The sequence below is a fragment of the Mytilus californianus genome, unplaced genomic scaffold, assembly GCF_021869535.1.
Source record: "Mytilus californianus isolate M0D057914Y unplaced genomic scaffold, xbMytCali1.0.p SCAF_4, whole genome shotgun sequence".
NCBI classification, from domain to species: domain Eukaryota; kingdom Metazoa; phylum Mollusca; class Bivalvia; order Mytilida; family Mytilidae; genus Mytilus; species Mytilus californianus.
In genome coordinates this window covers 68641853-68709077 of record NW_026262690.1, presented here as the reverse complement: position 1 = coordinate 68709077, position 67225 = coordinate 68641853, and the positions used below count along the sequence as shown (strand labels likewise).

At 32.1% G+C, this 67225-nt stretch overlaps 3 protein-coding genes across 3 annotated transcripts; all 3 read left to right on the top strand.

The window, feature by feature from the left end:
• The first annotated feature begins 15996 nt into the window (after positions 1–15996).
• LOC127698654 (monocarboxylate transporter 3-like) lies at positions 15997–24714 on the top strand. The gene is made up of 5 exons (XM_052202229.1): positions 15997–16320; positions 17384–17527; positions 19047–19193; positions 21495–22649; positions 24192–24714. The coding sequence occupies exons 1-5, from the start codon at positions 16275–16277 to the stop codon at positions 24350–24352; spliced, it is 1653 nt and encodes a 550-aa protein (XP_052058189.1). The 5' UTR covers positions 15997–16274; the 3' UTR covers positions 24353–24714.
• A 7882-nt stretch (positions 24715–32596) lies between these two features.
• On the top strand, positions 32597–39099 carry LOC127737050 (monocarboxylate transporter 9-like). The gene is made up of 5 exons (XM_052247583.1): positions 32597–32666; positions 33140–33283; positions 37137–37727; positions 37860–38108; positions 38939–39099. Exons 1-5 carry the CDS (start codon positions 32597–32599, stop codon positions 39097–39099), a joined length of 1215 nt encoding a protein of 404 aa, XP_052103543.1.
• Positions 39100–46285: 7186 nt separating this feature from the next.
• On the top strand, positions 46286–63692 carry LOC127698698 (uncharacterized). The gene is made up of 5 exons (XM_052202324.1): positions 46286–46350; positions 53656–53824; positions 54703–54935; positions 57864–57930; positions 62225–63692. Exons 2-5 carry the CDS (start codon positions 53656–53658, stop codon positions 62410–62412), a joined length of 657 nt encoding a protein of 218 aa, XP_052058284.1. The 5' UTR covers positions 46286–46350; the 3' UTR covers positions 62413–63692.
• Positions 63693–67225: the final 3533 nt, after the last annotated feature.

The window sequence follows — 67225 nt, the reverse complement described above, 5'->3', positions numbered from 1 at the left end:
TTTACTAACTTTCGATGTTGACAGCGTGAGTGAAACAAACAAATTCTGGAGAAAAACTATTCTTCTTTATTTATGATAGATGATAAGTGTTTTCTTATTATTGCCAATATTGGCACTGGGATATTTTTTTTCATGTTATATTGATAACAAATGTTTGTTTTAGAAGCTGAGAATATTCAAATAAAACGGACAAGTGCTAGATGATAAACTGAATAGATCTATAGGGAGAAGTTAGTATATTTGCTTGAGGAAAACGTATCAACTTCTCGTCATTTTTATATAAAATCTAGTAGTAGTTAGATGGGTATGGCTCCCTCAAAAGGACCAGCACATCATTATTTCCGTTGCTCCGAAATTGGCTGTACAATCCTAATAGGGATTATTACCATTAAGTGACAATTTTATCTTGAAAACTATAACTGATATAGAGAAACTTGACCAGCAACAACTATCAGCAAGACTGAAGCTACAAATAAGTATAATAATCGAAATTGTCAATAGATTCCTTGTAGTACTTATTGTTCTTAAAACGACTCATCCTCCCTCCTCGTCTAACGTCAAAACTTTCACTAGCAAAAATAAACTAAAAGAAAAGATCTTCAAAATAATTCAAACGATCAAAATTATTTATGGACACATTAGACTTGACAATTTTTTTGTTACTATTATCGTTAAACTCTTACAGATAAAGAAAAACTGTAACTATAAGCAGCGAGCATAATCAGAAGACCAAGATCTACATGTAATTCAACATTAACGAAATTGTCGATGGGCTTTACAGGAGTTATTGCCCATATTATCTTAACATTTATTATAGAAAGATTGTTAACAGCAAAATGACCAGAAAGTCAAGATTTAAGAATTTTTAATTGATTCTTTAATGTGACTTTTTGCCTTCAATGACTTTTTCAAAAAAACTTCCTAGAGTGGATCGTGATAAAACTTGGTTACAATTGTATACGTAGAGTGTGAAAGATGTCCTTTTCTTAAGGTGTTAATGTTGCTGATTTTTGCCAGGACAGTGATTTATGCTCATGGTTTCACATAATTCTTAGAAGCTCCACTTTCAGATGAACACATTACCATAAGAAATAATGAACGTGGTCCCCATATTTTGTAACATTCGATTGAATTACTTTTCCAGGTAAAACTACAGGATCAAAGTGTCTGAAAATATCGTATGAATGCTTGATTTAAAATCATATGTATGCCAGATGAAATTGCTTATGTGCCAACATGGAAGTTCAACTTAGTTGTTATTTTGTAAATAACAGAAATAGGAAATTCACAGCGAAAAAATAGAAATTGATACTTTTCAGTTCTCTGGAATGTTTCAGACAGACGCGAAAATGTTTTTTATTATAAGAACTATATGGAACTATATGGAACAAATTTGATAGCCATGTACAAAACCACTCGAGGAATAAAAGTGTAACATGGCCTAACAAATGTAAAATACTATGCAATTATAGCCTTTTGATGCAGCCATTACATGTTTCTATCAAACCAAGGAAAGTATATTGACTGAAGACTCATGGATTTGTGACAGCGATATTTTCCTCTTTGTTTTATTTCGTGGAAATTCAAACTTTATCTAAAAGCAAGCGACTATGGTTCCCGAAATTGTTAGCTTACATGTTGAGAAATTAATCCATTTTAATCCTAGCATTGTCCATTTCTTGTTATCATATATATGTTTTTTTAATTGTATTATTTGTTTGAATCATTAAGTGACAAATTTCATTATTACATGTAGTTATGATTAAGTAAGATTACGTAATTCATATTAGATCGTTTCTATGTAAATGGTCAGTTGGATACCAGCGGTCAAGCTGTACGGACGCCGTACATTTACAGTAACATTCATTGTGTTTAGTATAGAACATTTATTGGAATTACCATTTGTTTTATCTTTTCGGAATATTACGTTGAACTTTTATTGTAATTAATGTATTGCACTATTGAAGAAGTTATATATAAACCATCGTAAAGCTTAACTTAGTTTTGTTGACTTTAGACAGTGACTTTCCCCCAGAATTCTACATATTACAGGAACGACAAAAACCCCTGTTATAAATTGGTGGAGGACCCGGGCAGTTTGCTTAGTTTCACACTTATCAGACAAACTGTACACAAGATCATGCCTACGCTCTACAACTGTAAAATGGATTAGAAATTGAGACACAGATTTAATTGGTGGTGTCCACCTGATCTTAGAAAGAAGTGCAATGTGAACAATCAGCCATTTTTCGTAGAAAACGGTTATAATCTAGAACGTTCGGATTTTCTTCGTGTTACAAATTCAAATATCGATAAAACAGTGAGATGTTTCCGCTGCGGACAATCAGGACATTTTTATAAACAATGTTGTGCAGAAATCAGAATAAAATCAAAGAAAAAGCTAGACAGAGATTTCGAAAGACTTTCCTTATTTATACAGCGTAAAACTTGTGAGAATTTCCCTTTCTTCACCTTAGACGATGCAGGATTTCGTAAAGCAACACGGACAAATTCAATACTACATTTCCAGGTAAATTTACTTCAAACAAGTCAAACCCAAATTTTGATAGAAAAAGTGAAACTTGAATCAGTCGTTGATTTAATAAAAGATCAATTGAAAGAAAACAGAAAATCGCTCAGACAGGAAATCGAGTTTCTTAAGCAAGAGAACAAAACATTAAAAACCAAGCTCCAAAAAGCAATTTCTAAAAGCACAGAACTATCGCGAGAAATAGAATTTCGGAATCTTGAAAACGATAAACTGGAGAGAACAATCGGAACGCTCTACATCAAAATATCAGGCTTGGACGTATCAGAACTAGCAAACCAAAAGAAGATAAAAGATTTAACGACTAGTTGTAGGAAATTAGAAACGGAAATTAACGCTTTAAGAAATGACTCTTGTGACTGCAAAATTCGAAATCAATCGCGGTCAAGACAGAATCAAAATACAGGACAAAATGTAAACCACTATCCATCCCGTGGAAGAAGAAGACAGTATTTTTATTAGACTCTGGGACAGAGTCTTTTTCAAGTCGGAGGGAATTTGTGACAGCGATATTTTCCTCTTTGTTTTATTTCGTGGAAATTCAAACTTTATCTAAAAGCAAGCGACTATGGTTCCCGAAATTGTTAGCTTACATGTTGAGAAGTTAATCCATTTTAATCCTAGCATTGTCCATTTCTTGTTATCATATATATGTTTTTTTAATTGTATTATTTGTTTGAATCATTAAGTGACAAATTTCATTATTACATGTAGTTATGATTAAGTAAGATTACGTAATTCATATTAGATCGTTTCTATGTAAATGGTCAGTTGGATACCAGCGGTCAAGCTGTACGGACGCCGTACATTTACAGTAACATTCATTGTGTTTAGTATAGAACATTTATTGGAATTACCATTTGTTTTATCTTTTCGGAATATTACCGTTGAACTTTTATTGTAATTAATGTATTGCACTATTGAAGAAGTTATATATAAACCATCGTAAAGCTTAACTTAGTTTTGTTGACTTTAGACAGTGACTTTCCCCCAGAATTCTACATATTACAGGAACGACAAAAACCCCTGTTATAAATTGGCGGAGGACCCGGGCAGTTTGCTTAGTTTCACACTTATCAGACAAACTGTACACAAGATCATGCCTACGCTCTACAACTGTAAAATGGATTAGAAATTGAGACACAGATTTAATTGGTGGTGTCCACCTGATCTTAGAAAGAAGTGCAATGTGAACAATCAGCCATTTTTCGTAGAAAACGGTTATAATCTAGAACGTTCGGATTTTCTTCGTGTTACAAATTCAAATATCGATAAAACAGTGAGATGTTTCCGCTGCGGACAATCAGGACATTTTTATAAACAATGTTGTGCAGAAATCAGAATAAAATCAAAGAAAAAGCTAGACAGAGATTTCGAAAGACTTTCCTTATTTATACAGCGTAAAACTTGTGAGAATTTCCCTTTCTTCACCTTAGACGATGCAGGATTTCGTAAAGCAACACGGACAAATTCAATACTACATTTCCAGGTAAATTTACTTCAAACAAGTCAAACCCAAATTTTGATAGAAAAAGTGAAACTTGAATCAGTCGTTGATTTAATAAAAGATCAATTGAAAGAAAACAGAAAATCGCTCAGACAGGAAATCGAGTTTCTTAAGCAAGAGAACAAAACATTAAAAACCAAGCTCCAAAAAGCAATTTCTAAAAGCACAGAACTATCGCGAGAAATAGAATTTCGGAATCTTGAAAACGATAAACTGGAGAGAACAATCGGAACGCTCTACATCAAAATATCAGGCTTGGACGTATCAGAACTAGCAAACCAAAAGAAGATAAAAGATTTAACGACTAGTTGTAGGAAATTAGAAACGGAAATTAACGCTTTAAGAAATGACTCTTGTGACTGCAAAATTCGAAATCAATCGCGGTCAAGACAGAATCAAAATACAGGACAAAATGTAAACCACTATCCATCCCGTGGAAGAAGAAGACAGTATTTTTATTAGACTCTGGGACAGAGTCTTTTTCAAGTCGGAGGGAATTTGTGACAGCGATATTTTCCTCTTTGTTTTATTTCGTGGAAATTCAAACTTTATCTAAAAGCAAGCGACTATGGTTCCCGAAATTGTTAGCTTACATGTTGAGAAGTTAATCCATTTTAATCCTAGCATTGTCCATTTCTTGTTATCATATATATGTTTTTTTAATTGTATTATTTGTTTGAATCATTAAGTGACAAATTTCATTATTACATGTAGTTATGATTAAGTAAGATTACGTAATTCATATTAGATCGTTTCTATGTAAATGGTCAGTTGGATACCAGCGGTCAAGCTGTACGGACGCCGTACATTTACAGTAACATTCATTGTGTTTAGTATAGAACATTTATTGGAATTACCATTTGTTTTATCTTTTCGGAATATTACCGTTGAACTTTTATTGTAATTAATGTATTGCACTATTGAAGAAGTTATATATAAACCATCGTAAAGCTTAACTTAGTTTTGTTGACTTTAGACAGTGACTTTCCCCCAGAATTCTACATATTACAGGAACGACAAAAACCCCTGTTATAAATTGGCGGAGGACCCGGGCAGTTTGCTTAGTTTCACACTTATCAGACAAACTGTACACAAGATCATACCTACGCTCTACAACTGTAAAATGGATTAGAAATTGAGACACAGATTTAATTGGTGGTGTCCACCTGATCTTAGAAAGAAGTGCAATGTGAACAATCAGCCATTTTTCGTAGAAAACGGTTATAATCTAGAACGTTCGGATTTTCTTCGTGTTACAAATTCAAATATCGATAAAACAGTGAGATGTTTCCGCTGCGGACAATCAGGACATTTTTATAAACAATGTTGTGCAGAAATCAGAATAAAATCAAAGAAAAAGCTAGACAGAGATTTCGAAAGACTTTCCTTATTTATACAGCGTAAAACTTGTGAGAATTTCCCTTTCTTCACCTTAGACGATGCAGGATTTCGTAAAGCAACACGGACAAATTCAATACTACACTTCCAGGTAAATTTACTTCAAACAAGTCAAACCCAAATTTTGATAGAAAAAGTGAAACTTGAATCAGTCGTTGATTTAATAAAAGATCAATTGAAAGAAAACAGAAAATCGCTCAGACAGGAAATCGAGTTTCTTAAGCAAGAGAACAAAACATTAAAAACCAAGCTCCAAAAAGCAATTTCTAAAAGCACAGAACTATCGCGAGAAATAGAATTTCGGAATCTTGAAAACGATAAACTGGAGAGAACAATCGGAACGCTCTACATCAAAATATCAGGCTTGGACGTATCAGAACTAGCAAACCAAAAGAAGATAAAAGATTTAACGACTAGTTGTAGGAAATTAGAAACGGAAATTAACGCTTTAAGAAATGACTCTTGTGACTGCAAAATTCGAAATCAATCGCGGTCAAGACAGAATCAAAATACAGGACAAAATGTAAACCACTATCCATCCCGTGGAAGAAGAAGACAGTATTTTTATTAGACTCTGGGACAGAGTCTTTTTCAAGTCGGAGGGAATTTGTGACAGCGATATTTTCCTCTTTGTTTTATTTCGTGGAAATTCAAACTTTATCTAAAAGCAAGCGACTATGGTTCCCGAAATTGTTAGCTTACATGTTGAGAAGTTAATCCATTTTAATCCTAGCATTGTCCATTTCTTGTTATCATATATATGTTTTTTTAATTGTATTATTTGTTTGAATCATTAAGTGACAAATTTCATTATTACATGTAGTTATGATTAAGTAAGATTACGTAATTCATATTAGATCGTTTCTATGTAAATGGTCAGTTGGATACCAGCGGTCAAGCTGTACGGACGCCGTACATTTACAGTAACATTCATTGTGTTTAGTATAGAACATTTATTGGAATTACCATTTGTTTTATCTTTTCGGAATATTACCGTTGAACTTTTATTGTAATTAATGTATTGCACTATTGAAGAAGTTATATATAAACCATCGTAAAGCTTAACTTAGTTTTGTTGACTTTAGACAGTGACTTTCCCCCAGAATTCTAAATATAACAGGAACGACAAAAACCCCTGTTATAGTTCTATAAAGCATGTATGGTCCTATATGAAAAGGCTACAAATGCCCAAAAGCTGAGGTTTTCCTTTCAAAAATGATTATTCAACATATACGTTGTTTAGTCCATTTCTATGATGGATATTGACCATATCCCTAATCAGTCTTTTGTTGCTATATTTTAATTCATTTCAAATCGTTTTTTTTTTCAAGTACAAATCACACAAATCAACATACATATAAAATCAAAATAGAGAGGTTTGAATTTTTTTCATTTGATTAATTCAGACAGTTTATATCTCCACTGTCTCCTTTGTTTAGTTTAAAATGCTGGACCATAGTTTTTAAATATTTTAAAAAGTGAAAACTTCTTCAAAACACTTTATTATACACAAGTAACTATTTTTTAACTTTTAATTTAAATCAATTTATGATAGAAAATAATAATTAAAATAACAATAAATCCTGTATATAAATACTCTGGACATGTTATGTTGCTTGAATATTTAAACCATATGTATCTCATCAGGTTGGTGACTTTTAAGCGTGCACACAAATTCCAATCGCAGCTGATGAAGATCAGATTACATGATTTGAACTTTCACTGAGAATTCTGTAGTCAATCAAGTTTAATGGTTTGTTATGCTCAATCTGAGTCGTTCAGATATAGTTTGTCGCTGGAGTATAATAGGATAACTATATTCGGTTTATGGGATCTTTACAAGGTCTAATTGTTAAACTATTTTATATTGCTTTATTTCGAATCTGTAGTCAAGTCTTGAACATGCATGAAATATTTGCAACTGGACGTGAGGCAACCAACAATCAATCATCAATCAAACGAACGAATTTGCAGTACGTATTTCCTGATGTTTATTGTGCTGTCAGTGTAATTTATTAGGAAGTTTTCAAATGTGCAATCTTGTCTTCTTACTAACTTAGGTGAATTTATTTCAGAAAACAACATTCCACAGAAAAAAATAAGACATATGCTGTGAAAGCTGTATGGGAAAAGGTCGATGGATTAGTAAGTATTCTTAGCTTTTTTTTTATTTCAAAAGTTTTAGCAGCCATTTCATAGATATTATGGTAATATATAGTCAGTAGTAATCTTGGATTGGATTTTAATTCTTCTAACTTTTGAAAACTACCGACATCTTCATGCATTTATATATAACTTAAGAGGTCATATGCATCATTGAAATTCTTTGTTTTGCCTTGACTACAAATGTTGAATGAGCCATGATATAGAAGAACAACATACATTTCTCATTCGATTAAGTTTTGAGTTCACTTAGTGACATTTTTTGGTACTGAGTGTACAATCCTCTTATGTATAAAACCATTTTATTTCAAACACAATTAAGGGGGTACTCTCAATAATTTGACTAAAATAGACTTGGGTCGTTTATGAATTAATTTTCATAATATTTTATTAGTATTTCCGTCATTGAAAGTGCATGTTGGGAAAAAGTTATATGCATATCGGTATTACAAAATTTGTTTAGTCCGTAGCCTCAAAGCACTATGCAAGTTGTATTATATATGAAAATAAGAAGATGTGGTATCATTGCCAATGCGACAACTGTTCACAAGAGATCAAATGACACAGAAATCAACAACCGTACGGTCTTCAACAATGAGTAAAATTAAACCCATATTGCATGTCAGCTTTAACGCCCCGAAATGACAAATGTAAAACAATTCAAACGAGAATGGTAATTTTACTTTATTCCCCCCCCCCCCCCCCCCCCATTTTCTTTCCAGTCAAAACCCTTAATGTTTGACGTCGGGGTTCAGACATTACAACAACTACAACTTCAAACTGACATCGATTTCGGTACATCAATGACAAACCACAGCTCCTTCCAGGTCCCTATCTCCTCAACACAACCACTTGACACAGCTTTTATTGGTTCGCCTCAGAATGACCAGGATGCATCCACGCCTACACCAACGTCCAGTCCAGAGAAACCCGACAGCGACTTATCGTATGAACCAAGCGACGAATCTCAGGACTCAAATCAGTCAACCTCTTCAGACTCCTCACAACACATTACCACAGAACCCAAGGTAATTGCGTTTGAGACGAGTTATATGCACAGACTGTGGAGAACCGATTGCTGCTGACGAATCCAAGATAACATATAATGGTACTGCCATGAAAGTAAAGTTCCTATGTATATAAGGTCAACTGTAAACCTGTTGGTAATATGATGGTGGCTGCAGCAACTATCCTGTCCGGTGAAACCTTTTCAAGAATATCTCACTTTGCCGAAATACTTTCACTGAAGTTTATTGGATCAACCCAATTTTACAGTTTACAGAAAGACGTTGCCATCCCTGTCATTGACCGCTATTACACCATGCAAAGGGACGTCAACAATACATGGTAAACAGCTCATCCTTGGTGGAGATGGACGCTGTGATAGTCCAGGCTTTTCGGCCAAGTATTGTACGTATACGTTCATGGACACAGTAACCGGCGTCATACCAGACTTCAGATTAGTTCAAGTCTCCGAGACCACATCATCGAACAAGATGGAACTAATAGAATTTCATCGTTCCCTTGCTAGCATTGAGGCTGCAGATCTTACCGTTGGAGTCGTAGATAGACATGCCCAGATCCGCGAAGCCATGGCAACGGATCACAGTGACAAGATACATCAGTTTGACGTTTGGCATCTTTCAAAGTCCATTAAGAAGAAGATCCTAGCCATAAAGCCAAAGAAGCTACTAAATAAGGTTAAGCCATGGATCTCCTCCATCTGTAATCACATTTGGTGGTGCTCCCGACAAGCTGAAGGTGATCCGGATAAGCTTGAAGAGACATTGAGAAGACTGCTGTTTCACATTTCGAATAGGCACACCTTTCCTGGGAAGATTGTGACACAATGTGGACACCCCCCCCCCCCCCCCCCCACTGAGCCTTGATGACATTAGTAAAAAGAAATAACTAAACCAAGACCCAAACCTATGCAGTTTTAGAAAACGTCATCACAGACAAGTTAATTCTGCGGGACATACGCCAACTAGACCTTTTTGTCACACGGGAGCATTAGAAACATACCACTCTATGATTCTGAAATACTGTCCCAAGCGACTCGAATTTGACTATGCATCCATGGTTGCCCGTACTCATTTGGCAGTGGTATAGACAATAATGTAAACATCGGGAGAAACCAAAAGACCGATGCCAATGGTAAACTGTCCTTCGCAACTAGATGTCCAAAGAGCACTGGAAGATGGACAGCACGCAATATATACGAGAAGAAGGATTACGATTTCAAAGCCGATATATTACAGTTTGCAGTCACCAGCCAACAGGAGGGAACCAAGAGGAAAACAACACACCAGCTAAAGTCACTGTCACTGCCAGGAAACATAAGTAAGGACCCTGCACCATGTAAGGAAGACCTGGTTGACGATCACAGGTCTCGTTTTTTCTTAATCAAATATCTGACAAATTGACAATTTGTTACGCTTGATGTAGCATTAATGGATCAACTATCCCTATTGAAGCTTTTAATTTTGTTTTATATGTAGTCATTTGAATATACATGTATAAACAAATTGAGAAAAGAAGTGAAAGTAGTCAGTGTTTAATGAGAGGAGATCAAGAGGGACAGATAGAAGAAAGATGCAAGCTGAAAACTTTTGTGTAAGACTTAAGTATTTTCCGTTTATAATATCTATATTTTAATCATGTACCAAATCATAATTCGTTAATTTATTCTAGTACGTTTCTGCATAATATCAAGTCCTTTTTTATATATATATATATATATATATATATATATATATATATATACATGTATAAATAAATTGAAGAAAGTAGTGAACAAAGTCATTGTAAAATGAGAGGAGATCGAGAGAGTCAGATAGTAGAAAGATGCAAAGTGAAGCCTTTGTGTAAGACTAAGTATTTACCGTTTGTACTATCTTTATTTGAATCATGTACCATATCATTCTTCGTTGATTTATTCATGTTAGGTTTCTGCATAGTATCAAGTTATAATGCAACATGAATTACTATGAGTGTGTTTGTTTGTTAAATTTTATTAATTTGTTATTAATTGTGTCAATAAGAATAACCCTGTATGAAGTACTCCAAACTCTTTTGTCTTTCCAAAATGTGTGAGCAGTATAACATATAATTACATATCGAACCTGTTAGTCATTTATAAAGGTAATATAAGGGTAAGAGACTGGTCGACAGATTAACGTATCCGGGTAGAGTGGCATGTTCTCTTGTAAACTGTTACCGATAAATATCCGATTCAGTTTGATGGTCTTTTCAAATATTTGAAAAAAGGCGAAAGATACCAAACGGATAGTCATATACTCATTAGTCAAAAACATACAGACAACGTACTGGCAGAAAACAATAAACGATCAAAAGACAAACAAAGGTATACACAACACATCATAGAAAAATGGTTTAGGCTGCTCAACACGAACCTCATCAAAAACTGGGGATGATCTAAGGTGCTTCGGAATAAGACTAACCTGCATATCACATTAATATTTTCTCGTTCATATATATAGATGCATGGAATATTTGCCACTGGAAGGTTCAAAACCAATAATTCATCATGATCCGCAGCATCGGAAAAATCTTGATGTCTCTTTGACAATACGCCTCACATCCCCAAAGTCATATATATTTATATATATATATATCACTTTTCTGTGTAATTTAACAGTCTGTGTAGTGCATTTCAAGAGACAACGACACATTTTCTGTGCATTCCAGGTGATGAAAGTTCGACCTACTCTCCTTACCCTTTTCACTTACCGCTTCATTTTCTAGTGAAATATGTGTGTATTGCAAATTAGAAACAACGCCAAACTTTTCTGTTTTATAATTCAAAGCGACATGACACAATTTTGTACAAGTGTTATTAACCATGGCAAAGACAACAGTTCGGTTAAGCAATTGACTAGGAACATAAAAACAATCGTGTACCATTTCAATTTCCGTGTTTTATTTCGAAACACCCTGCATTTTTTCGAGTGACAAGCTAAATTTCTGGTCTCATGTGCTTAAAAGTGAGTGAGGCAAATGGGACATAAATTTGCAAGCTCCTTTGTACTTTGGTATACCAAACCTTCATGTTATATACAACAAGCAATCTACGCTAGATATCAAAGTGAAAGATGTCATAAATATTTTTATTAATACAAAAATAATATAATTGAACTGAAACATTTTGTAAAAAATTTGGTATTGGTTAATCGTTTAAATGTCCATTTTAGAACTATTCAGAGTCTGACACGTCACTAATACATTCTTTGAATCCTTCGTATACCCCATCCGGTGACGGAAACTCTTTTCTAAGTATGTAAACTACACAAGCCGGTAGGATAATTCTGTGTTTCTTGCCAAGTGGTTGACCTTTCCTGACCCAACAAACAAACTGACGATACGCCATTAGTCTGATTTGCCTGTTAGTAAGTAACTCTGGGGCTCGTCCTCGATAACGCTTGTACCTCAGGAAACTAATGTAGCTTGTTTCAAGAACAACGGGGTTTAGACAAACTATTCTAAAATCTGTATTTTCAGTGACACATTCACCCAATTTTATTTTGTCAATAAACAGCGTAAACTCGTGACAACAGAGACATTCCGCCGGCAATGGCATGGACTATACATTTTGTACATGGTCACCAATTGCTGTCAAACTGGTGAGGGCTGTTTATAATATCCTGCTGTCTAGAATTTTCTGCAGCTTCCATTTGTTGGAGTTCCTCTTCAGTGTACTCTGGTTCTAGTATGTACCCAAATTGACCACACTCGTCAAAATCTGCCTCACTTGGAGAGCTTGAAACACTATCAGAACTTTCACTCTCTTTTTTTTCTGAACTAGACATTTTAGCTATGATATTTAAAGGGCCTTATATAAAACTTTTTTTTTTCTTCTTATAAAAACAATCACGTTCCAATCATAAGAAAACAAAAAAATGAGAAAAAGTTAATTGAATAAGCTAAATTGAAACCTTTTCAATTGATCTCGTAAAAAGTTAGCTAGAAAGGAATTCTTTATAATATGATAAGCTTATGTATTTATAACACAGGTGATTCCATTATTGAAATACCGGGTAATCGGCGCAAATCTTTGGGTCTTCACGTGAGTTTTTGAAAGCCTCGGGGTTGAATCCGCACACTGATTGAAATAAAATAGACAGCATGTTGCCAGGTTTAAACACAAAGATTAAAAAAAAAAATGTGTTCGTAATTATTCGATTCCATTCCAATAAGTTGACCTTAGATGGTTTCAGTTAACTTTTTAAACATCTTTGTTCAAATAGCTGAAGTATTTATACGTTGTGAGATTTGAAATATTTTGATAAGGACATTGATTCCTGAATAGGTAAATAAAAATCGCTTTGGACGGACCAAATTATGTAATTGCAATTGATAATTATCTATTTCAAATTACCGGATTAAACAGGGGAAGTCACCCGAAATTTCTTTGAAGTGTTTTCAAATATACAATGCTTGAGGTAAAAGTCGTTAATGATCGTTATTTAGTATTATGTTTTACACCCAAGCTGTCATGTGAAGCCATTTAATTTTCACATGGACTGTGATTTACAGGTTAAAAATACCCTCATCAGTGACACAAAAACGTTATTAATGTTGACTGGTCAATTCAAGGTAAAATATCCAAAAGCGGGAGATTCGATACTCCCGCGCGGGAGGGGGCCGGCAAGCGGGAGTTTTCCGGAATTTCGTCATTTGAGCGGGAGTCCCGCTCAAAACGGGAGGGTTGGCAGGTATATTAAATATCAAGTATAATGATAACGCAATTATATAATTCATGCTTTGAGACGGTCCATGTACACGTTGTGTATGAAGTATTGAATACAGGGTGCTGTTGTGCACTGTGACAATAAACCTGGGAGTAGTTAATTGATATATATATAATGTCCCAGAAGAAACTGATTATTTCTGAACGTTTATCATTTGATATTTTGTATTTCATGCATAGCATGGGAAAAGTCGGAAAGCATGAAAAAAATTAAGAACACGATATTTCTGCTAAAAATATTTATCTTAGGTCGGAAAGCAGAAAGATAATCAAACAAAAGGATTGTTCTGTCTAAAATATCTAATTTCATTAATATATACTACCAGACCAAGAGAATATTCATTATTAACCTGAGACGGAATTTATTCTTAATAGAATATATATAAATTGTCATGTAAACGTGCATTATGTCTCACAGGTTTGAACAGTAATTACATTATGAAAATTGCATGCAACGTATGAGCACCAATGAGCAGGGTAAGCTGAATATCAAAATTTTAAACGGTCGTGAATGAAAAAAATACTTCCATGGTTTCAATTCACAAGGATTTTAAATCCTTGCATCAAACAAAAAACGTAATTAATAGTTCACAATAATCATAACAAAATTTAATTACTATCATAATCAATGTTAATTATTTCTAAGTCTCTGCTTATATTTTGTATAGCAATATACTCATATAGTGAAATGTTAGACTTTAAAAAGCGATTGATTTGATAAATAAAATGTCAATCCGTAAATACTTGACGTTTGTGTTTATTGATATTATATTCTAAATCTTAGGGAAAAAATCACTTACAGGAATGTATGTTAATTATAAAATTCAATTCTTTTTTTTTGTGCATTTGTTTTAATAGTTCAACCTTATAGTATCTAAATATTTGTACCATATGAAAATTGTATTCATTGTGTTGACCTGCTATCGTTCAAATTGTATATCACCCTGTTCACACTTGCACTGTCGGTTTGCGTTAACAAAAATTCCGGATTTAATGTCACGAATCCGAAGTCAAAACAGTTTAGGTAGGTATTTTGACATCTGAAATCAACTATTAAATTAATATATGTGATGACGCAAATGCGTATCCTTATCCAGAATATCAGTGCATATGCTTTCTATTTACTACTTTATTTGGCCTTTTTAACTTGTTTATTCGAGAGTCACTGATGATTCTTTGTAGACTTCACTCGCGTCCGGCGTACAACATTTTAATCATGGCATGATATCTTTTTATATCTACATATCTTTTTATATACATTGGTTCTTTTTAGGGTATGTTCAGGTATTCATATACATGTAACTTCTGAAAATAAGATATTCTTCAAAACAAAGTTTCCCTGTAGAATATTTTGATTGATTTAAGTAACATCGGGAAATCCTTAAAATTTGAGTTTTTTATTTACCAAAATATGTTACTATATAAGAGGTCCCAATGAAGCTGGTGTCTTACTCTCAAGAAATATATACGAAACCTTCTTATAAGTTGCATGCAACAGGGTTTCACTTTACATGGAAATTTGAATTGAGAATAATTGGAGGCATCCATGAAACAAAATATGAAGATATGATAGATAAAACAAATGCATCCAGATTATAAAGCAAATTATGTGCTTAAATCTATATTGCGATTGGTTTGTGCAATTTGCATTAGACATCGGGTTTGTAAAAAACTGGGATTTGCAAAAGGGTCACGAAAAAATGATGTACACTCCCAAGTAATAAATAAAATTGTCGAGCCTTAAATGTATATTCAAATAGTAGCTGTATATACACTTTTCTATTCACAACTATCCATTATTGCTTTCAACTGACATGTGTTTTAACATCATCATTATCTTATTCTATTCACATTCAATTATTTCAATCCAAAAGCAAACAAACATTTAGCTTTTCTACCTTATGAAATATGAAGCTGTTTAAAAATAATTTAGGACGCCTCCGCCTATGTCTTGTATTATGCGACATTCGTCGCAGGAGAGACAATAAAACCATACATTCAATCACCAATCATTGGAATCAAGTCAGTTAATTATGGATTGTTTATGAAGAGAGTTTTGGTTATATCTGTATGTTAGATATAAAGACCAATTAAGCTTCTCTTTCTTGTATTTTTTTTTTTATCCATTTCATATCTGTTACTAAACTCATGAGAATAAATAACACATTTGTAAGAAAAGGGACACATTCAAACCCATTGAAATACATACGATAGCCTGTTTAACTATTTGTTTTTATATAATTGTCAAGGAAAAACTCGAGAAGACTGCTTTCTTATTCTGTAAAAAATGACTGTAGATTTCCATTTCGTTTTGCGTGAAGTATGATTCATGTCAGAAACCAACAATAATGTGCGACGTGTTTAATATAGTAGAAAATAATGTGGAGAAAGTTTGGAAGCACAACATTATATATTGTCTTATTGATTCCATTATTTTCAAATAAGTATCATTGTTTATGTATATTTATATCAAGTTTATGAACAAAAAGTAATGGTCACTCGATTGATGATTGAAAAAATTATTATATATATGCAAGGACCAATCAGATGATTATTGCTATCTTGTTGCTATTTCAGCAAAAATCGATCGTCATTTTCTGATGAAATACATTTAAGTATTCATGTAATCACTACATACATTTTCATCAGTATGAGTATTTATTGTCAATTTGAACATTCCAATGTCATTTTATCGTTATCAACAGACGAAATACAACTGATACCGGTTAAAACATCGCGTTAGAGACAAATATTCTATATAACACCACAAAAATTCATTACTTATCATGGAAAAATACTTTGCACATTCACTGGTCATGTGAAAATGTAGGACGAACTTATGTAACTTGACGTGGGAAATAAAGTCTGCAGAAAAACTGAAAAAGAGAATGAAAGGATCAGTGGATAGAGGTTGGGCTTGGATTGTACTAGCAGGTAAAGTTAACTTACTTTGCAATGACAGATTCGAAACTGAAATCGATTACGTGTAAGAAAATCAGAGACAAATAATACCATGGTATTTTACGTCTTCGATGAAATTCAGATTTTTATTTATCTTTCTGGGTTAATTTCATCATTATCAATATATTAACAATGTCATCTAAGACAATCTTACGGCGTTCCATATTTCTCCTTTCAATTTCTACATATATATTATGTTCAAGGATCAAGGACACATGCAAATACTATAAGTCAACATACATTATATATATAAATATATACCTGTATTTATCAATATCCATAAGAGATTACCTATAGTTCATTCCGTTTTGTTGTTCTGATTTGTTTGCTTGCCATGATGTTTTATTTTTAACATTTTTATTAATATTAGTGCGAAAAAAGAAAGCGGACAAGTATAGCAACTTTAAGTGACAAGAAAAATTAATGATTAGAATTGAACAAACAAAACCCTCAAGTTTAATAATAATAAAGAGTGGTGGTTTCATGGTTAGCGAAAATCTCGCCTACATTCGGAAAAGTACACATATGTTCGTAAAACTTTCGAAATTTTCCATCAATTTTATTATAACTTATTTACTCTGTTAAACTAATTATGCGACTGTCAATTCTTCCACTTAATCTGTATAACCATAACGATTATTTGAACGTTCTGTTGAATTTCTTTATTGCTCTTCATCACACATATTTACAGTCGAATAAGAGGAAATACATTATTTTAAAAAAATAGTGAAAAGGGACGTAGTATGGATGCATAAGAGACAAAAATCCAATTAAATATCAATAGATACTTAGTAAACAATTTATTTAAGATAGCTTTTATTGCTGGGTGTTCTTCAACTAATCTTTTTTTTCTTTTTCTTCACATTTTATTGATATGATAGACATTCAACCTCGAACCAAACACTACATATCTAAACAAACTAAGATATATAACTAGCTATATAATTCGAAACTAAACTACCTCAAAACTTTTATCTTTATTATTTGTCTTACTTTATTTGATTTTGATGGGTTCTTTCATTTCCTGTTATTTCAGCATGTTTTCTAAGATCATTCATGGTGATAGGCATAAACAAAGCATTTGGGATGTTTTTCGTAGAATATATCGAAGCCTTCGAAAGTAATGCATCTACGGTATCTGTTATAATATCAACACAACAAATAATGTTTAGCTTGTCTTGTAAGTATGAATTAGAACGGAAAATTTCTAAGCAATGTCCTTTCAATGTTTTGATGTAGTAGTTGCAATAACCATTCCTGGAATGTTTAAATGATTTTACTTTCATTTAACATAGTGTATTTAACCCTTGAAGAGTAAATTGATACACGGTCCCAAAAAAAATGAACACGTCTACACCGGCTTATGCTGTTAATAGAATAACTATTTTGTACAGGTATCGTTTACATCGATAGTTTATAAACAAATCTATATTTTTAGTACATAAGTAGAAGCGTAGACACATCAAACAGCAAATAACGTGACACTAGTATATTTTTTTTATTATAATGTACAGACGCCGGTCACTTTAGAATTTAAACACCGAACTCTGACAAGACAGTGCGATTTATATTGAATAACGTCCTTGTGGGTACAGTATAGACTTGCTACATGTTCCTCCCTAATTTTCTTTTTTTTCCCGATTTTACCCCTTTAACAATTGTGCTGCTTTAACTAAGAGATTCCCATTATACTGACACCTGCAATAAGTATACTGGTAGTTTTCAGTAAACATATAAATTAGTAAGAAAGAAATAAAAGAAAGGGAATTATAGTAAGTCTAGATAAGTACTTAAGAGTTCAGTTTGGAAAGGAGTTTCAAACCTAAACATTTGAAAGCCAGGGATGCGTTAAATATGTTATATTTTCAAACGCTTTCTTTTATCAAACCCTGGTTAAAAAACTAAATAATATTTGAATCACGTTGTACCCCGAAACTTGACGGGTGCGTTTGTTATAGAATAAAATTGAGAATGGAAATGGGGAATGTGTCAAAGAGACAACAACCCGACCATAGAGCAGACAACAGCCGAAGGCCACCAATGGGTCTTCAATGCAGCGAGAAACTCCCGCACCCGAAGACCTCCTTCAGCTGGCCCCTAAACAAATATGTATACTAGTTCAGTGATAATGGACGTCATACTCAACCCCAAATTATACACAGGAAACTAAAATTAAAAATGATACAAGACTTACAAAGGCCAGAGGCCAGAGACTTGGGACAGGCGCAAATATGCGACGGGGTTAAACATGTTTTTTGATATCTCAACCCTCCCCCTATACCTCTAGCCAATGTAGAAAAAAAACAAACGCACAACAGTACGTACAGTAAAACTCAGTATAAGAGAAGTCCGAGTCCGATGTCAGAATAGGAAACAAAAGAAAATAAACAAAATGACAATAATACATAAATAACAACAGACTACTAGCAGTTACTGACATGTCAGCTCCAGTATTATCTGTATTTTGATTGGCTGGACACTGAAAATAGTTTATCTTGTAGTAGCAATCATTTATTTAGTGTTTTACCTTTATAAATCTAAAATAAGTTGAAACTTCATTAAAAAAAATAATGTTCTAAGCTGTGAATAAAACAATCAACAAGTAATTGCGTAGAATATTAAACCAACTATTTTACCAATTTTAAAGCATGTCAGCTTGGGGTTTAAAAATGTATATATATATATTTTTTTCATTTCAGCATTTTTGATACTGACCTTTGGAAATAGATTCTTTACTTTCCGACCTATCATAATACTTGGATCTGTTCTTATGGCAGCGGGATATTTCCTAAATGCATATGCACCAAATGTACAATTTTTATTCCTGTCGCAAGGAGTATTATTTGGTAAGTTTTTATTGGTTTTAACGATAGAATCTACATCAGGCGGAAACCCAGTTGAAATTAAACAAAAGAAATGAAACCCTTTGTTAGAGAAGGTTAAAAAGGCCAAGTTAGTAAATTTGAATTGTTTACATCTGTTTCTATGGGCTTTAAAAGTTTAATGAATGTGCCTAATTTAGGATTTTATGCGTCTTATGTATGTGTTTTTACTTAAATTATGGTATGGAGCTTCGAGATATTTGAAATTTTTTAAATTATGGACCAATTTTCACAAAACAGTCGATTGTAGTAGGTGCAAATACATGTGGATCTTTTTTGTGCATAAGCATAAATTCCGCCGAAAAAAATTCCAAAGAAAGATAATAGATTTATCTTTTTAAAGCATTAATTTGCATCTCTGCCACCGGCGACAGTTTTTTTGGAAAAAATCCCAAAAATTGGCAATAATTTCATTAAAAACAGAAAGTCGAGAACATCTTTTTATGTTCAGGCGTGTTTGAGTTGACTATTCTGTCTTGAAAACGTATAAAAGAAAAATATTTGATACATCATCTCGCCTCAGACTCTATTATTTTTATATATTCAAGCTTTAGGTTGATATAAATTAATAACATTAAAAATTTACAGTACTAGAAAATGAAATATATGGGTCAAGTGAAATACCTTTCTAATGAGTCCAACAGAGTAGGTGTGTTCGAATAACAAAACAATTTGTTACTAAAAATACTTGACGACAGACTTTTCAAGTGGATCTTAAAAATGCATAACTTCCAAAAAACTTCATTTTTTGTGTGTGTTATATAGGGTAATTAGTCTTCAACCTTTGCAAATTTTTAGTCTGCCCTTCCACGAAATATTTAATTCGAATTTTTAAAAAATATTTTTGAACTTTCGAAAATTCCCCCTGACAACCGATCAGACAATAGTTTTAAGTTGACCAAATGCATAAAATTACATTAAATGATGCGCAATAGCTAGTAGATACATTTGTCTTTAAAAATACAACGGGCATATAAGGATCGTAAAGATGCTATGTGGATAAATATATCGGTTTTCAAGAGCTAAATTGACAGCGCGTCATCACTACAATGGCTTCCATTTTTACGATTATAAAATTAGGTGGCGTAATGGGGAGATAATGACGAAGTAGAATCCTGACTGTACGTGGGGAGCAGTATACATCTTATAAGATAACGTACTTGAACTTCTCTATAACAAAGAATGGTCTTCTTACATCTATACAATTTAAGCATGATCGAGATTAATAGGTTTAGATTTTCCCTTTCTTCGGTACGATTTTTATTGGGGATTTTTTTTCTAGTATAAAGTCTTATACATACTATACATTTTTAGGAATATGATTGGTTAAAAGCAACCACGTGGAAACCGTGTATATTCCATATTGGGTTAGTAGGCGAGGCTTATTTCAATACATGGTTAGTGGTGTCACGTACGTCTCTTTATAAAAACAACACGGTGTTGAGGAAAAATCTTAAAGGTTTCAACAGATGAAGAAATCGATGATGAACGATTGAAATAAACTCATAATACACATATAAAGCTAACTATTCTAAATACCACATGTTAAGATAGTCGGTAAGATAAATTCGTTACATAGTGTGCTAGTGACCTAATACGATATATATGGGGTCAGTAAATTCCATATAAGGATTCCAGCTTCGCTCTCACCCCATGTGGAATTTACTGTCCCCATATATATCGTATTAGGTCACTAGCACACTATGTAAGTAATAATATTTATACTTGAGATAGTTTTTGTTGTTTGAACAAATAATATATGCATATCAATAAATACAAAACATACACGGATGCATACAAACAAACAGAAAAAAAGTACACCAATAATCCTAACAGAAACATGTCTCGTGCGCATCGACTTATAACCGTTTTTGCACAAACACTTTTAAATATTGCCTTTGAAATTATCAACTGAACTGATTTTGTTATGATATAGAACTAGCTAGTATGCGTCACAGTAAATACCAGTCGAACTAAGTTTCATTATGACAACACAAATTTATTGTAGATGTAAATTTTGCTCAATTTGAATTATGTTATCTACAGTTTTCCTATTACAAAAAGCCTTTGTAAAGTAAATGTTTTGATTAAAGCATACAGCACTAAAACAGTTTGATGTAAAGTAATATCAGGACTTGTGTTTTATTAATTTTTTTAGCTTTATTGACATTCAGACTAGTATTTTAAACACTATCCACCCTTTCAGAAAACATTATGCAACTATAGTATATTCTACCATTTTACTTTAATACGTTTTATGTACAGGCATTGGCCAAGCTGCAGCATCCGGGCCTTCTGTAGTAGTACTAAATTCATATTTTGACAAAAGAAGAGGTCTAGCCAACAGTTTAGCAAACTCTGGAGGTAGTCTTGGAGGGCTTTTGCTTCCATTGATTATACAGGCTCTTTTAGAGACGTATGGACTACAAGGTGCTCAAATTGTTATTTCTGGGATGCTTTTAAATATTGTTGTTTCTGGTGCATTATTAAGACCAATGACAAACAATGTTCCACAAGAAAAATTGAATTTGGAAGTAAAGGTAGAAGAGGAGGATGAGACAAAAAATGGAAACCACATTAAAATTAACCTGAATCAAGAAGACCTGTCTTTATCTGCTGACGATATAAGAAGCAAACTTTACAAATCAGAAAAAGCACAAAAAGAAAACGAAAAGCTGTTGATTAATATTCCGCAACCGAATAATCATTACAGGATGAGGACGTTTTCAGAAAACTTGCATGAATATCGTGTAACAACTGTTCCTCGTCAAACTGGAATTCCAAATTCAGCTGATGCATCCAAGTTTACGAATTTATCGAATATTTTTGGGAGTTTAGCGGATGTGTCTTCCTCTGTGCAAAGTGTTTTTCTTGCAAAAAATGTGGAAATTACTAAAAGAGAAACAGCAGATGATGAAACAGAAACATGTTTTTCTAAGTACATTTTGAGTGTTATAAATTTCAAGATTTTACGAAATCATCATTTGAAGCTAGTGTATCTTTTAGGTTTCCTCGCAGTTTTTAGTGCTAGACTGCAAATGGCATATATTCCACCATATGCACGAGACTGTGGAATTTCAGGCAGAAACATTTCATACTTAGTGACCATCATTGGCACGTGCGACTTTTTTGGAAGGTTTGGAGTAGCTTTAATTGCGGACTCGAAACGCGTAAAACTAAGTTCTATTATATCAGCATCACTTATTATAATGGGAATAACATCTATGTGTAATTCTTTTATTCGAGACTTCCATACATTTATAGCTTATTGTGTCATATATGGATTATTTGGTGGACTGTATAATTCCGTGGTAGCACTTTTACTGGTTGATGCTGTAGGTCCAAAGAATTTATCACCTGCTTTGGCTTTTGCAATCCAGATTCATGGTATCTCAATATCAGCAATGGCGCCGATTTTAGGTAAGATGTTTCTAATAATACTTAAAAAGTTGTTATGTCTCATCTACCATATTGTACTGCATCCCGTCTAAGTCACTGCTCCTTAATTTTCCTTCATTTAGGCCCATTTTGCAGATAGTTTCAGCCTTTATCAGAAATCTTCAAACGTTAACTTTACGTCTATGTTTTTTTTATAACTAATACTCTGTTTTGTATTTAAGAAATCAGTCACAAAAATCCCAGAGCTATAATAGAAACATGATTTTGACGAGAACGGCATGCCATATCTATTTCTGCAAAGATATTGAATAGATCATTGGGTAACTCAAGCGTAACTTTAAAAAATGCTGTTCATTTGTTGTCATGGCAATAGAAATTAATACTTTGCAACCACAATTAACCGACCGGCAAAGATACATTGAAATCGGCATGTAGCAATCAAATGAAACAGTACATTGATATCAGTTTTTAACAATACATTGAACAAGGGATTCATATTAGTATAGAGATAAGAAGTAATAAATTAAGTACATTTATATTCTCGATTTTTAAAAATATAGGAGGAAGATACTGAAGGAAGAATAAAAAAAGTCGAAGACCGACAAAATCATGGCAAGAAAAAGCATCGGTCTACCAAACACTTCGTAAATAACTAAAGACTGAGCAACATGAACCCTAAAAAAAAAAAAAGGGTAAAATCAGGTGCTCCGGGAGTACAAGTTCAATCCTTTTAAGATATCAGCCTCGCAACATAACGTGACCATTTCGGTCTGTTTAAGAAATAATTCTTTCATGCAATGCTCTATGCTCATTTTAACATGGGTAACGTTAGGCATTATATTTGTCAATATCTTTATACCGAGCGTTAGCGAGGTGTAAAAGGTTGACAAATATAATGCCTACCCATTTTAAAATAAGCATAGAGCATGGCATGATAGAATTATTTCGATTCTAATAGGAAAATTTAGAACTTTTTTACTTCGAAGCGGGCCTATAATACACATTCGAAACTCAGCCATTTTGGTTTTATGAAGCCAAAACATGTATAGAAAATCAACCGTTTTAAGATAAAGAATGAACAGATACATGTAAACTTACTTTTAGAATGGTTTTATTTAATTTCCTAGTGAGCAATACCAACAAAAATGTCCATTTTGTTCTCCGGCGTTGTTCAAAATACAACGGACGTTGCAATTTCAATTGTGACTTCAATCACGTGCAGGCCATCTTCTATTGCAATTAGAACATGGCTTTGTTTCCAAAGCGAAAGAAGAACCTCATATTTCAATTTTACAATTTTCAAAATTTGGACATCTACGATCATAAAAAGAGGAATACAAAACCAAAGAGGAGAAATTTCCTTCAAACGAAAAGTTTTTAAGATCCAAAGGTACCATCCGTGGATATAATCTCATCTGTAACGGATTTTTCATTCGACCGTATCGGATTATGAAAGCCTAAGCAAATATAGTTTAATAATAACTTTCAGTCTTTATCATATTTGTTTAAGGAATAATATTTAAGATTTGAATTATATACTTATCTTTTTTTATTATATTTAAGGTTTCATGCGAGACAGTACTGGATCGTACACAGGATCGTTCTACATTATGGGAGTTGGTAATTTATTGTCGGCGCTACTATTGTTGTTCGGTTTACCAATAGTAAAGAAAATGGAATTAAGACGGCAACAACAATGTTTATCTGAAGACGATCAAGACTGACCAACCATTAGTAGCCTATGAGTGTTCAGGATATAACAATTAACTTGGAAGGCAAAGGTCTGACAGGAAATTTCCAAAGAAGAGCTGTTTTATTATAAATGGTGCTTGTTCATCGTATGTTTGGATATTTTGGACTGTTTGTAGATCATGATTATTATTTTGTTGCATGCATAAGCCATATGCCATACTTATATTACTTATCTTAATAATCATAAGTTTAGTGTTCATCAAATATTTTGTTTATTTGCTAAATTATATATATATATAATGTTATTATATAATGTTTTGTTACAAACGAAAAGATGCAGTATTCTGTATGTAATTCAACGATTGCATTAAATAAACTGTATTTTTATTTGATAGTTGAATACTCGAATTCAAAAGATGGGGAAAAAACAGTCTCTCGTTAATATGTTGTTATTTGTATTTTGTCATAAAAAAAACCCCACTTATTTTTACCATGTAAAGATGTTTGTAATACAATGTATAAGTAAAGAATGATCTTTATCCGCTTGTGATGTCTCAACAACACAGTGAAGAGAGAGTTACACAGTACGACCTTTTTGGCAATTGTTTGGGTTCCTTCATTTGAAGTGAAAGTATAGAGTATTTTTGGACAGACATAAAAAGAGCCGAAAGCTACCAAGGGGACATCCAAAACTCACAAGTCGAAGAAACAATGACAACGCCATGGCAAAAAACGAAAGACGACGAAAAAAATAAACAATAAAGTACACAAAATACTACTTTAAAAACTACAGACTTAGCAACACAAACTCCACCAAAATCTGAGTGGGATCTCAGGTGTTCCGGAAGGGAAAGCAGATACTGCTTCACTAGTGGCACCCGTCATGTTTCCTGCAGTATTGGCTAAACTCACAAAATCTGTAACACGGCATAGCAGTTATTAGAAATACTACTTATATACGCATCAATAATACGATCTCACTTAGGAATCTCGCTATATATATTCTTGTGACAAATTGCCCTTTTGATAGTTTATTTTTATCAGGTTTCTAAATAAGAGCGATAAAAGACACGTGTATATATTTGACGTTTACCGTTCATGTGTCCCCTTTATCATATACGCTAGGATTTTGTAGTGTAGATATTCAAGCAATGTAACGGCGCATAGAATTAAAGAAATATTATTTAGATCTGGCGGATCCAACTTTGATCACTCGGGAATGATGGCACTCTTTTATCGAAAAATTGCATATATCTTAACGTTCCTTGATGAACGTGGCAACGACGTATATATATGGCCCGATATAAGTAAAAACTACTTATAGAGAAGGGAATCCAGAATAAAATGTAAATGAAAGCATTTTTCGAAAACTCGTTTTCTTCAGTGTTAACTTTAAATTACTCAATCAACCTGATATTACAATAACAACACCACACGAACTGTCAATTAGTGGATAATCACAGCAGTGATTGGACAGCAACTAAAACAATTGCAACCCCATCATCAAGTCTACTAAGTCAAAGAGGAAGGTCCGAAGGACAAATCTCAAAGTCGTTTAATGATCACACAAATAGCACCACCGAAAAAGATTGAACGGGAAAACCACCCTCCAACAAAATCCTGTAGTTAGGAATTATTTGTTCCACCAGAAATCTCTATAATTGGGAGCATTCTTCCATCAAAAATCACTATAGCTGGAATCAGTCTTCCCTTAGTAATCTCTATAGTTGAAATACATTTTAAGTATTTCTAAATCTCTGCTGTAATTCTTTATAGTAATAAAAATATAACTTTCATTGAAATCCAAGACGTGGGCGTCGAACCAACCGGAAAACGTATACTCAGGAGCCAATGGAAGAAAAAGAGTTCATAGGAAAGGATAAATCGTCCCGGTTCATCATAAACCGGGGTATCAAGATTACAATGAGAACGAAGCGATGTCTTGTTGCGTTAACAATAAAGGAATAAGTCTGCGATTAGAGGGGTACAGTTATTCCCAATATAAATACCAACCACTTGGCAGCATACTGTAGTTCCAAAACGAACATGCATATTATCAGGCAAAACATGAATTGCTTTACTCAAATCTTTGCATGTCCAATTTGTGTAAGTTTTCCAGTTTTATCACAGAAAAAAGGGAATCGTTACAAATGCAACAGATATAGCTGAATGCAGATCTATATCGAAAAAAAATTTTGGTAAATAGGAAAATTCTTTTTGTTAAGATTATATACACAGTAGAGAAATCATAACTGTCAACGCAGACGAACCGACATTTAAAAGAACGTAGCTCATCCAAGACTTCCAAAGTGTTTTTTTTTCAGTAGAAATAGCATTTAACATAAGCCTTGTCACAATACATATGTATTTTATAACGCCTCGGAGTTCCTCAACGATAGTAAGAGCACAAGTCAGAAGCTATACTTACAAATTGTTTGAGACGATTATTATCAAGATTCAAGCATTTTTGAATGTCAAATGTTTGTATATGCAAGATTTTTAGAGGCGAGGGAGTTGTTGATGACTTAACAATATTTCTTCAGAAGATTGGTGATATTTCGTCTCATTGAAAACATGGTCTTGCTTGAAAATGCTTAAGTATTATATCTATAGATTGCAAACTTTTTTAACGCTGCACCGTTGAAACTCGTATCTCAGTATCATGGTAAGCATTTTCAAGAGAAGTGGTTGATAAAAGAATACATACATACATGTACTAATTCAAATGTTTTTGTAACAACGCTTCTGTTCCTCCTTTGAGGAATGGGTCTATGCTACGACAGATGTTTAAGTGGGTGTACGTTTGTCTCTTGATAAATTAACCGCCTCGGTGGTCTCGTGGTAGCATGTTTGCCTCGAGCGCGGGAGGTCTGGGGTTCGAACCCCGCCGGGTCAAACCAAAGACTTTAAAATTGGTATTTGCTGCTTCTCCGCTAAGCACGCGGCATTAAAGAATAAGAGCAAAGACTGGTCGGCTCGGAGTCAAAGTAATGTGTGCGGACTGTTACCTTGTGAACTAGCACGTTAAAAATTCGTCTCAGCGTGTCGATCTAGTACAAAGCAGGGTAAATATTCATAGTACATTAACATGTTCTCGTCCTGAATATGCTTATTAATTTGTCGCTGGACGTTAAGCAGTCATCCATCACCATCATCATCTTGATAGATGACTCGAAAATCAAACTCATGTTTACAGATGATTTAAGAGTCATCTCTATATAGATGACTTTAAAATCAAACGTATGTATACAGATGATTAAAGAGTTGAGGTTTATATTCATTCGGCCGTTATAAAAATGTACCAAAAATACTAAGGATTTAACCCCTCGACATTACATGCACTACCCAGAAAAAGGACTTCATTCTGCGGACAACTTCCATACCAGGAAAACAGCAGCATAGACATATAATGGGATAAACATGTCTGGGAAAATCAAAATTCACTTAGTAAAAATCGTTTAACTTTTGCTATAAATAAAAAACTGAAAAAATGATTTCATCAAAATTTGGGAGAATTCCATTTCAAAAAGTGTTAATGATAAAAGAGGAAACAAATTAAGACCCTACAAGGATTTGAAGAAGAAATTTGATATGGAGAACTTTTTAAAATTAGATATAGACAGAGCTGATATTTCAAACTTTGTAAGATTAAGGATAAGTAATAGTATCCTTATGATTGAAAAAGGCAGACATAAAACGATTGATTTAGAAAACAGATTATGCCCCCTTTGTAAATTTGAAGTTGAAGATGAATTACACTTTACCATAAAATGTATCAAACTCAATGATTTGAGGTATAAATTTTTTAAGAATATTTCAGATATTTTACCATCTTTCAATAATCAATCGAAGTAATGATTATGATGTCAGTAAATGTTGCATTAAAGGTATTAATGAGATGTACAAGTTCAGACGTTCACTAACTTAAGTTATTTTATGTTTATATTATATAAATTGTATTACTAGTATCTAAAACTGTACCTCCTCAGTTAAATAGATAGAAAGGAAAAATAAAAATTCTCATTATATATATATATATATATATATACCCTTTTTTTATGTTCTGTATTGTTATATAATTGATTGTAATGATTAATGTTTGTTCTTTGTCTGTGTGTTGATGACAATCCAGATTTTGGATTTTATATTAATAAAATCTTTGACTTTGACTTTGACTTTGAGTACGAAGCCCTGTTGGTATTGTAATCTCGACAACCAGAACAGTATTATATGAGATAATACAAAGAGATATCGGTTTTTCGGTGGTGTAAATCTGTCATGTTTGCATAAGTATTGTAGGTCATAAATATCGTTCTGTCACGGTGTTGTGAAATAATGGAATGCCAACGTTTGTTTATATAATCTATGATACAATCCGAGACTAAGCCGATGGTGCTGAACACTTGAATTACAGGTTAGTTTAATCATACCTATGTTACTATGTTGATTCGTAACACCTTATAACACCAGGAACAGCAAACAGGACATTTGTACTGAAAATATGCATGTGAATTCAGAATATCGGAGATTTAATAGCATGTTGTCCATGGTGTGAATCTGCAGAAAACTGAAAACGTTAGTCTACATGTCAAATAGAATGTATCTTGTAACTTAATTAATTCCTGCGTTAGTGATATATCATTATTATCGGTACAATGTTTTGTTTGTGTCTCTTCTTTTGATCTTTCATAAAGCAGATAATTTTAAAAGTAAGCCATAACAAAAATAGATGCGTTGTCTTTTTCTGTTTCCGACGAAGACAAACCAAAACTGTGCCAGCCTCTGTCGCCAAAGGTATTCCATTGCTAGTAGATATGAAGGCTCAAATCATAAAACACAAATACATCGTGTAAAGTTGGACCATGACCCAACTTATCATTAACAGTTCTATTCGTCTTTAAATACACATTTCAAATTAAAAGGCAACTAGATAAAAAAAAAAACCTACACACTAGATTTTAAAATCACGCATGCAGTTTGAATTCCTTGGAACCAACTGTATTAATACTTATCATTTAAACTTTCTCAGGTTATGTTGAATGTCACTGTGACCGAATTTTGGCTGTTTATGTAAACCCGTTTAGTATTGGAAAGGTGTAAAAGGCAATACAGAGATACGAGATACAGCAATACAAGATACGAGATACAGGATATGAGATACAATAAAATGTAATATGAAATCAAATCAAGTAATTAAGACAGATAAACATGAGAAAAAAGTTTGAATTTTAATTGCTATATCAAATATCACCTCTGGGAACTTTAGATAAATTTGTCAAAACCAATTTAAACACAAGCATTAGAATCACTGTAAAATAATAGCTGCAGATAATACTTTCACTTTACTTGAAGTTATTGGCCTGTGAAATTACTTCCATGGTCATACCAAATAAATTTTTACAGTTCGATATTTATTAAAAACAGATACATGTACCAGCTTGTTAAATATAGACTATTTCATCATAGATTAATATATTAATTTTCTCAACTTCATAGGACACACACTAAATATTTTACCCTGTAAAAAGTGAGTTGTTCACCTTTATCTTATTGTTCTAATTGAAAGCGACCACATATGTATGTCATCTGCTGGAGTTAAAATGACACATAATACTGCTCAGAAGACATAGACATAAGACATAAGACATAAAGCTTTATCTAAAGTTGGTATATGCAAATACCAGTACAAACATAAGCTCTGAAGAGCTTTTAAATCGGAAAGAGGAATTTCATCTAATTCTTGTTTTTGTGAAATATTCTTATTATTGCACTTTAGTGACTGCCTTTTCATTTTCAGAAAAGGTAATATAAATGTCAGCAATAAATTAAAGAGAACATAATACGCCTATTTCTAAAATAAGAAATAAACTTCAAGAACTTTCAAAGCGGTTTGTGTTTGTACCGGCCGACAAAGCAGCCAACAATATGGTGGTGGTATGCCGTAAATACTACATGTGCACGGACGTTCTTAAGAATTTAAGATTTAATTCATCTACATTCAAGTCCGTACGCTTCACAGAGAGTCATATAGTAAACAAACACATAATAACCACATCACAGCTTAAGGCATCTCCTGAACATTTGAAGGTCCCTACTATGTATTGGTTACCTAAACTACACAAAAAACAGTAAAATATCGTTTCATCTCGGCCTCTAGTAAGTGTTCTACAACTAATCTTTCAGTGCTTTTAACTAGTTCCTTAACTACTATCAAATAACTTATCATTAACTTTTGTAATGAAATATATGAAAATAGTGGAATTAACTATTTTTGGAGTGTAAAAAAATCTTTGGATGTTTTAGATGAATTACGTGCTTTTGGTGGTCCTTTTGATTCTGTTGACAGTTTTGACTTTTCAACTCTTTACACTACACTTCCACACAATCTTATCAAACAAAAGTTTCTATTTGATTACATGGTCGTTTGGTAAATCTGAATGCAAATATATTTGTTGCTACTCATTTAAAGCCTTCTTCTCTAATGAGAAAGGTAAATATGCTAAATATACTTACTGAAGGTGTGAAGAGATGATTGAAGCTGTTAATTTTCTCCTTGATAATATTTATGTACTTTTCGGCAACAAAGTTTATCGACAAGTTGTAGGTATTCCTATGGGCACTAATTGCGCCCCTTTAATAGCAGACTTGTTTTTGTACTGTTATGAATCACAGTTTATGACCAAACTCAGTAAATACCCGTCTAAATTGCATTTAATTGATAAATTTCCACAACACTTACCGTTATCTTGATGATATTAATAGCAGACTTGTTTTTGTACTGTTATGAATCACAGTTTATGACCAAACTCAATAAATACCCGTCTAAATAACATTTAATTGATAAATTTCAACAACACTTACCGTTATCTTGATGATATTTTTCGTTAAATAATCAAGAATTTTCTAAATATACTGCCGAAATTTACTCAAAGGAACTTACTTTAAATAAATCAAATGTAAACGGTAATAACTGTCCTTTCCTAGATTTAGATATTTCAGTTTTACACGGGAAACTCCACACTAAAATTTACGACAAAAGGGACGATTTTTCGTTCCCTATTGTTAATTTTCCTTTTTTGGATGGTCATGTTCCTTTGGCACCATCTTACGGTTTTCAAGTAAAAAGTTATAACCTGTACACTATTTCAAAGCACCTACAAATACGTGTATGTGACCTCAATTTTGCATGTTTGGAGATACACGTATCACCTTAAGTTAGTTATAATATTGGTACAAAGTACATGTACATGTATTATCAAAATCATATCATAATCAAAGAATGAAGTAAGAAGTTGTACTAGACATACATGGATATAAGGTGATTCAATGTTTTTAGACTGTATAAAACTGTATATTGAAAATTTGTTTACTTATCATATTATAAAATGTAAACCCACAACTCCACTCCACAATTCAATCCTTTAGTACACGACTGCTTTAAATGACGTTTGCTGCCATGCTTAATTGAGAATTCGATTTAATTAATCATGATATAAATTTTAGTATATTTCACAGATATTTTATTTCATGTATCTCTTATCTTGTATCTCGTATCTCTTATCTTGTATTGCTGTATCTCGTATCTCTGTATTGTCTTTTACACCTTCCTTTTAGTTTTTATACCTTCCAACACATTATTGTTTTGGCTTTCCTCACTTTCAATAATCAGCGCTAATCGTGAAACAGGTGCTGTGTGTATCCTTTTTGTTTTGTTTTACAAGAGGCATAAAAACTTGAAACATTTCGCAGCTACATTTAAAAAAATGTATTTTTCATAGCTTTATCTACGTGTATAAAAGTAAGAAGATGTGGTATGATTGCCAATGAGACAACATTCCATTAGGGACCAAATGACGAAGAAGTTAGGCAATATAGATAACCGTACAAGGCCTTCAACAATGAGCAAAACCTATACCGCATAGCAATCTATAAAAGGCCCAGACGTGAAAAATGTAAAAAAAAAATCAAACGAGAGAACTAACGGCCTGATTTATGTAAGAAACAATAAACGAAAAACAAATATGATATACAGCAACAAACGACAACCACTGAATTACAGGCTTCAGACTATGGACAGACACAAATAGAATGTAGAATATTTAAACATGTTTGCGGGCGCCAAACCCTTCCCTGACCAGGTGGTTTTAAATCTAGCTGTGAATTCTGTTTTAATCGAGCTGTTTGCATTTTAACAAGCTTTGTTTAGAAGGCGGAGATAGTGTGCAAAATATGAAGACTTTTTATCTCCTATACCTTTATTTTTTCTTTAGATGAAAATGACTGTCGTCACAAAGACTGAGTATCAACGACCAGTAGACCGAGGTTGGGCATGGGTGGTTATGTGTGGTAAGTTTGCTCACAAATCAAATACCAATCTAAAACTGAAAATTAAAAAAAGTAACTCTATAGGAGTGTAAACGCTTTTAGCTAAAAAGGGGTTCTTGATTTTGAATTCAATGAAATTTGTAGTATATGTAAATAAGACAGCAACAACAACAAAAAACACACACATGAGAAAACCAAAAGATATCAAGAGGTTCCTTGGGAATTCTTCTTATTTTTTACACACTCGTTATATTCTATTATACGCCATGAACCCTAGGATTAACTAACAAAGGCATTTTCTGTGATGTTCACACTAGTGATGTTTTTCGGTATCTTGTGTAACTCTTTAGATTGATTGGTTATCATTGTTTGCTTAACGACTATTTTCAATATATAAGGCATATTCACGACGAGAACAAATTACGAGAATTTTTAGAAAACTGTAACAAATTTACACAATATTCATTTTTTCACTGTTGATATTTTATTTGCAGCCATATTCTTACAGCTATTCCTTAATGTTGGTATATCAAAATCTTTCGGACTATTCTTTATCCAATTTATAATTGTTTACAAGACAAGCGCTTCGCTGATATCAGGAGTTATAGCTTTGCAGACGGCAATGTTCAGCCTTTCGTGTAAGTTATTTGTTTTAAAATACAAAAAAACTCACAAGTTAAAAGTGTTTCTATGCCTATATTTCCTCAGTCTTATCTAAAAAGTTATTAGAAGATTAAGACCAAATAGGTATTCTGTCGGTTTGCTTCCGCTTACCCTTACCGGTAGACTTTTGATGGTATGAGATAACAACAACAACAACAACAACAACAACAACAACAACAACAACAACAACAATAACAACAACAAAATTTAACAATTCTTTTGAAAGTCAAGAAGTTTTTAAAACATTTAATACTGAATAGTGGTTTGTAAATTATAATTCTAAAGTTATTTAATAAGAAGGATTTTGCTGTTAAAATGCGTAAAACTGTTTGACCTGTTTAGTTTATGGATGTGTTTTCTTCCTGGCAGCTAGTAGGTTTTGAAAATGTGAATTGACACAAAACAATATATGAGTATATATATACTATTGATTTGTTCTTTTTTTAACATAACCAATTTCATAACACAAGTTTCAACAGATCTGAATCTAGGAAATCTACACTGAACTTTCCAGCAGCGCCTGCATACGGAGTATATATCTCCCAGTTGATACGATATTCAAGAGCTTGCATTTCCTATAATAATTTCTTTGTTAGATGGTTGATGCTTACAAGGAAGCTTTTAAATCAAGATTTCGAAGTGGTTAAAATCATCCCTTCGAAAATTTTACGGACGCCATCAGTTGATTGACCGTTATGGAATATCTGTTACACTGATGACAACAAATATTTTCCAATTGCCGTAACCACAATATATCCTCTTTTCCTTTCCCTCTAATGTGACATACCGAATTAGACTTGTCAGAAGACATTTGGTTTCCAGACAATAACTTGAGTATCAGTGTATGGATTTCTATGAAATCGTACCACAAGATTCCATACCACAAAGGAATGTTGGGATTGGTTTTGGGGATTATGGTTCTGACCAAAAAGAGTTAAAAACAATACTTTTCTTCTAATTCTTTGTATAAATTGCTGATTTCTTGACCAATTTCAATGGGGTTTTATTCAAAGTCTTAAATTCTAGTGGTTCTTTAATATGCTGAATATACCCGGGTATTTAGATATTGGATTTTTTTTACCTGTTTTTAATTGGTCTACATTAAGGTCCAAAGGGTCCAAAATTAAACTTTGTTTGATTTCAACAAAATTGATAATGGGGTTCTATTATATGCTGAATATAACCGTGTATTTAGATTTAGGATTTTGGGCCCGTTATCAAATTGGTTCACATTTTGGTCCAAAGGGCCCAAAATTAAACTTTGTTTGATTTCATCAAAAATAGAATTCTTGGTGTTCTGTGAATGCTGAATCTAACCATTTATTTTAGATTTTGGATATTGGACCATAATAGGTAAACATCCAATTTCAAATTTTTAGGTTTTTAGACCACATTCATTCTGTGTCAGAAACCTATGCTGTGTCAAATATTTTATCACAATCCAAATTCAGAGCTGTATCAAGCTTGAATGTTGTGTCCAAATACTTGCCCCAACTGTTCAGGGTTCGACCTCTGCGGTCGTATCAAGCTGCGCCTTGCGGGGCATTTTATTGTACACTCTTTTTCCAGTTAAGTTCAAGAAGAAAAATCAATTTTACTTAAAAAGTAGACTGGCAACGAGATTAAAAAACTCCAATACTGTCAAATAATATCACAGGTTATTACTGTAAAATAATTAGTTGTTTTAATCTACTGATAAGCAATCTTTATCATTTTGAGTCCAGAATTTTTTTTTTTGGAACAAAACCATGTTTCACTGATTACAAAGCATCCATTTCCCCCCGATTATTTCATTGATTACCATATAAACAATATTATATTTTGTAAACAATGCTAGTTTTAGTTGGCTATATAATTCTAATGATCTAAGCAACTTGGGGACAAGGACCTCAACGTTTGTTCTTATTTTCTGTGTTACTAATATTACAACTTATTTTCCTTTATTTAACATGTTCTTATTATAACAAGACAGTAGTTTATATGTGCCGTACGTCCACTAAGCTTGTGATTGAGGATATCGCTTGGCATCAGTGCGAGTTATTTAATATAAATGAGCCTTTAGGTGAATTTATTGTTATTATTGAAATAACTAGAGTTTATACCAAGCGATATCCAAGTCCAACGAGCTGTTATTTCTCTTTTGGTAAGAAATCTTTTTGTGTGACATCTTTTGGTGTTACTCGTTATCAACTGTTTTTTTTTTATTTCCTTGTCCATGATGGATCGTATAAAATTAAATGATAATGTAGACGACATCACGAAAACAGGAAGTAAGTAAAACCGTTGCCACTGAGAAAAAGTAGTCCAAATCGTCATTCCCTAAAGAACAGCCAATGGAAATGCCGCAATTTGATATCGCATTGAAGGATTAGACCAAAAAATATTTATAGTATCATATATTTCAGTAATACGACACATAGCTCTTCATCATGGCGAGAAATATGTTACAGAGTTCATCCTAAGAGAAGAACAAAAACACGTGAAATGAAGAAAAATAAGCTGCATTATTAAAGGAAATATATCTGAAAATATACGTAACACAAAAAATGAAGATACACAAAGCGCCTTTGATCGAAATGATGTGTTGATAGATCGATAAACCATACTATACAGAAATATACAAGTATTGTAATAAAGCATTCAATAATTTAGCAGCTTATGCTTCTGAAGGTTCGTTGATCTCATTGATAAGATTGTTTAGTATATACTATTAACCATTTCTATATTGTTTTTAAAAAATGTGGCAATTTCAGTATGAAGAATCGAAGTGTTTGACTTTTTGCCTAGAGGCAGTGTCAAAACTTACTTCAGTTCAAACAATTGTAGTTTGCTAATCTCCGAAAAGTGTAAGCAATAACATCTTTAAAACCTACATACTATGGTATTATTAAGACATGTTAAATTGAATATTTTCAGCGTTGTTCATACTTTCTTCGGGAACAAAATTACTTGGCCCACGAAAGTTAGTTATGATTGGTTCTATTTTTGTATCTGCTGGATATCTACTGAATGCTTTTGCACCAGACGTAGCATTTCTGATTCTGTCGCAAAGTGTTCTGTTTGGTAAGTTATTTGTTATTGCCAAGACAATTGTCACCGTTACCTTCAAGGACGCTATTGCTTATAAGCTCACAAGAAAACAGTATACTAAATAATAATGAAAACAAATAATGACAAAAAAAAACCTTAAGTTAACACTTATAACAAATACTGTCATTATTTCCCTCTTAATACAACAAACGAAGCCGAGCACTTTAGATGAGTTTTGTGATAAATAATTTGTTTTCATTCCAATTTCCCACGTTCAAACCCCAATTAATTTTTTTATTGGCTGTAAAGGTCATAGGAATACGCCGCCAATATTCTTTTTCTGTACGAATCTTAGACGATAGAAGTTCATGAAAACAAAATAAACAAACACTTGAAATTTAAGTCACGAAGTTAAACTAGAAGGGACGTTATTTGGACAATAACATGGGGAAAAAAAAGGACCTCAGCAATCAAGACGATTATATAATCTAATACCGGTAATTGTTCAACTGTTAAAAATATCGTAGTTATTATGGACATTTTGAGAAACAATCTTATTTTCAAATATACTTATCTCAGTCGACAACACAAGGCACCTTGCAGACATATTTGGTCACAACCGGTGAGGAAATTCTCAAGAAAATTTCTCTTTAAAGAAAATTAACCCATATTCGAACCTCATAGTTTAAGATATACAACTGACCATGACCAAGTAGTATTAATATCTAATAAACAGTAATGATTTCTCAAAGTAATGCTATTTTTTGTTGTTGAAATAATCTAAATATGATATTTTAGGTGGTGGTTGCGCACTAACTTTAGGCCCTGGTCTAGTTGTTCTGTCTTCATATTTCGAAAAAAGGCGTGGCTTTGCAAACAGTATTTCAAATGTAGGAGCAAGCATTGGCAGTTTGGTATTTCCCAAGATAATACAGGTGCTAATAGATGTGTATGGACTTCAAGGTGCCTTGATTTTTGTATCAGGGATTCTGTTTCACAATTTGATTGTTGCAATGCTGTTGCGCCCATTGCCACCGTCGGTCGAGACTGCCGGATCGATACAAGGAAATATTGAGAAGGAAGAACTTCTAAAATATCCAAAGAGATATGCCGAGTTCAGTGAGTCGGCAAATCCAAAAACAGTACATCATGGTAAACGTTCAAATAAGGATGTCAGGAGTGTTTGTTCCCGACCAAATCAAAATATATCTTCTTCCTTTGAGGAGGAAAGTCCACAACTTTTAAACGACAAAGTAGATGACACCTTAAAGCAACTGAAAGAGACTTCCGGATTATCTTACAATGAAAAGAAAGACAAGGAAATGTGTCGAAGCTCATTGGACTTATGTACCAGTACGGGAAGCATTTCATGTTCTATACAAAACTTAAGTATAAATGAGAAAGTTGGTGTCTCTAGTTGTTCACAGTCAAAATCAACATGTTGTACAAAGACATCATTGACAAGTTTGATTGACTTCAAACTTTTAAAAAACCATAAACTTCAACTCGTATTATTTGTAGCATACTTTTGTATTTTCAGTTGTGGCTTGACCATTACATACATTCCTCCGTTTGCTCGCGAAAACAACAATTCAGACGAAGAAATAGCTCTCCTTGTTATGATCTTTGGAGCATGTGATGTTGTAGCTAGATTTTCAATTGCTTGGATTGCAGATTCTAAGAGAATCAAAAGAACGTATATTTTGGGAATTACATTATTAATAACTGGCACTGTCACTATGTTCAACACTTTCTTTACTAATTTTACCAGTTTTGCCATTTTCTGCGTCGTAAACGGACTGTTCGGTTCTGTTTATTTTCCATTTGTTCCTTTATTATTGGTAGACAGCGTTGGAGCCGAGAATTTACCCTCTGCACTTTCTTTACTGATCCTTGTTCATGGCATATCAATATCGATCATGGCACCATTAATGGGTATGTTTTAATTATTTCCTCGTTATGGGATTATTCATTAACTAATATTCGAAACTCCTTTTGACTCAGTTATAACTTTGTTATATTCAGTCAAAAACCCTACCGTTCAATTAAATAAGAAATAAACAAGAAAAAAAATGTAGGAAAAGACCTTTGAAATTATATTTTAAGCAGTAAACCATCGAAAATGGTATAACCGAACGTGGAAGCAGTGAAAATCGTAAACACAAAGTGAAAGAACACTCATGTCCTACAACTTTTTTTTTAATTGCTCCACCAACAGAGTTTATATATATTTTTTTAAATATTCAAGAAATACATACAAGACAACAAATGCAAATGTGTGGGTTTTGAATTCCTTCGCACATATATACTGATGGAACGGCTTTTTGATAAAAAAAAATGTCCCCGCCTTCTCGCAGACATGAATGCCACATATTTGTATATAAGCAGTCAAGGGGAAAACACCACGTTGCATCAGATATACAGCTGCTATATTTTCACCATGTGTCATTGTATTATACTTTAGTTTCCCGTTTTCTGGATCGTTTTACGGGTCGGATTTCTATAAGACTTGCCAAACGTATGCCGATTATGTGAGAGGAGAAAAGGGGTGTTGTGTCATAAATTATCATTAATTTGTATATATTTAATACTTGTTTTAGGTTATATACGAGATAGTACAGGATCTTACAATGTTACATTTTACGTTATTGGTGTTGGGATGATTATCGGGGCTTTAGCATTGTTTTGTGATTCTTGGGTTATGAAATTAGAGGAACAGAGATTACAAAAGAACAGAGAAGTTGATAGCGAGGTTGAATAACAGACATTTCAGAAAAACGATATAGACAAAGAGGAAGTGGTGGCCGTTAATGGAGAATTGAAGATTTAATTCGTCTTTGTCTACAAGATATAAACCATTTTCACAATTAACCCTTAGATTCTGTTTGTTATTTGTGTTTGATTGCTATCTCATTGATGTTTACCTCTCAATCATCATTTTATTTATACTTAACTTGAGCCTTGAGCTGTTTTCTGCTCTTTGGTCGAGTTGTTGTCTCTTTGACACATTCCCCGTTCCCATTCTCAATTTTGTTAATACTATTTATATAGGACATAGATGACATCTTTAGTGTAAAAATCAATGACACATCAATGAAACGTCGATTGGTCCCCAAAACCAACCAATGAGAAAAAAAAATTAAACATTTTAGTGATCACCAAAACACATCAATGACACAGTCATGTATGCAACATTCTATAATCACCAATAGACATCAATCAGACATTGTTTCAGTGATCACCAATAGACATCAATCAGACATTGTTTCAGTGATCACCAATAGACATCAATCAGACATTGTTTCAGTGATCACCAATAGACATCAATCAGACATCAATGAAACATTCAGTGATCACCAATTGCCATCAATCAGACATCAATAAAACATGCAGTGATCACCAATAGACATCAATCAGACATCACTGAAACATTCAATGGTCACCAATAAACACCAATCAGACATCAATGAAACATTCAGTGGTCGCCAATCAATGAAAAATCATTGTAATATATATAAAACATACAGTTGTAACCGTTTAAATTCAATAAAACAGCTATGAAACAAGCAGTGGTATCTTTAGTAACTTTGTATGAGACATCTATGAAACAGCCAGCTGTAACCAATAAACATCAATTAAACCCATGCAGTGGTCACCGTTAATCATCATTGAGACATATATAAAAATCCAGTAATCACCTATAAACATTATTGAAACATCTTTAAATATCAAGTGGTCACAATAAACATCATTGAGACATCTCTGAAACAGCCAATGTCACCAATAAACATCAATGAGACATCTATGAAAAAGCCAGTGGCCATCGATCAACATCGTGTATCTACAGTTTTTTTTTACACATTTTTGTAAAACTTTTCACCCGAAGGACATCGTTAATCAAAATGAGATAATTTGTATATAAAAGACACTAACTGCTTTACATAAGATATAATTTTACCGTTGGTGAAAAACAAGTCGAAGTTTTGTACAATCCGTCCAATTGGCAGTTTTCTTCCACCTTCCGACATTTATATTATTTGGTGAAATGTTCAGAAATTCGCCAAAGATTGCAGCATCGGATACTGTGAATTTAGTACAGATTGGAAAACTTTAAGGGGAAATACATTCAGGAAATATTGATCCTACCTCTTTTTTGTGCTATGCCATGAACACTAAGAGCCACGCATGCATGAATGTACCCTTAATATTACTAAGCCAAAGTCTACCACAATGCTTCTACTCATAAAGTTAAAAATGTGAAAAGCATATGGACAGCTGCTAGCTAACTGCTTTAAAAACCGAAAAATATAAAATTGAACTGGATATTTTTTTTTATTCCCAATATTTTAATCAATCAATACACTCATATTTCAATTTTTCATCCTGTAACCTAATATCTTTGTTGTAAAAACGCATTCTTCTTCTCAGTTCTTTTTTCAGTTTCTAGCGATCCTTTATTTATTGAAGATTGTTCGCCGGGCGTCGACTATATAATTTGATTTGTAATTTACAAGATAAACAACAAAAAACAAAACCAAATCGAAAATCAAAATAATATATGTACATTTGAAAAATAACATTTAGATAAAACTATATACATTTGATAACCATAAAAATTAAGGGTATAAAATATGGATTATAGCAGATTCTGGTATTTTACTCTTTAAACTCTGTACTGTACTGCATGAAACTATTTGTTGTGGCAATTGATTCTAATTTATAACTGTATTCGGATACAATGAATATTTATAGCTGTCTTAAGATGCTTGTATTTACCTATATGAGTGTGGATTTCTATGTCTGGTTCTATTGTCTAGTGGGACCAAAAGTTTAAATGTAGGGACTGCAACAACTTCATGTAAAATTGTGTAAAAGAATTCAAGAAAAGAGCATTCAGTTTTATTTATGAAGATTTTGCACTTTTATAGGAAGAATCTATACAAATAAGCTTAAAGGTTGGTTAGATTAGACATAATTCCTATGAAAAAACAAAATGCTTTAAAGATGTTTTATGAAGAACACTTGAAATTGAGCTATAAAGTATGAAATTAATTTTAAGAATACCTCCTAATTAGAATCAGAGTTATAGTTTCTTCAATTCAAAACAAAATGTAGATTCCTTGTTTTACTTTTTAATGTTGTTCTCGTGAATCTTCCAGGTGCAGTAATAAAATATATGTAGATTTTTTCCAAGTAACAACGCACCACAACATACATAAGTACAAATCAAATTGTTCGAAAACTAATATAATCGAGTTCATGTAACAAACAGGCTTTTTGTAGGGTTCTTGTTGCTCGGTCTTAAGTTTTTTATGTAGTGTTTTGTAAAAAGTTGTTTGTCTTTTCGTCGTCTTTCTTTTTTTTTTGTCATGATTTTGTCGGTCTCTCTTCGTCTATTTTTTTTATTCCTCCTTTGATATCTTCCGTCTCTTTTTTACAAACCTTGAAGTAAGTTGGTAAGTTAATAAATATTAATAAGGGTCGGCACATATACAGAATTAATAATAAACAAAATCTTAGGAACCGACTATAACATATAATACAAAACATCAAAATTAGCAAAGTTTCACCTAAGACAAGTACACATAACCATAAAAATATTAGCACAAATAATCATCAAATAAAATAATCTCACACAAGCATCAAATAAAAAAGCATACATAAGCATACAATTTAGATAAAACAGAGTCACATAAGCAGTAATGAGATATAATTCAGCCATCAGACATCAGACAGAAGAGTCTAGGAGTTTCTGGTACTGCAGAATCAATTTTGGCCACCACACAAGATTGATATGTTATTTTTAACTGATAAAACGATAATATATGTCTCGCCTCATTCGGCCTCATTCGGCACTGAATTCCGAAGTCGCGCTGTCTCATAACTGAAAGAATTCTAATCATTCTTTGTAGTTCTGAGTCCTGGTAAATCTACACAGGTCGAATACCAAAACTTATACGAATCATTTTTCTCTCAATAAAATCAGTACACTTTGCAAAAGTACAGGCATTTTCTTATTTATGATTATAAATGTTTCCAAGATAATTGTTCTCATTCTTCTGGGTTTAAGTGACGGTAATTTTGATCATTCTTGTAATTTTTTGTAAAAGGTTTCGAGGTCTTGATAAACAAAACGAAGTGCCCGTTCCTGTATTTTCTCAGTTTTCTTAGTATTTTGTTCCCGACAAGAATAGCAAGTAAGCGGACAATAACCATATATAAAAAAGAATGATAACTGGTTAGTTTTCCAAGACGGTTCAAATGTTTCTTATCCGCTTCAGAACATTCAATTGCCTTGTGTCATTTTAACTTTACAGACATTTGTTATATGTATATATAATAAAGTTAAATCAAAGTCTATGGTGCTTACCAACAAATTAACTTCATCATCAAAAGTAATATCTATACCATTAAAATTAATATCTTGTCATGAGTTTTTGTATCAACTGAAATGGCTAGCAATTTTCAGGATAAGCATGCAGTTTATTTACAGAAAACCAATAAATTATGGAATATCTGTATTCTGGCAAAAAATTTATAACCTTTTCTCGAAAGACTTGTCTGATTTTGATAAGAAATTATCATCTGCATAATTATATAAATCATACTTATGTACAAACATAAATACATCAGTGATGAAGACATTAAACAATTTAGGGCCAATAATGTATCGCTGATGCACATCTCCAAATATATCTAACAAATTGCTTATGTTTTGACAAATTTTAACACACTGTTTCCTTTTGAAAAGTAATAATATTTAACATATCAAGGTTGACTGAGATAAGCCATGTGCTCCAAGTTTCAATAAAAGTAGATAATTTGGAAGGCAACCAAAGGCCTTGGATAGATCCATTAGAATTCGTTTAACTTTTTTTCTAATCTTCAATCACTCTAAAAAGGATTGGTTGGCATTCAAAACATGACTGAAGCGATGCAAAAAATGGATTTAAGATATTATCGAAATAATCAACAAACTGTTTCAATGACATTTGCATTTGTTTTTAGATAGCTGGTACTACACTTACTGACCTGTAATTGCCTTTTTAGATAGCTGGTATACTACACTTACTGACCTGTAGTTGCCTTTTTAGATAGCTGGTACTACACTTAATACCCTGTAATTGCCTATTTAGATAGCTGGTACTACACTTACTGGCCTGCAATTGCCTTTTTAGATAGCTGGTACTACACTTTCTGGCCTGTAACTTTTTATACATTGTGACTTGGATGGAGAGTTGTCTCATTGGCACTCATACCACATCTTCTTATTTATACTGTAATTGACTTTTTAGATAGCTGGTACTACACTTACAGGCCTGTAATTGCCTTTTTTGATAGCTGGTACTACACTAACTGGCCTGTAATTGCCTTTTTATAAGTACTAGTTTAATGGGGCTACTTTTGCTTCCTTTCATTTATCTGGAAAAGTGATGACGATAAAGATAAATTGACATATTTTGTAAAAGGCTTTGTAATAAAAGGTTTTGCAAAATGTAAACGTTTAGGAGAAAATCTGTCGATACCAACGGTCTTCTGTATATTAATTTGGCTGACTATAATGTGTCGTCATTGTGTGAAAAAGAGAACAGATATTAGCAAAATCTTAAAAATTATTTGAATTCGCGTGATTCCCTTATTGCCAAAGTTGCATTCATACAAAAAATATTAAAAATGTCACAAACTTTGTCCTGTTGTGTAATCAATAAAATATTTCCGAAAGAATGGTGTGTTTTTTTGTGTTTTTTGTTGGTTGAAAAATGGTCTAATGTATAATACAAATCCAAATTAGCCGTTTATTGCCCAAACAATGTAATAATTTTCAATAAAATAACATTTTTTTAATATTTTTTAGCTTCTCTGAGACCTGTATACTCCTAGCTTCTATTAAAATTCATTTTTACCTGCTGAAACTTATTAAAAATCTGTTTCTTCTTTATAAATGGCTCTTATAAATTCTTTATTCATATATGGCACCTATTTGTCTTACTTTAAAAGGTGCAAGCATATCATTTGCGACCTCAAATAAAATATTTCTAAAATTCTTAAGCTTTACCAGAGACGAGCTATATCAACACCAGTGCCTTCTAAAATATCAATATTTTGATTTTTCAAGGCTAATAAAGAATTATCATAAGTTACATTAAAATTTGTTTGAAACTTCTTCATAACCTCTTTGTGTATGTCATCGAATTCAAACGGCCAAAGAATAAAAACTACTACTAAGTTGAAGAGAATTTATAATCATAAATTCCAAACCTATTAGATTAGGCAAAAAATGCCTGGAATACCCCTCACGGATTGTTTCGAAAGAGTCTGTTACCTTTTATGAACAGCAAATAGAGGGAATATTAACCCCATCAATGAATGACATTATATAACTATAGATATGGCGATCTAGTGATCATAGATTAATATACAGTATGGCCCCGCCCGCAGCAACTGACAGATCATGAATTTGTTTAGTGGTCCAAAACTTTCCATTAAAATTTCAATCAAATTGAATAAAGGTTCTTCTAGAAACCACAAAATTTTCAAACTATCAAGTACCATAACTGATCATAACTCTGAAACGGTAGATGTGAAAACGACGAAAATCAAACTTCATCTGTCTTTAGGTGTCCAAAAACATTCCATTAAAATTTCAATTGATTTCAAAAGAGGTTTCTCTGTTTATCATCTGGAAGCCACAAATTTTAGAAATTTCCCCAACAATCAAGTGCCATAACTCTGGAATTGTAAAAGTGACATCGACAAAAATCGAACATAACTTGTCCTAAATTGTGTCATTTTTTGATTTTTCCAAAAATCAAGTGTCATTACTCTGGAACAATAAAAGTGGCGAACAACAAACTAAACCTGTCTTTAGTGGTCCAAAAAAATTCCATCAAAATTTCAAGTAATTTAAAAAGTGGTTCTATATTTATCATCTGTATTACGAAATTTTCAAAGTAATATAAAAACAGAAAAAATACTGAATAAAAGCTGGGACTATTATACTAATATATATAGTATAATAGTCCCAGATAAAAGAGACATTCCATTTTATACATATACCAAAGGGAAAAGTTGTTCACAGCAACACTATTTATTTTTTCGTTGCATTTAATAGAAAATTGGGATTTTGTGGCAAATCAAACCAAGATTTTTACAAAACAATCATAAACTTTTATTACAGAATTTTGTTATAACATTTTAAAGTTTATGACAAATTACTCACTTGGTTGTCCATTTTGGGCTAGTGTTTATTGTTTACAAAACGTCCCAAAAACCTTTACATGATAAAAAAAAAAAAAAATCGTGCTGAGGCACCAAAGTCGAGTGGTGCGTCTAGAACTGGGACTATATATACTAACCAGGTGGCACGATAAGCTGTCAATCAAAACAAAAAATCAATAATCCGCTATCGGGGCAATGAAATCTCAACAGATCGATCAGTTTCCAGTCCCGTTAGTATAATAGTCCCAGGTCTAGAAGGTGTACTTGAACTGAGATTATTATAACACTAATATTTATTATAGTAAGGCTCAGACTTGGATCAGTTATATAGGTCCATATTTGTAATTGTTTTAATTAATATCTTTATTTAAAAACTTCTTTTTATGGGAAATCATTGCTAGCACTGTATACAGTAATCTCCTATATATTAGGTACATAATTATCAAATAAAAGAGCAATTAAGAGGCTGTGGAATTTCTAAAACATTTCCATATGTTTAGCATTGAAGTAACAAAAGGCTATTTCCTTAACCAGTCCTAGTTTTAATGATCAAAAACCACTTTTTTGTCCAAAACATTCCATTTAAATTTCAATTAATTTTAATAAGCAGTTCTCTCTTTATCATCTTGAAACCAAAATTGTGACGGACAGACGGACATGATCGGACATGACAGAGGATATACAATTTATGCGTTATCTCCCTTTAATAGCGTTTTCATTTACACCTTTCCCGCGTATCGATTTATTGAAAAACGAAACTGAAACCAAGCAAGGTAAAACAAAAGAGGAACAGGTAAATAGACAGATTAATTGTTTATAGCAATTGTTAAGATACAAAAACATAGTATTCAAAGACAGACAAACGATATACGCGGTGTTACTCGTAAAGAAATAATGTCACGATGACAGTAGAGGATAATATCGGCTAAACAACCCCTTTTGGTATTCTCAGTCCTGTAGAAATACACACAGGCACTTGTTTCTATCAATCTGAAGGTCAATGTACAATATTGAACAGTAAAAGTTGACCATCCCATTGATAGAAACAAGTGCAAGTATAAATACAGTAGCCTGAGTAGGGATCACTGCAGGTTACTGTTGCAGGCACTTGTTTCTATATATTATATATGGATAGTCGACCTTCCTATGGATAGAAACAAGTGCCTGTGGTCACTGTGCCTTTATACTGCAACTGTGCTATTTGCTCAGTCAAATAGACACAAATCTACAACACTTGACCCAAAATTTTGCTACACTTGAACAATTAACATCCTACAACAATCATTTTAGCATTCTTTCAGATGTCAAAGTTTTACCGAAATGTCTGTGATGGCCAGCAATGGCGGACTTATAGTGAGAAGGTGCATTGCATTGACTGTATAATCATTTGTGTACAGTCACTAACCATTAATTGCCTCATTTATGATGTCAAATAAAGAATAAAGGATCACACAATTTTAACGTTACAACACTTGACCCAAAATTTTGCTACACTTGAACAATTAACATCCTACAACAATCATTTTAGCATTCTTTCAGATGTCAAAGTTTTACCGAAATGTCTGTGATGGCCAGCAATGGCGGACTTATAGTGAGAAGGTGCATTGCATTGACTGTATAATCATTTGTGTACAGTCACTAACCATTAATTGCCTCATTTATGATGTCAAATAAAGAATAAAGGATCACACAATTTTAACGTTATCTGCTTCAAATCCAGTAGTCAGGGGTAAAATTATACAAGTGTTCTTTTATTAACTTGTGCAGGTGAATTATTTAGGACATTTCGAGATGTTTTGGCCACATTACCAGTTCAGCCACAGTCTTCTGCCATAGTTGAATTGGCCACACTTTTTAATATTGTTCTTAACATATGTATATATGCATTAATTGTGTTGATAGAAGTTTGTTTTGAGAAAGAATATTACTTAACAAAAAGCATACCTGCCAACCTCTGAAACCTTCAAACAGCTGAGGGGGTGATTTTGCGTGAATGACATTTTTAAGTTAAATATGAGACTAGTTTATTTATTCATCTACTAAACACCAATAAGAGTTAAAAGATGCACTTTATTTCTTCAATTCATGGTTATAATCTATACAAGGTGTGGTTTTTTTTTTGTTTTTTTTTGTCTTTTTCAATACCTCTGAGTCTCATAACTCATAACATTCCATATTTTGATTTTGTTGTGAGACCCACACTAAGCATGCTTTCAAACGTCGTACAGACCACCAGAAGAGACCGAAAAGTTGATTGAACATGATGTGCAAAATGAAGATTCATTGCCAAGTGTCAGTGAACTTGGTCGTAAAAATAAAAAATCTTTCATTCAGTCTGCTTGGTATTTCGATTTGCAGTTATCAATTTCTTCTTTTTTACACTGCCGATTGGTCCAAACAAAGATCTCTATCTTGTTGGAGTTGACATAGCAGAAATGAATTTCGATTACTTATAAATCGAACATAAAAACTACTGACCAAAGTTTTCAAATGATCGCCGATTGTTTATTTATTTCTATTGACAGTAATGAAAAAGCCAGAGAATTACAAATGCGGGTCATTCCAGATTAAAATATCCGAAAGCGGGAGATTTTATACTCCCGCACGGGAGTAGACCAGCAAGTGGGAGATTTCTGGAATTTCGCAGTTTGAGCGGGAGTCTCCTGCTCAAAACGGGAGGGTTGGCAGGTATGACAAAAAGTAATTTTGTCATAACGTAAAAATCCATCTGCTGTGAAACAAGAAGATGTGACGCATGATTAAAGGTGTGATTACACGGTACGATTTTAAAACTGATTTGATACCATCGGCCAAGTAAATCGCTCAGCATTCTGTTCACAAGATACTATTTTCCATTTGATTAACCTATTTTAGTGTCCACACAGGGTGATTTTAGTCAAAAGCAGGTGTACAGGTGAATTCAAAAGAAAAATCATACCTTGTAAACGCACCTTAAGACATTAACAACGTTTCCCTTTAACTTTGGTGCTTCATTAATATATTTTTTTTCAGAACAGAGAACGGAAAATAAACAATTTGTCCACAAGAAACATAAGTATGAGAAACATGGACACCAACGACTGCATCTTATATTTATACATCTGCTGTGTTGATTCCATTTTTACAGATTTGCATTTGATAATCAGCAGTCTGTTAAAGGGGCATTAGCTGTCAAATTCATGTTCACCGATTTGACTCAAATTCTCATATTTGATTTATAACATATTAAAACGAATATCAAAGTTATAAAAAGTCTAAAATAAACAATTTGCAATGCATGGGCTCGATAATATGTATCAGCATTTCATGTGTATTTTAGTCTAGATGCCATCTAATTAACTATCAAGGTGACCTTCGAAGACTGCAGACGGTCATATAACCCGAGGTAAACATAAATGTAGATATCAATAGGTAGCGAACTTGTGTAATTGGATTTTTCTAGGTCTGTTTGATTTCGTATTATAGGTTACAAATATATGTTAATCATCGTGTTTACCTGTATAAGAATGAGTTTTTGTCAAGCTAATCAGTCAATCAAATGGTTTACCCTTGTTTCACTTTCAATGTTGACATTCTTTTCCTTTTGATAACTGAACACGCCTAATTTATGTGTAACCCAACTCTAGCTAAGGGGTTAAATTGAAGGTCACATGAATACGGATTCAATGAGGTCGAACTTGCAAGTGAATAATTTATCAGCAAAGATATGATAATAAACAATTAACAAATTATCAGATTATCAGATGTATCGTATTGTTATTATTATTATTATGATAAGAACAGAGACATATATAAATATCTCTGATAAAAACAACAATCTTATTCACTTTTTAAATAACTCGTATCTTTTTTGGTTTATTAAAAAGCTTCAAATTTTATTAATAATCACCATTTAACGAATTTTCTGATAACATACATCAATTGATACACATTTTTATCAAGGAAAATAAATGTACATATGTATGATAAATGTATTTTTCCATTTGTTTCTTAACATCTGTTTCTAGAAACAATTATATTTTCCTTCCTTTAAAACAGAGATATATACATAGTTTTTTTTACATCTATATATACATATGTCTGTCTATAAGGACAATAAAAACCATGCCATGGCCGAACTGGCAGTATGGGCAAAACGTCCTGTGTCGATTTTGGAGGTAGAGTTATCTCCCTTAGACCTTAGATTACTATAACAGTGTTATAGTAATCTCAGCTTAGACATTCAGTTTTTTTTTTACTTGTATATGAATATAAGTAAAAAGGTCATATTTTCTTCTTTTCTTGAATTTGTTTTGTTTACATTGCTGTAAATGAGTATTCATGAACATGAAAATATCTTCAAAACATTGCTCAGTTATTAACAAGCCTCCAGTGAGGAATTTTTGAAAGCCTTGTGCAGTTTAATACTTCTGTGCACAGTAGGTTTCTTGTTAAATTCTTGAGATCAAAGGTTGAACTCTAATTAAAAAATATTATCAAACAAGAAAAAATTGTATATGCATGTTTTTACGTACCAAAACTGGAATTTTAGGTGTTGTAAAAAAAATTACTTGTATAAGTAAATTTTTGGAGAAGATTAAAGGGAGATTATTCAAATTTAAATGAAAATTCAAATCTTACGGATTTACTTTTACAAGTAAATATTACATCTTCAAGTAAAAAAGCATTACATATAAGTATTACTCCTGTCAGACTGTCCAGAATTGATTGTTTTCACCCAAAATATTTCATTTGGAAGGAACAGCTATAAGAGTTGCAGTACAAGAGAATAACTATACATTGTTTCAAAATATAAAATTAATTTGTACTCTCAAAAGCCTCACATTCTACTTGTTTCTTAGCCTTATACAAGTAAATTTCACAGCCTTATACAAGTAAATTTCATAGCCTTATACAAGTAAATTTCATATTTCAATAGCTGAAATAATTTTTTTAAGTAAACGACAAAAGAAAAGTCTGTTGCTGAAATAAAAATAGTTGGATGTTCAGAAAAGAGAAATAAGTAATTACAATGTTGCATGCTGGGTATAATCTCCTAAGAGAGTCAATTATAATTAATTACTTCTATTTATATTCTATGTGTAACTTGTATGTCAAGGACTTAACAATAACACCAAAGTAATAACAAAAGTTGAAACTAAAATAAAAAGAAAGGACATAGATTTGTGACATCTGTGACACAATATAAAGGATAGGACACCAATTTGAGGAAAGACACAGATTTGAGGCTGAACATAGACTCTTACATATGCAAAAACTAGTATTGTTAACTAATTAACTTTATCCAGTTTTTGGTGAGATATGTTATAGGTTTGGTTTTCTTGTCCATTTTTGTTCTAAAGAAACCACTATTTTTGGTTTATATACAGAACTTGTGCTTCAACTAAGACAATACATTTTGACATGAAAAAATGTGAAGGGTCAGTTGTGTGAAATCACTCATATTTTGTTTTGTTTTGCATTAGCTTGATTTTGACAATCATAAATGGTCTTAAAAGTTAAATAAATATAAACATAAGTCAAACTTAAAAATTATTTTCTTTTGTATAGAAGCTTCTTTAAATTTAAAATCCTTGTTAATATACTTTGTTTTAAACATTCACTTTAAAACATTTCTCATTTTAAGATTACCAGTACTAACTTTTCAAATGAAATTTTTTATTGTAAGTTTTAGGAGAGTAAGGTTAAGATCTCTGGTAAAATAAAAGTCTGATTTAAAAAGGATAACCTGTTACGGAAATAGTTGATTTTTAATTGATCTGGTGAGTTACAAATGTTTCTGCTTTTAAGATGCAGAAAGTTTACAAATAACTAGGAGCATCTTCACAAAATTCATTTGGATTTGAAAAACCATCATTCTTTTGAAGTTGAAATTATCTGGATTTCCTGGCATTCACATTGTTTTGAGGATGTCTAGATCTGCTGTAATGTTTACAAATCTTCGAAGATCTTCCATCTGGATGTTATCTTTAAACTTATTTGTTAACATGTTAAAACTTAAAGTGTTCAGCAGTTGGTAATTTTTTGCTGTTACACATTTGGTTTAATGTATATTATTAGATACATGTATATAAACCTTGAGAAAATGTTCAAATCATTTACTTAAAGTAACGCTTTTATACTTTTAAGTACATAGTATATCCATTCATTAAATGATGTAAAGATGATCAATACCTGGTTAACATGGTTAATAGGTTTACTTAGTTCATCATAACTATATATCTAAGAGTTAATTGAGTAATGGTAGTTATGAGAAACACCTGTTGTAGGTGTAGTCTGCTTAATTACACTGTACTGTTTAATGATAGCCTTCACAATAAAGTGTATGGGTATATATATTATCATTAGTAACTTTCAGGTAGTTTAGCAATTTTAATTTATCTCTTTCTTCAGATACATGTAGCAGTCTTGGTTAATATTGATAGCTGGTACATTTTATAAATTGAGGAGTGATTGTCTGTGCAGAAAGTAATGACACTGTTTGCATCTTGCATGTCTGTTTTACTGTGATGTATGTTGAGCATAAAATAATTTTGGAATAACTTTATATTGTTATGGGTTTCATAATGAGTGAGAATTGGATATTGCTTGATATCAACTCGAGTTATTTGAGTTTATTTTTACTATTTAAATTAAATAACGAGAGTTGATATCAAGTGATATCCAATTTTTACAAGTTGTTAAACCTATTTTTCTTATGGTCAACACTTTCATTGTGTTAAATTAAGAATTCCGTGAATAATTGATCTAGTCTTTTGCACATACAAGTATGACGTCATATGTCCTATTCCCGTGTCAAACATTAACATCGGACATTTTAAAACTTTTTGTAAGCTTCAGAATGTAATAAAATTTGACAAAAAAAAGATTTTCAGGCGAAAAGTGTGAGTGTTTTGTATATTTTTGAAGAAATCACATATGTCCGTTGCCATGGAAGAAATGTACATCATCTTAACCTTTGAAGGTGATCAATGACCTAGCGAATACCCAATGGAAATGTCGTAATATTGTCTCATGGTACTGGATAAGCCAATCAGATTAACGCAGATTTTCGTATCACACTCCGTGCAGTGTGATACGAGAAATATCTCTTTATGCAAGAAATAGATAACAGCCCACAACCATAAGAGAATATTTTTTTTCCATTATCTCAGTTTATTAACACCTGAATGTGCATCTTGAAGTTAATTGATTTGCATTATTCAAAAACTAGGACATAGCTATTTATATTTCTGTAAATTTCTTTGCAAAATATAATATTCAGCTTAATATTTGGCCTGTTGCACTAAATGCAAAACCAGCTTACAAATGGTTTTGTGATGACAGGGGGTAGTACAGTTTTTAACGTAGATACTTTGAACTTAATAGAAAGATTGCACATATTAAAGTTCTGCACCTGTAATTATAAAACTGTTTGAGGATTTTATCCCAATTTTTCTAACATGAATAATTCAGTCCCTCCCCATAATCGATCTCTCCAACTTGTGAGGGCTAGACATCCTAACAGACTTAAAACTCTACTGGAATTCTGGATTTTGATTGGTGCCCTGTAAGGGAGGTGACCAATCATTAGTCAACTCAATTTTATCAAGATAGGTAAATGCCGAGCTAATTCTGAATGATTGATTGAATATTTTTCATTGTCTATGCATTCAGGCGTTAATGTAGCAATTGTAGATCAGTGGAATATAACAACTGAATTATTTGGGTTACCATATTTCAAGATTTGGGATTTAAGTCTTTTTCTAGCATAATTTTTAAAACAGGATACCTATTTTGTGAAATCAACTCCTCCAATAGGTTTCAACCCAGGTCATTGAAACTACAAAAGAAGTTTGCACACTTATTGATGTTATGGAGTTGTTCAAAGATTTGTTAATGAGTGACTATGATTTTGCTTTAAAATCACATTGTAATGGTATAGTACTGTAGCAAATTACTCGAAACTGGATATTGGACAAATGTTAAGGAATAGTCATCTCTTGTAGTGTCATACAATGTATTGCACATGCAAACTTATACAGTATGAATATATCCTTTATAGATATGTAAATGGAATAACTATATGATATGATATGTTTTATACATTGTATTTCAGATGTCTGTAATGCCACCAAAATTATATCATGGATGTGGAAGAGGTGTGTTTGGTCTCAAACAGTGGGACAAACCACTACGTAGACCAAGAGTTTTGATTCCAGAAAACAATCAAGGAGAAACTATAAAAAGTCCTGATGCATTAAAAAGTCCTGAGATTAAATGTGGAGGTAAGTACTTGTAGATAGTTGTTACATTGAATTTACATAGAATTATCTCCCTTTGGTTTTGAATGCATTTGTCTATAACATAAAATTTATATTTGTCCAACTGTCCAAGAAGGTGCATATGCTCTTATTTAGTCTTATGCTTGTTTTAAAGGCTCCATTGTTAATCTTAAAAAAAACTTTCTCTAATAAAAGCAGCTTAAAAAATTGACTATGTTAGCCACTATAAAGTTAAGAAGGATGGATGGCTTAATGTTTAGTAGGTTGTGTTTCAATTGTTTGCATTATTAAGAACATGTAGTATAATGGTTTTGAGATGGGGTGCTGCTTTGTATTAAATTAAATCTTTAAATGGATATTGAAAATCTTTTCTGATGAGTTGACTAAGTGAATTGTTTTATTTTACACATGTCACCCCATACAGAGACATTTTCCTCCTCATACATGTAGAGTTGTTAAGTCCAATATCACCTTGCAAGTATTTTTGTCTTGGTTCAGCAGCAGACTATAAAATATCCTGCCTACAGTGGCATATTTTCCTACAGTGGATTTTGTTTAAAAGGACAGGTAACTGCTTAAAAAACTAATATTGTTAATTCATAATTTTTATCAAGAAGGCTTCCTAATTTACCTAATATCTTTTATTCACAAGTCTTTTGAATGTGCAAGTGGTAGTGGTTTTTCTTTTGCCCTGCAATTTTACTTCAAAAGCCACATACTTTTCTTCATATAAATTAAGAGGTAAGTAGCTGTCTCCTTTGATATCCTTAAAATGCTACTAAGCCTACTTCAAAATATTTTGAAAGACCTGATTTCATTATCTTAGATGTTCCATTCAGATTCTGTCTAAGCACAAATTAAAATGTTTTTTTTTATTATAGACTGGGCTAATTATGCTGACAAGACAGATGAAGTAAATTTAATTCCAAATCAGAATTTAGTAGTGAAATACAGTTATAAAGCTAATGCAGACAGTCCATTAGGAGAACCAGAGCTTACTATAACACAGAAAGATACGGCTGTGTTTATATCATATCATCAATATAATAATCTATGGTCCAAAATCAGAAGTTCTGATGGACGAGTAGGATATGTACCAACATCATATGTCATGGTAAAGATCTAGTCATATATTTAGATATGAAAATGACTTTTGTGCATGTTTTACCCTTACTTAAAGATCCAAATTGTCACCTGTGATAATATCCCTATTTTCAATTATGGAAAGAAAAGCACTTGGGTCAAGTGAGCTATTCTCATCACTTGGCATCTGTCCTGCATCCGTCGTCTGTTGTCGTCATCGTCGTCGTCCATTGTCCATTAACTTTTACAAAGATCCTCTCCTCTGAAACTATTGAGCCAAATTTAACCAAACTTGACCACAATCATCATTCGAGTATCTAGGTTAAAAAATGTGTATGATGACCCTGCTTGCCAACCAAGATGGCAGACATGTCTAAAAATAGAACATAGGGGTAAAATGAAAGTTTTGTTTAATATTTTGAAAACTGCTATAAATAGTGAAAATCTGACAGAGCAAAAATGTTCAGAATGTTGAGCTCTATTTACGTCTTAACTGTCAGACAATTTCTTATTGGAGTTATTGCCCTAAAATGACGAATTTTACTACTTTTTTCCCAATTTGCCTATTATCTTGCAAACTATAATAGATAGAGAGAAACTTTAAACAGCAAAACTGATCAGCAAGACAAGGTCATCAAATAGGTCAATGTAGAGGCAATCATCAATCGACTCCTTATTAGAATTATTGACCATTAATGACAATTTTTCTATTTTTTGGCGTTTTTGCCTTAAATCTTAAAAACTACAATAGATATATGAAAACTTTAAACAGCATAAGTGATCAGCAAGACAAGATCTACAAATAAATCTAATAGCCGAATTTGTCAGTCAACTGGTTATTGAAGTTATTGCTCTTTCATGGTGATTTTTACGAGCCTATAAAAGATAGATAGAAACTTTAAATAACAAAAATGATTAACAAGACAAGATATACAATCAGGTCAAATTCTGCCAAAAAAGTTAGTAGATAGGAGTGATTGCTCTTAAATGATGATTTTTTAATACCCTCTTTTGTGTTTTGGGCAAAAGCTAAATAAGATAGAGAGAAACTGTAAACAGTAGTCTACAATGTTGAAGATGCACATAGACCTAGGTGAGCGACACAGGCTCTTTAGAGCCTCTAGTTTAATTTCTCGATCAGGTAAATTAAGTTACTTCCGCAACAAACTCAAAGGTTAATTAGCTTGTGATCAACAATCACTGAATAAAATATTATTTGTTGATAATCATGATAATATGTTATAGATTCGTAATAAATGTAAAAAATGCATAGAGGACTTAGTTTAGTATATATGCATTCATGGGTTCAATAATTTCCTTAACATTATAATTACAAGAAACTTGTTTCATATGACTTTAAAGTACAAATGTATTTGTCATTTTTTATGCCCCTGCCATCACAAAATATCTACCCACTCATAGTCTTTTTAAACATTCAATGCAATTTTTTTTAATTTAATTTCATTTCAGAATTTATTTCTCCTTTAAAGCTTTGAAGTACAAACTAGGTATTGTCGATTCCATTTTTATTACTTTTTTTAAACAACTCTTGCAAATTATTTATTTATTTCTTTTCATTTTCATTTCAGTGCAAAATGTTCAAATTTTTCAAGTACTTCATTTATTTCCTACGGAAAACAGCAACATTAGTACAAGATATTTTACCGTAAATATACTATATTCCTGATAATTCAATTTACTAAAAATTCATTAATTATAATTAAAACAACATCTATTCAATTTAATTTGTTGGCATTAAAAGACGACAATGCTTATATAATCTTGGTATATTGTGTATACAAGCAATGTTTTGACAACAATTTTCAATTTTTACTTGACAAACAACTGCTGTAGGTAAAATAATATTTTTTTTGTCTCTAATGTGGGAGAGTGAACTTGCTTTATAAGAGATTAGTCATCAGGATAAGATTTGAAAAGATATACAGGCTATTACTGATATCTGAAGAGTTGACTTTTGATGTACTCCTTAAGCAGATGTACAGTGTAAAACTGTAAACTCCCTTGCTTTTCCTTGTGGATTCATAAAATAAAGAAAACACAAAAGAAGCAGTAAAATTATTAACAGTTATTTGTGATTTGATGTCTGCCTGAGTATAGACGAACATTGATATAGATAACCACATATTATACATTTTTTTCCTTTCTGTCTAAACATAACTGTAAATAAAAGTAAAAGTAAGAGTTCTTGAAATCTTTTTTTCCCTGGTGGTCCTTGAAGAAAATCTGCTGGTTCATACTATTAGTTCTATTGCAAAATACCAAAATTGTGTCGATCCTTTGCAAAATTTTGGTGGTCAAAACCTTTTGGACCACCACTTTTCGAGAAATCTGAAAAATATAGGAAGTTTTTTAGGGAATCAACTTAACCGTAATGTAATCAAGGTGAATATGTCTTACCTGTAATATTGGATTCAAAAAGGGGTTTCTTTTAGGCGAACTCACCTTGTACTCCATAGTTCTAAAAGTTTATTTTATGTTAGTGGTTTCTTGTAGGCTAACTCACCTTGTACTCCATAGTTCTAAAGTTTATTTTATGTTAGTGGTTTCTTGTAGGCCAACTCACCTTGTACTCCATAGTTCTAAAGTTTATTTTATGTTAGTGGTTTCTTGTAGGCAAACTCACCTTTATGTACTCCATAGTTCTAAAGTTTATTTTATGTTTCTTTGGTTTGCTGTGGTATGTATATCCAAAATTTGGATTAGCATTGCCTAAATATAAATTTAAAAGAAGTGAAATTTGACAAAAAAACCTACAATGCTGAAGTGAAAGAAACAAGAGAAGTAAAGAGTTAAAGAGAAACAAAAACTAAAACAAAATACACCAAACATACCACATGTACCAAGATAGAATAAAAAAAAACAGGTACATATTATCTTTTATAAAAGTATAAATTCTTGTACAGTGTAAAGAAAATTTGTTACATATTTATTGTTGTAGGCAGTAGAGGAAGAAGTTACATCGTTACCATGGTTAAAGAAACCTGAGCCTGTCAAACAAGAGGAAGGTAAGTTTGTTCAACGCAAGTTTTTAAACGGGAAAATAATTTTTTGATACAAAAGTAATTCAGAAATTCAATCTTGTCAAACAAGAGGACGGTATGTTTGTTTAACAGCAAGTTTATAAATGGGAAAATAATTTTTTGAAACAAAAGTAATGCAGAAATTCATTCTTGTCAAACAAGAGGAAGATATGATTGTTCAACTGCAAGTTTATAAACGGTAAAATAATTTTTTGATACAAAAGTAATGCAGAAATTCATTCTTGTCAAACAAGAGGAAGATATGATTGTTCAACTGCAAGTTTATAAACGGTAAAATAATTTTTTGATACAAAAGTAATGCAGAAATTCATTCTTGTCAAACAAGAAGAATTTATTTTTGTTCAACAGTAAATTAATAAACAGAAAAACAAGTCTTTAGCAATAATTGAGCAAACAGACAATTACCAAATTAGAACCTAAAGAAAACAGATCTATTTGAATTAGAAATGTATTTCTCATTTAATATGTTAATAGTTCTATTTGTTTGTGTGTGTATAAAGTTGACATGTGTGGTATCTAAATTTAGGGCCTTAATTTGGATTGGAAATTTTCACTCAGATTTGATGTGACCATGTCAAATTTGAGTACATGAAAATTGTGACATAAATATATAACGTGCTATTCCAAATTGATTCTGGGTGTCAAATATGGGGTTAAACTTACTTTTTGTTAAAAAATCACAAACTATCAGAAACTTTTTTTTTTGTGTAAGGATTTTAACAAAAAAATTGATATATTAGTATTATCGCTATTTTCTTAAATTTTGCTTAAACTTTTTTTTGTGATAATTCTTCATATCGTGCTTCTTGACTGAATTTGTTTTTCTCTTAGTTGAGTGAGAACACGATGACGTCGTAAATCTATTTCATTGACATTGCCAAGGAAAGAAGCGATACACAGATTATCAATGATCTTTAAAGTCTTCAATGAGATTGCAGCCAGAAACACCCTCTCATTTGAAAAAAACACCATCAGTTATGTAAAATTATAACATGCGTTCCAAATTTGTTCTGTATGTCAAAATTTTATTAAAAAAGGACAAATTCTGAGAAACATCTGTTTTTCCTAGGATTTCAATGACAATTGATATGTATTTATGATTTTCTATTCCAAATTGATAGCTTTTTAAGAAAATTATGGATTGCCCACCATTTATGAAATGGCAGCTGAAATACACAGTGCTTGGATTTTGAGTTTTTTTGCATCAGTATTAATTATTCATTTCTGTGCCTCTCGAATAAAATTTGTGGCACTTGATGACATGTCAGTTTTCTAAAAAATAAAATAAAATTAAAGTAAATACTAGCTCTCATTCATTTCTCCTTTCCTGCATTTAAATTGGGCCTTTGACCCATTAGTGGGATACAAAAAATTCCATTTACCAATTGGAATAAAAGGGAATTTTGCCTGCTTATTCCGGAATTTTTCTTAACCTAGGTAATATGAGGCCTTGCTTGATATGTAGATGCCAACCATAACAATTCTATTTTGTCAAAAATTTATCTGTGTTTTATTGTCTCGCCTGCGACGAAAGTCGCAGAAAGTGAGACATAGGTATTACTATCCGGCGGCGGCAGTGACGACGGCGGCGTAAACTATTTGTATAAAGCTTTATATTTCAGAAGGTAGAAGACCTGGATGCTTCATACTTTGTATGCAGATACCTTATGTTACGAACTTTCCGTCTGTCATATGTCCAATGTCCTTGACCTTATTTTCATGGTTCAGCGACTGCTTGAAAAAAAAGTTTAGTTTTTTTGTTATGTAAATTTCTCACTTTTTATGAGTAATAGGATAACTATATTTGGTATATGGGTTCCTTGCAACGTCTACATGTCCAATAGACAGGGTTCACCTGACCTCAGCCTCATTTCATGGATCAGTGATCAAGGTTAAAGTTACGTGATTAGGTCCGTTTCTCAGATACTACAAGCAGTAGGTCAGCTATATGTGGTGTATGGAATGATTATAAGGGATACATGTCAGTCTGGCAGGTTTCATCTGACCTTGACCTCATTTTCACGGTTCATTGGTCTATGTTAAGTTTTTGTGTTTTGGTCTGTTTTTCTAATACTATAAGCCATTGGTCAACTATATTTGGTGTATGGAATGATTGTAAGGTGTACATGTCTGTCTGGCAGGTGTCATTTTTCCTTGACCTATTTTCATGGTTCATTGGTCAATGTTAAGTTTTTGTGTTTTGGTCTGTTTTTCTAATACTATAAGCAATAGGTCAACTATATTTGGTGTATGGAATGATTGTAAGGTGTACATGTCTGACTGGCAGGTGTCATTTGTCCTTGACCTCATTTTCATGGTTCATTGGTCAATGTTAAGTTTTTGTGTTTTGGTCTGTTTTTCTAATACTATAATAGGTCAACTATATTTGGTGTATGGAATGATTGTAAGGTGTACATGTCTGTCTGGCAGGTGTCATTTGTCCTTAACCTCATTTTCATGGTTCATTGGTCAATGTTAAGTTGCTCTTGTTTGGTCCTCTTCTCAGATACTATAAGTTATAGGTCAACTATATGTGGTGTATGGAATGATTGTAAGGTGTGCACGTCTGTCTGACAGGTTTCATCTGACCTTGAGCTTATTTTCATGGTTCATTGGTCAATGTTAAGTTTCTGTTGTTTGGTCTTCTTTTCAGATGCTATAAGTAATAGGTCAACTATATTTGGTGTATGGAATGTATTTTATTATTTAACTGCTGATTACTTACATTGAAATAGATTATTTTATAAAAATCTTTAAATAACATTTATAATGATAATAAATAATAAAAACTTTTAAGGGATCATTACTAAACCGTGATTAACAAAAACATTGGAAGGTGTGAAAATGTTAAAATAAGGTCACTCATGCATGAATGTTTAACATAGAATACAGTTCACTCCAGTCCCTTCATAAAGATTAATTGGCTGAATATGTACAGATTGAAGAACTTTTGAAATTTTGTTTGCACAACAGAATCACATTTACTGATTTTTGATACATATGAAATAAGATAAGTATTGAGATAAGTAAAAAATATTTTAGCATAGCAACATAAATAGATAAATAGATAATATGAAAATATGACTTTTTACAATATTTTGATTGAAGATTGAAGATAATTTTAGTTTTTTTTTTTTTTGGGGGGGGGGGGGGGGTCTTTCAGGTTCATCTCAAGGAATTGACAAATATTTATCCAGTTTCTGCAATGCCTTAAAACTTTTCCTTGTGCACAGGTTTGTCTGTACTCAAGAGGAAATAATAAAAAAAATGGCCATATTTGTCAATCCCTTCTGATGAACCTTAAATCTAGATGAAAAATTATTTCATAAGAAATTTCAAAGTTTGCTTTTAGTAGTCATTTGACTTAATGTTTCAAAAAAAAAATTTGTATAATGCGATTTTATTTACTCAAATGTTGTTGCTATATTTGCCTGTGATTTATTAGCCAAAAGTGTATCCCATGTGATTTTATGATGCTGTTTTTTCTAAAAACATGTTACTCAACATGAATGTAAAAGCATTACAGACCTATATGTATGGAATGAATGTTATGTTTATATGTCTGTCTGACAGGTGTCATCTTACCTTGACCTCATTTTATGGTTCATTGGTCAAAGTTCAGTTTCCTCAATGAGGTTTGTTTCTTAGATACTTTAGGCAATATATGTTAAATAAATTTGGTGTATGGAATGATTGTACGGCCTACATGTTTGTCTGATAGGGTTTATCTCACCTTGACTTCATGTTCATTCATCATTAAAATGTTAATTTAATGTAAAGCTTATATAAACTTATTTTTTTTACTTTCAACATAAATTCAATTATGAACACTAAAACAGGCGAGACATTTCAGTGTGTCCACTCTTGTGAACTTTAACAAGATATTTTAACTGATACAATGTATATACTCATTTGTGGTTTGGATCATACATTTAAACTCATTAATGGTTTAGAAGTCACATAAAAAGACGACATTTTTTTGCAGATTATAGAAAAAGAAAAAGTTTGCCTATGTAAAAAAAATGTATTGTGAATAATCATGCTAGAAAGAGAATCCACCAGCAGATACCACTACAAATATCATGCAATAGGATATTTCTCCACTCTCAAATGTTAAATTTTGAATATTTTAAACACTGGCAAGCCTCATGGTTTAAATTTGAAAATTTAATTGTCTCATGTGAAGAAATAATGTATCACACTTGATGCAATTCTAAAATCTTAATATTCAGTACAATACAACTTAACTATTTTCCAGTGCAATTTAAACCCTACAAGTCAGCCTATGCTAAGAACGGCCCTGCTGAAACTGACGCTGAAAAGGAAGATAATCTGAAAAAATATTACTGTGATATTTGTCAAAAACAGCTAAATGGACCTCAGCCTTTCATAGCCCACATGAATAGTAAAGCTCACAAAGAAGAGGTAGAAGCCCAACAGGAATAGAAAATTTCAGGCAAGGTTGTTTTTTTAGTATATGAACATTTCCTCCAGGATAGGAGTTTGTTAAGACTTTTGGCAGGGATGTCTTACAAGATATTATGATCTTCGAGAACAATTAATTTTAGCTTTTCTTAATTTTTGCAATTTTAAAAGTTCATTTTGTACATGTATAAGTTGGTTTTTGCTGTATGTATGAAAATGTGTTTTTTTTCCCCATATATAATCCTGTAGATATTGCTAACAAATATTATGACAGAGTGGTTTATTTGTTACATATGTATTCTTTTGATATATTGACTTCTCAAAAAAAGAACAAAATCATGCCTTAATTTTTTTTATTCAAATAATTCCATTCACTATAAATTTCATTAAAATAAGAACAAGAACCAGACAAAAAACTACAGACTTTTTTGAACCACTATCATTATGCCTCTTGCACTATATTTGAAAATGATCAAACAGAATATAAAAGGCAACAAACAATTAGAAATTACGAATGTTAAATAAATTACATTACACATAAATTGAAGCTTAAAAAATAAAATGTGTACATCTATTTTCACTGTTACAAAGCTGTGGGAATTTTCATTAGTGCTATATTATATCTGATTTACTTCTACAATTTGTGAATATGATCAAACAATGCTCTGGATTAGACCCATGAGATTAACCATCATTATGCTGAAAGCTGGAATGCGATTGGCAAGTATTGGCTTCGACAATTTGACAATAAGTATTATGATCAATATTTTTTATGTAAATGTTCAAATATTAATGGACTAAATCTTAAAAATATTCCTTTATTTTATCAGAAAATGGTCTATACATGGTCTAATTTTCTAAAAATTGGAGATAATCCCAAAACAAAGCACGAGGTACTTAATATGAGACTATTTGGTAATTCAAAAATTTTATTCCAAAATAAGCCATTGTTTTTTTCTTCCTTTCTAAAAAGTAACATGAAATATATCAAAGACATATGGAATGAAGAAACCAACGAATTTTACAGTTGTTGTTCTATATTTGAAAAACTTGTGGATAAAAGAAACTGTATATCGGAATTTTCAAGAGTTAAAAGTTCAATACCAATCGACTTCTTACAAATTTTAGAAATTAATAATGAAATTAATGTAAAAACAAACATAGAATTGAAACTTTCTGATGAAATGTTCATATTAGATAGAAATGACAAAAAAATCAAACCTAAAGAATTGAAACTCAAATATATTCGAGACACGATTAATCAGAAAATATATCCAAAATGTCAAAACAAATGGCAAGAAATTTTTATCATATAAAGAGTTCAGGGCCTCATTAACGGGAGAGTCAATCACATGGGAGGGACTAAATTATTTGGATTAAGTTACATGATGATGCAGAAAATTTCCCAATTTAGTTTTGGATTAAATATTATATGGCATATATTGATTGATCTCACTTATTATCTATGTAGATGTTAAAGATCTCAAATTGGAAAAATATGAGTTTAACTGAAGCATGACTTTACCTATGGTAAGAGTTAAAAAGAAGGTGCAATTATTTTCTTGTATGATCATCCATTACTTTTTGTAATTTTTTTTTATGAATTTTTGCTTATTGTCATATATGATTTTCTGTCTCATATTAATTTTGTTTTTGTTATATTTTTCATATGATATTTATTGGTGTTTTGGAAATCCATAATACTGTAAACTCAGAAATTATTGCGTGTATTTATTATTGCAATTTTTGAAAAATTAACAAAAATGCGAGTTTAATTATTGCGATTTAGGAAAAACAACATAAAGATAGATATAAGAAGATGTGGTATGAGTGCCAATGAGACAACTCTCAATCCAAGTCAAAATTTATAAAAGTAAACCATTATAGGTCAAAGTATAGTCTTCAACACTGAGCCTTGGTTCACACCGAACAGCAAGCTATAAGGGGCCCCAAAAATGACTAGTGTAAAACCATTCAAACGGGAAAACCAACGGTGTAATCTATATAAAAAACGAGAAACGAGAAACACTTATGAACCACATCAACAAACGACAACAAATGAACATCAGATAAAGATATATGTATTTGATATCAGAATGCGAGTTCTTATTATTGCGATACTCGAGTAGTTGCATTATTCGCATTAATAAAAACCTCGCAATAATTTCTGAATTTACAGTAGCTCGAATTTTATATACTTCAAGGTTAAATTGAAATCTGTTTGCACAATTCACTGCTTTGTAACAGAATAAATTGAAATCTGTTTGCACAATTCACTGCTTTGTAACAGAATAAATTGAAATCTGTTTGCACAATTCACTGTTTTGTAACAGAATAAAAATGTCAGCACCCTAGAGTGGTATTACAGCACCTAATTTCAATGACATATGTTCAAATAATTTTCCATTATATGATATGACCAAATACCAATTTTATAATTTGACATTCCACACAATTGTTTTACTTTGTTAAGATTCAGTTATGTTTGCTTTATTTTTCTATCCTTTTATTATTCCTGAAACTTATATTGATTATGCTTATATAAATGTCAGGTAGTTATTAATCCATGTTTAAAGATACCATTGAATGATTTATCATATGATTGAAGATCAATATACTAGATTTAATTTTTTTTCCCAAAGCTCTCTGTAAGATTGAACTGGTTTCTGTTGTATGTAATTGATTGATATATGATCTTGTGAATCATGTGAAATAATTTTTGAACAAATCCTTGGTCAACATGAAACTGTTTAGTTTTACAAATGGAATGACTGGCTGAAGTACAACTCCAGGTGCTAATTTATTATCATATAACAAACTTTGAATGGTACAGACATAATGTGAATTTAAGATTTGCCATTATATTGTGGCCAAAATACTGTCATCTGCTGCTATATAAAGTGGATGTCATCAGCATATCACATCATGGCAGCTTATATTTGTTACACTGAAATATCTCCATTAGTCCATCATTAAAACAAAATATAACATTGAATGTAATGTGGAATGTTAATTGTTCAGTACCTTGATAAATGAATTTGGATTTGCAGAATATGGGATAAGGCAAAAAATATGTGGGTTAAGAGTTCCATTCCAAAAATTAAATGGTTGGAAGGTCTGGATTTTTTTATGGTCACAAGCTAGAGGAAGGTTTCCATGTATACTGTTTCACCAAAAGTTGCATTTTATAATCTGACATCGAACAAAGAGACAATGATTAATATGGTTTTGATCAATTCTGTCAGGTATTTTGATAGATTAAGTCAGCAGTTACAACTGATAAGTCGAAACTGTCAATTAAGACTTACTAGATCACAAATAACATATCTGAATTAGAGTGGCCAGACTATATCAGTCAGCCTTTTTATTTATTACATTGTAGTAAAATTAACCTGAATTTTGAAGGTTGAATATGTAACTATTTTTGCATTTCAGTAGCCAAATAATGGCTCTTCTCATAACTCAGACAATACTAGTTTGATAGCTATATAGACAAGTTAGTTTATCATGTGGAACAAACTACCATTTTTATTGTGAATGTTACAAATTGATATTTAGTAACCTTATATTGTACTGTTTGTGCCATGATTTGTAGCGTAATTTCCCCATACATTTGATGAATTTATCACTAGTTTTAGTCCTGTTTTTTTCTGTTGTCAATTAACTATTTTTTCTCTGGTAGCCTTAGATCAATTCTTTTGTTAGTTTAGCAGTCCGACTTGTGACATATGAAAGTGTTTGATGATGGGGATATGTTAAATCCATTTATCCAAATTGCCACATTATTTGCATTGTATGTACATTTTCATGGTTTCCATAGATCATTCCATTGTGTAGATATTTGAATCTTTAAAATTTGGACAGAAAAGAGACCAACATTTTTTTTTAAATTGCAGATGCAAAGATGTCAGCACTCCTTATATAGTTTTTTTAAGTGATAACTGACAAAGTAGAAACCAAATAGCGTTTGTTCAGAAAAGATTGATTAAAGTTTGTTGAAAAGATTTGACAATGACGAATTTCAATAAAATATTGACCAATTGCATTTGCTGCAAAATATGTTAAAAGTTTTTAGGTATTATAAAATGAAGAAAGTTCCATAATACAATGATGCATTAGGCAGTTAATTGTAAGATTTTCTAGTCATTAATGTACACAGTAGAAGCTTTTCCTTTTTTTGAATTAATAAATTTGAAGTTTTTACAGTCATTGTTTTTATTAGTCCCCTACCGACGAAGTCGAAGGGGACTTTAGGTTTGCACTCCGTCTGTCTGTCTGTCTGTCTGTCTGTCTGTCCGTCCGTCCGTCCGTCCGTCCGTCTGTCTGTCCGTCTGTCCTTCTGTCAGTCCGGCAAATCAGTTTTCCACACTTTTTTTCTTCATGCTTGAAGATATTGATTTGATATTTGGTATATTGTTTTATCATGACAAGTTACAGATAAGTTCGAATTTTGTTCCGGTTTGATAATTTTGTGCAGAGTTATGGTCCTTGGACTTGGAAAATTTATCAGATACAAAATGTATGGCATCAATCACCTGGATTCAAAGTAGATGAAAATAAAACCATACATTTTGTACATCCAGGGCACTTGTATGAATTTACCATCCTCAGGAATGCTCAAACCAAAACATATGAAAACCAGGGCAGTATAAATACGAAACGTTAGGGGCATAATTATCAAAAGGGATCTAAAAAAAAATAGCAAAATTCAAATAAGGTTGTTTCATGAGGAGTTGGAACCTTAGTTTTAAAAAAAAAACAGATTGTTTAAAATGATTACTATGGAGATGACAAAAAGTTATACTTCAAAAATGAATTCTATTAAATGTAAACA

What these genes read in the sequence shown, in the direction of transcription:
- LOC127698654 (XM_052202229.1), top strand. Translation starts at nt 16,275, where the DNA reads ATGAAAGGATCAGTGGATAGAGGTTGGGCTTGGATTGTACTAGCAG. An exon ending in AATAATGTTTAGCTTGTCTT is followed by an intron (nt 17,528 to 19,046) that starts GTAAGTATGAAT and finishes TTTTCATTTCAG; the next exon opens with CATTTTTGATACTGACCTTT. An exon ending in GTCGCAAGGAGTATTATTTG is followed by an intron (nt 19,194 to 21,494) that starts GTAAGTTTTTAT and finishes TTTTATGTACAG; the next exon opens with GCATTGGCCAAGCTGCAGCA.
- LOC127737050 (XM_052247583.1), top strand. Translation starts at nt 32,597, where the DNA reads ATGACTGTCGTCACAAAGACTGAGTATCAACGACCAGTAGACCGAGGT. An exon ending in GGCATGGGTGGTTATGTGTG is followed by an intron (nt 32,667 to 33,139) that starts GTAAGTTTGCTC and finishes TTTTATTTGCAG; the next exon opens with CCATATTCTTACAGCTATTC. An exon ending in TTTCTTTACTAATTTTACCA is followed by an intron (nt 38,109 to 38,938) that starts GTTTTGCCATTT and finishes TACTTGTTTTAG; the next exon opens with GTTATATACGAGATAGTACA.
- LOC127698698 (XM_052202324.1), top strand. Translation starts at nt 53,656, where the DNA reads ATGTCTGTAATGCCACCAAAATTATATCATGGATGTGGAAGAGGTGTG. An exon ending in TACCAACATCATATGTCATG is followed by an intron (nt 54,936 to 57,863) that starts GTAAAGATCTAG and finishes TTATTGTTGTAG; the next exon opens with GCAGTAGAGGAAGAAGTTAC. An exon ending in GCCTGTCAAACAAGAGGAAG is followed by an intron (nt 57,931 to 62,224) that starts GTAAGTTTGTTC and finishes ACTATTTTCCAG; the next exon opens with TGCAATTTAAACCCTACAAG.